This window comes from Streptopelia decaocto (assembly GCF_964273445.1).
Source record: "Streptopelia decaocto genome assembly, chromosome: 3".
In the NCBI taxonomy this organism is placed as follows: domain Eukaryota; kingdom Metazoa; phylum Chordata; class Aves; order Columbiformes; family Columbidae; genus Streptopelia; species Streptopelia decaocto.
The window spans coordinates 46000851-46072939 of NC_138656.1; the positions used below are offsets into that span (position 1 = coordinate 46000851).

Below are 72089 nucleotides of genomic sequence, written 5' to 3' on the forward strand. Positions count from 1 at the left end.
AATCTTTTTAGGAAGTTTCAGAAAGATAGTTGGAATGAGCCCATCTTATATCCGATATCCCAAACTCATATGAAAAAGTCACTTAAGGGAAGCCTTGTGTTCTCATTTTTGAAATAAAATTTCAAAATTCAATTAAAATAGGAAATAACCTGACTTGGAAATGTGAAGAATGTGGTTTGCAAGTTACTTTGAGGAGCAGATCAGGGGAATCAGAAGTGTGGGAAAACTCTGTTGATTAGGAGACAGCAGAAGGACAGCAGATCTGAGGACTAGACAAGAGAGATAAAGGCAGGAAGGACATCTGGTGATTGGCGTCACATATAGGGGACAGATAAGGGCAGAATGTTAGATAGGAGAAAGACAAAGGAGTATAGTAGCAAGAGAAGAAGAAATTATATTAAAGAGAGACATAGGCTTGGTAGAGAATACTTAGATATAGTTTTAGCACCCTCACTGTAGAATTTTTTAAATGTCTGAGTCCAAATCTCCCAAGAGATATGTGTGAAACCTACAGGAAAGTGTTGAACCATCCTTGTCCAAAGCCTGAGTTATTACTCAGCCACTGCTTTTCCCACTGTCTTTGCAATGTCTAGTAGAAGTCTATATTCATGACCCAACCTGTGGGTAAACGTGGTTTGACATGAAGGAATTTCTGGGTGTTTTCAATGTGTCTTATATACTTTGTGAACCCCTAAATAATGAGGTGTGGTACCAGAGATGGAATAATTTGTTCTTTTTACCCTACCAGCCTGACTGTCTCACGAGCTTGTCTTGCTGTTATAGAGCTTGGAATTTCACTGAGAAATTAATTCCCCTTCACAATCTGTTTTTTATGAGCCCAGCATTGATTTACTCATCCAGAGTTATACCTGAATTTAGCAAGTACTATCTTCCCCTGTTTCTGTGTAATGGGCTGAATGTCCTTATTCATTCACTCTGGGATTTTAAGTACTCTTTTTTTTTTTTTTTTTTTTTTCCCCTTCACTGTTACTTTTCAGTATCTTTATTTTCCACATTCTTCTTTTTTTTTTTTTTTTTTTTTTTTGCCTACACATTGAATTGTGAGGCCAAGTAACAACTTGCTAGTTAAAGAACAAATGATGGACTCATGGAGACTTTAAACAGAAAAGGCCAAAGGGATCTTGGAAAGGTTAAATAGATGATAACACTTAAGGAAAAAAAATATGTTCAGGCTTATCAGAACAACATGTGAACTCTGACATCTCAGTCATTTACTGTCACTGTAAACTTTAAAGGCATGTTTTGCTCATTTTGGTCTTCGGTAAGCACCTTTGGATCTTGTTTATTTTAGACTTGCTTTTAAGAGGGGAGGAGTCATCTTCTGGAAATGCCTGCGTCTCTGTGTTGACCACAGAAAGAGTCAAAGACTAGACTTGTGTAACTGTGTAACCATCTTCTGAGTTAAGTGAGAAAAACATATATTTTTATAGCTAGGGCAGCTCTCAACCCATCACAATTGGAATTTTCCAAAATCTCACTTTCCTACATGACATTTTTTCTTCCTTTGAAAGCATAATCCCATTAGTTTTAAAATTCTCCTTATGGACCTTCTCCTTTTCCTCATGGAAATAAGAAAAACAAACAAACAAACAAACAAAAAATCAACAAAACAAACCGCAACAGTTGTTTGTTGTTGTTGTTGTTTTGTTTTGTTTTGTTTTGTTTTTAATTTACCTGGCAAAGGATGCCGTATGACATCTTTCCAAGTCGTCATGAAGCTGCTGAATGGACCTAAACAGGGAGTGTCCATAAGATGACACCATCCATGGACCTGTGCCATGATATCCTTACCACTTCTACAATGCACAGGCATACAGTAAATCTGCTTTCTATCATGAAGGCAGATGACTAAATGCAGTTGTGAAATAGGTTGTCTATAAAGCAATCCAGTAAAGATCAAAGAAGATCTCGCGCTGGCCTTGTGTTATGAAATCTCCGAAACACATTTCCTTTTGGCTATGTGTTCAAACTTACACAGATTTCTATGATGCAGAAGTTTTAATTACATCTGGGAATGGATTTCTAAGAAAACCAGTATTCTAACAAGGCCAAACCTCAGAAAAGAGCTTTCATTGTCCTTTTTCCAACAATAATCTGAGATCATTTTCTTTTGCAGCACCACAGCCTTTCTTCTGTAGATCTGACTTTTGGAGGCCATATGTATAAGGTACTTGGAATCTTCTGATTTTCCTGGCAAAACTAATTACTGCAGATTTATATGATAAGGTCAGACTGTGTCCTGCCAGGAGCAGAAGTCACTATTGCATGTTTAAAAGAAAGATGATAGACATGCTCTTAACTGAGACAGTAGCAATGGTCAAAGAACAACTTGTATATCTATGGCTACAACACTGACATCACTAGCCAGATGTCTTTCAAGATTGATTGAACTACTGCCCCTGTAAGCTTAATTATTATTTTTTCTCTGTGACATGTTAAAGCTGTCAATGTGCGGACCATCTCATAACGGTCTTTTAAGTGATACACAACAACAGAGAGACAGCTAACCCAAATTTAGATCCCATTCACACTGAGCTGATGCACACTTCCGAGGAGAAAGCAGGGTGAAAAGCAAGTTTACACATCAGGATCCAAAAAGCGACTCTGTAAGAGCCACTTAGGCCATGCAGTGCAAATAACTTTATCCCCTGGTTATGTGCCACTCATCAACTCCCTTCAGAAGGTAGTTTAAGAGACTGGAAGCAGTATTTGGCTGAACATATCCTAAACCATAGTCCATATATCCCTACAAGGAACCCCAGGCTTGCTGAAGAAATTGGATTATTTCCATTTACAGAATAAAATCTTCTTTTTTATAGGTGCTGTCTAGCTTTACTATACAATCCAAGATGCTGAAATAGTAATTCTAAACAAAGGTCATGCAGTTAGATTTTTATTAATTACTGAAAACTTGGTTTCCAACAAAGAACCTCAATCAAATTTTGGCACACAGAATGTACATGCAACCATTCATGCTCCAAATATTCCATTAATTTACATATACTGGAAGTGAATTTGAGAAAATCATAGCAACAAGAGAGCACTGAGAAATTTAATAAAGGACACGAATCAGGACTTAGTTAACTATCTGTGAAGGTGTGAAAAATAAACAACTTTTAAATAACTAATAACATTTCATTGAATTTGAAAACACCAACTTTGTTCATTATACTGGAAAAGGCTTCCCATTACATGTAAGAATGTGAACTCAAGGGGACTCACATGGGTACAACTTACTGAGAGTTATAGCCACAGTTCTTACTTGGCAAATAAATAGCTAGCAAGCTGCCTTGGACATGATATTGCCTGTAGGTTGTTATTGAGCTGGTTCCTAAATGGGTTCTGGATGAAGTTTGACAAATATGTGAGGGATTAGACCTGTAAGTTGATATCTAGACTTGATTCCATATTTTCTATATTTTTTAGCAACTGTTAAATGTTACGTTCTTAAGAATTTAGGGGCAAAGAAACGAGAAACAGAAGAAAGCACAATTTTAAATAAGTGAAGAATTGCTTGCTTGCTTTTTCAATTTTGAGAAAAAAATTATTGAATCTAAATGAAAAGACAAATGAAAGGCATTCTGCTGTATTTGAAGAAGGGATGTCTGATGACAGGATTAACATGTAGTATATGAGTAACAAAAACAAATAGAAGTAAAAATACACATTTTTAACCAAGCAGATTCTGAACTTGTGTCTTTAATCTCACATTACACAGGTAGCTTCCAGGGATACCATAGTGAGGGACATACCTTTGAACAGTCACACACTTATGCTTACACAAACGCTTTAATGGAACACTGTGCAAATCTCACCAACATGTAGGCATCCACCACCAGTGACATGAACACAAGCTCATCCCCACCTCTGCAAAAAACATTCACTCAGGTGCAAAAATGCCACAACCACCAACTTTACTTCTCTTTCCCTTAATGTTTTGAATCATGCAAATCACCATGCAAATTTAAGATGTATTATGTGGTTAATTGAAGAAAAAAGAAACAGTTTCTGGCCAGTAAAGCTTTTCTTGAAGTAGAACCAGCTTTGTTCTTGTGTGGTTTCCCAGAACCGGATACTCTCAAAACATACAATAACTAACTAAATAAATGCAAGACAATAATAAATATTAATCACCCTCTTAATTTGATGAATATCACTCCCTTCCTGTACCCGCATTTCCAGCACATCATCGTGAACATTCGTTGAGAGGAAAATGAAGCAATAGCAAGAAAACAATATCACTAGGAAGAAATGTAGTTAATTCCTGTAAGGTAAGTAAACAAGCAAGAATATTAATATCAGTAAACCACACATAGGTTGAATTGAGGTTTAGCTTATAATTTTCATTGCCAGAGAACATGGATAGAAGTAGGAAGATTATGTTTCATAGGAAGGGGAACAAAATGTAGTTTCATTATAGTCTTTTGACTGACATGAAGCCAATTGGCTCTTGAATGGAGTGAAACATAGAACTAATTACAAACAAGTAAATAAAAAGCTAATAACTTGCAAGAACTGGCAAGTCTGCAACAAATGTGTGTGGAGATACATTGTTTTGTTCCTGGTATATGCTGTAATGGATATTTTCCCCATTACTCTAGTTTCCCCAGCATTCTGTTATATGACTATATCAATTTGAGTAGTTTGTGATTATCACCAGAGCAAATTTTTCTGTTTGCTTTTCAGAGACAGTCACAGTGGAAAAAGGAACATAGCAGTAAAACCGATTTTCTTCATATTTGAAATATTACATAGGGGTTTTTCAAAGTATTTAATTCTATGTGGGTGGTGCCTTTCAGAACCATTTCAGACCAAAAAGGGTGCTTAAAAGCACAAGTAGTTATATTCTTATAGCAGCCCCACTTTTAACATGTGTGCCCAAGTGTTGGTTCAGGAAGTGATGTTGTGCTGACTAGGGAGCTGAAATTCCTCAACTGCCTCCTCTGACCATCCACAGCTAAGTAAGATGATTTGGATTTTAAATATTCATCAACAATGCAAGTAACGGCTATGTGAACACACCCAAGTAATTAATGTGCTAGGGGAAGCTGTGGTCTGTGTGTAGATGTTCTTATAAGAGGAAAAAGAGGCAAAACACATATTAGAGTTTAAAAAAAAAAAAAAAATGTGGCAGAATTATTTCTTCGGCTTTAATCATCATAATCATTATCAGGCCACAGCTGAATGATGCTCTTTCTCCCACTTAGAGACCCACAGCCAGCTGTAGTATTTTCATGAATTGCTTTCTTTCATCTCTTCACTTCTTCCTGTGGGTCCCATGACTCCATCTGTGGGAGTTTTGAACATATGGAGAGATATCAAACCCCCAGACTGTTGACTGTGGTCTTTCAAATTGTTTGCAATTGATTTCAATTCTTCTGAGTATGTTTTTCTCTTGCCCTGTTGGGGCTTTCATCCATTCAGTTTCTCTTCCCAGTTGTGCCTCTTGATCTCTTCAGACTCTGTGAATCCCATATATCAGGGACAAACTGTACCTGGTGAGACCATACTTTGCTGTCAGCCAACCACCCTGATGTACCTGTAGAAAAATGGAGGCCCAAGAGGAAGGGTGAAGATGCTCAGGACCTTGCCGGGAGCTTGGAGAAAGCATAGCAGAGGGAGGCAGCAACCTCAGGCATGGGGCTGCAGGTCTGTCCAGGAGAGGGGCTCCCATCCTGTGTTTGCACCTAAAGTCCCCTCAGGATGGGTCCCCCCAGCAGCCAACACATCCAGAAGTGGGAATAACCTGCTTTTCACAGGGTAGTTGTGGAGGTAAGGCAAGGACCCAGCACAATTCTGGTGAAAACACAGATGTGGGTCTCATTACAATAAAAAATCCTTTTCAGACTGAGGTCATTCAAACATTTGTGATAACTTGTTAAAACCTCAGTAAGCATTTGGTATTTTATTTCACCCAAATAAGTGAAGCTAGGCCCAGAACTTCAAAGGCAGTTTGGCTCTTACCTCCTACTGAAATGAATGGCATCTGGTTCCCTGAAGAACTTTCAAGATCTGGCTGAAGCACCAAAGTTATCATTTTAGTTGTATTCACTTGTTCCTCAGCTAAAACTACTATCAGCTTCAGTATGTTTTACTTCTAAATAAAGACCGAATCCAAACCATCTAAAAGCTTTGAGATTTGGGCTGTCTTTGAATGTGTAATTACAACAGACCAAATTCCATTTGACATACAGAAAGCACAGTACTGCAAATAAAATAAAAATTATAATTATCCAGCCTGGATAATAAGGATAGTCTTAGTTGCTTAAAAGTCAGTGCTGTAGAGCTGTATTCTTTTCCTGTTATAAACGAAAAAAAATCAATACCTTTGTGATGAGAATGTGAAACTATGTAACAAAGATGTAATAACAGCAGGTCTGTGGGTAATAAATCTGTTCTGAATTCAGTAAAAGGGTTTGTTTTTGGAACTCAGGGCAACAACATGGGATTTACTGAACATTTTCAGACCTCACTTGCATTGCACTTGGTAGAGGAATGTTCCTTTTTGGAGGCTGAGAATATTTGGCAGCCCTAACATGTTCATCAGCTCACATATAGGGAAAGAATACAAAAAATCTGTAAATGGTTAGGGATACATTTAACTGTTTGTAGACAGGTATTGGTTTTGTCATATGCACTGTATGGACAGGGAAAAAATAGTTTCCTGGTTGAAGTTGCCGACCGTGATTTAGAAGCCTAGGGTCCTTTCTGTAAGTTATTGTGACACCAATTAAAGTTCTCTTGCCTTAAAGTTCTCTTGCTAACACCACTGAAACAACCCTTTATGTGTAAACACTTTGCTCAGTAAAAATGAAGTTTGTAAATTGATGGTATCAAGATTTCCCTCTTTGACAAGATGATTGTAAAAGTATACCAGATAGTACTTGTGCAGCCCATGGACATTTGTTCTGACAGAATGTGTTACCATTTGTACCCGAATATCTTTTATACCTGGAAATTATTTAAAGAAGGTTGGAGAGAAACCACTTGTCTCTCTAAATCAAATAGAAAACTAAGTACCTGATAATGATGCCCACTTTTTCTAACTACTTATCCACCTGAACTTAAACAAAAGCATACAAAAATTTTGTCAAAAATAGCTTTTTCTTTTATCATAGATAAATTCACTGACCCTTGTGTAACCTGTTCCAGTATTCAAAATCTGTATTTATCTGGAGTATTTACAACACGTTGTCTGAGGAACCACCCAGGTCTCTTTCCCTATCAATATAAGCTCACTCAAACAACTGGATGGTTTGGTTACACACTAACCAGAAATAATCTGTTTCAGTTTAGGAACCCAGATACAGTGAATTATGAAAACCAAACCTTGCCACAGGAAGACAAAACTGAAAACTTCTTCATGCCTATGGGACAGCATTTCAGAAAGAATGTTTATCAGCATCAGATGAGCATCCATGACTGCAGGATAAGACCTGAAGGACTCCTCATCGCATTCATGCAATTAGATCCATTTCAAGTAGTGGGGATGCTTTTGTGGGAAAAGAAGAAAGAGCTTTAGTGGCATTTCTTCTAATGTAGGAGAGTTCAAGCCTTGCCACAAGCTAAGCTAAACCAGAGTGTGAGTGACAAACTCCTAGGCAAAACCAAGATTATTTGTTGGACATCCACCAAATCACAGTTCTGAGACAGCGTGGGACCAGAATCCTGCCATTATCCAGAGATTTTCAGTAATGCATGTTACCTTGCATGATGCTCACATGATCCAAAGTGGAAGTCCCCTAGGGCTGGTGCAGAAGGGAAAAGAAGCAAAACCACAAACAGACTGAAAAAGGCAAAGGAAGGTGCATAAGGAAATGAAAAAGACCTGTGTTCATGCCTGATATGCCAGTCTGAAACAAAACACAGTGAAATGGAAAACAGTACAGAAACCATTAGTGTGAGAACTAATGTTATTCCCCTAGTGTTCTAAAATGTTACAAAATCTGAATTTATTATCTCTAATTACCATTGCTCACTTTTTCCTTGTACTAAAAAAGCAGGTAGATTGAGAAACATGAACTTAATTGCAATATTTGCATGTGTACATTGGCTAGCTGGGGAAAGCGGAGAGCACATTCATTCCTGTGAGCCTCTGTCAGGAATCTTGGAAAGAAGAGGATGTTTACCTCTTCAAAGGTGGCTGGGGAAAGTGAGCAGTGAGCATTTTCACAGTCGTGGAAAGAACAGAACCAAATCTGTCTTCTCAAAGGTCATCATCCTATATATAAATCACTCAGCTTGAAACAATATGCTATCAATCATTCATTCCTGCAACACCCACAGAGTCAGGAAGAAGAGTTTTGTCATGAGGTAGCTAGATAAAAGCAATTATGATAAAATTTGTCTCTTTACTTTGCACTGTCCTTTTACTGACTTAAGAATTTCCACTGTAAAAAGTGAATGCACCACTAGTAAAACGCACTATCTCAAAATACCTTTTAGGTCTCTTAAACAATTTCTTGCCACCTCTTCTCCAGCTGTAAACCCAGAGCAGCTTCTTGATGAGACTTGTGCCAGTGCTGTTCAGAAGTCTTTTGGAAAACACGCTACACAGCTACATATATAGATAAAAACACTAAGTCTTAATATAGTGGGGGGAATGAGTAAACTCAGTAGAATTTGAGGTTTTGTGAACTTCGTTAGCTGTTTTTTTTAAATTCTTGAGGTTTCACAAAACTGAAAAACAAATGTCTTAGGAAGACAAGAAAGCCCTCTCCCTCCTAGCTTGGCTCAATCCTCTGGACCCTGTGAGAAAGGGGAAGGCTCCTTGGCTCCTGCTACTCTGCAAGGCCAAGGCCAGCCAAGTTGTAAGGAGCTTCCATGGCAAAAGGAAAGCCAGCAATGCTTATGCTGGCGTTTTCTGATCTAGTGACAGATTGAGCCTTTTGAACTCTTCTGAGTTCTGAAATATCAACACCTTTTCCTACTGGAATTTCAAATTTTGATGAGCAAAGTTGATGACTTCCTATGCTGTTTTTTTTTGCCTTTTTTTTTTAAATTTTCTTTTTTCTTTTTTTTTTTCCCCTCACATTTGTGGTGTTTCTCTACCTATACATTTGACAGGGCTCCATTTCTTCAATTCTGCAGCCAACTCAGCCAAATCTATGTCCATTTGCACCAGCTGCATGATCCTTCCACAGATATTCTGCAACCTCAATTTGGGCCTCAGCAGCAGGGATGCTGGTCTTCTTGTTTGACTTCTGAAACATTTCTGCATGTCAAGGCGGGTTCTGTGGAGCCATCACAGGGATTCTCCTGCTCCACGTGGAGCACAGTGCCTACAGCTCTGCTGGCTGCTCCTCAGCATGGTGACCTGCTAGTCCAAGGTTGGAGACCGGAGTCTTTGCTTGTGGAGATACCTTTCAGTCCTCCCAATGAGACTGGGAGCAGCCCAAGAGTGAGATTTCTTGTGTGCCACTTTCATTAGCCTGAGGCAAGGTGCCCTCTGTGAGGAGGAGCATGCTTAAACAAGACCACTGGACCTTCCTTGAGATCAAAGAGGATGGTGCTTCCTACGGAGAAAGGAGAGACAGAGGTGCTGGGCCCACTTGACAAGTTGCTGACCGACTTCCAGCAAGCACTTTACAAAAGGAGCAGGCGAGGATGACTGGGGCAAGCCTCGCCTTTGAGCTGCTGCGTAATTTAAAAACAAAAATGATAAAGAAGAGAGGACTCAGTCCTCGGGAGGGCTGAATTTCGCCCCAGTGGCGGCAGGAGCACCGAGGTCTTAGCAAGCGAGGTTTCGCGAAGTCGCCGGCTGCGCAAGGAGCCCGGCTGCCGGGGCTGGCGCCGCCTCCCGGGGGCTCTGCCGTGTCGGGGCGGCCGCGCTCGCCCCTTCAAGAGACGCATTCGGATGCCTCTCCCCGCCTTTCCGCGCCTCTCCGCTCCCTGGGGGAGGCACCGGCCGCCCAGCCCGCCTCCCGCACCGCCCGCGGAGGGCGGTGTGACGGTCGCGGGGCGGTACAGGGGAGGGCCTGGGCACGGGATGGCTTCGCAGGTAGGCGAGCAGGGGCCTCCCGGTGGGTAGGGGGCGGCGGGGGGCTTATGTCACCGCCGCGGAGGGGCGAGCCGGGGGCGCGCCCCGGCGCTGCTGATTGACAGCGGGGCCCGTCCCGCAGCCCATAAAGGCAGCGGCGCGGGGCGCGGGGCCGTGGAGGGACTTGCGACGGCGGTCCGGCACCGCGCTCCGCTCCCCACTGGCATCGTCCCGGCAGAGCCTCAGCGCGCCGTCGGCTCCCCCTATGCCAGGTGAGGCGCAAGGCAGGAAATCACCGTGCTCCGCCGTGAAGCCCCCTGCGGGGTGTGGCTGCTGCCCGGCGGGGCCGGGGGAGGCGGCGGGGGCTTACCGTCGGCAGCCGGGTGGGCGCCCCACGCTGCCGTCCCCGCGGGTTCTCGGGGTGAAAGATGCCCCGGGGAAGGCTCGCCGGAGGCGGTGTGCGGCACCGGCCGGGAGCTGCTGCAGCCGTGCCCGCGGGGGCTGTGCCGGAGCCGGGCGGGCAGGGTCCCACGGGAAAGGTGTCGGGTTAGAGAGGTGCAAGAGTCTCTGGCATTTGCCAGTAACTGGCGGTAGCGGTGATACCTCGGGGTGACAGATAATAAAGTGTACCCTGTAAGAGAAAGGAAATACAGACAGTAAAAGGTGGCATCCCTGAGTCTTTACAGAAATGCATGGAGTTAGCAGTGCCAAAGTGATGTGGCGGTATCCAAAGAAACGAATGTCTGCACATTCCGGTGAATGTGTCTGCTCCATTCATTATGAGTGCAGACACATATGGAGATGCAATTACGTGGCTTATAGCTGCATAGTGCTGCGGGGCAAAAATGGAATCACATTAAAAGTCACGTTGTCCAGCTATGGTTGGGTGAACAGAATTGTAAGAATGGGTGAATTTTATATAGATAGATAGATAGATAGATAGATAGATAGATAGATAGATAGATAGATAGATAGATGAAAGAGAGAGGGGTTTCTATGATGGCACTGAAAAAAGGTGCTGAAAAGTACCCTACTAGGGTACTAGCTCAGGAGCAGCATTTAGTGAGATCTCATTATCCTCACAAGGAATTTCAGCTGAACATCGTGCTCCAAAGTAAAAATGTAGCTACTAATATGCTGTATCTTATGTAGTCTTGTGGTCCCTATGCCAGCTGCTGAAATACTGTGGAGAAAATAGTAGCCTATTTTTTCTGTATGTCTTTCTTTTCTTATTTTTAAGAACATTTACATAAAAAGGAGCTTTATCATCCAGAATTCCTCTTCCATTCACTGGATGTCCTGTATTACTTCTGGCATCAAGAATTACCCCAGAATAAATATTACCGGAGTCAGACAAAAGAGAAATTCTTATTTTTAGATGTATAGTTGCTTCTAATAAGAGTTCTGTTTATGGCATTTCATGAGGTAAATTAAAATATTTGTAGTTGATAGATATTTTTCCATAATACTTACTACTTTTTGGTTTATTCATAGGAGTTATGCTGCAGAGGAGTGGGCTGTTGTGGCTTGCTGTCTTGATAACCCTGTGGGTTTCCTCAAATGCTCAGGGTGAGTTCTGACACTTCTTAACTAGATATAGAGTAACTCCCAAAGCTAGAAGTTGGTGTAAAGTATTGGCTTACCTGAGCTACAGTGGGCAAAGTAATCATATATGATTTTTTAGAAGTGCCTGTAGTAGTAGGATATTTTTGGTAGATACATCTTACTGATAAATGACGATTTCCCAATAAATATCCCCAAATTGCTTTCTTTACAAATTATTGATGAAAATGTATATAATCTCAGAAATAACTGCTATTATACTTTCCTGTGCAGTGGAAATGTATGGTGAAAGTAACATAAACAGAATCACTGAGTAGGGTGAACACTTTAAAAACATGGATGCAAAGAAATAGACCTCTACAGACCAAATATAAGTAAATTGGCACAGTGCCAGACCCTTGTTTACATCTGACTTCTTGGCCTGAATCTTTAAAAAGTAAATCTCTTGCTTCCTGTTGTCGTGTGTCCACATGTCTACTCATAATTTGATTTTTATTGGCTTTAGTCAAAATATAGAAATTGACTCAACTTCCTTATCCATTCATGTATATTAAAAATATTAATTGAATGCATCTTTACATACATCCATGCGTAGGTGTATACATGACATACAGCCTGTATATATGTACAAGTATGTATTGTATAGTGCTATAAAATATATAGCCATATGTTTAGTTATAGAATTAAACATATTTATACCTACACACATAGAAGGAGAGAGTTGTCATATAAAGGAACTTGACAGGTGGAAAATACAATTCATTTGCATGCTAACAGGAAGAGTTGTCTTTGTGGAAGTAGGAAAGTGCTGGGTTTACTCTGCTGATCTTTACATCTGTCATACAACTGCAGTTACTACGTATAGTGTGCAGAGTTGTTTCTTATAAGACTTTTTGTAGACACATTGTCACACACTGTTAACTTTTTCAGATGGTGACAAGGAAGAGGAGACTACCTTTGATTTACTTCAAATCAGTAATATAAACCGAAAGACAGTTGGAGCAAAATTGTTTCGGGGTCCAGACCCTGCTACCCCAGCATATCGTTTCATTCGGTTTGACCATATACCTCCATGTAAACCAGAGAAATTGAAAAAGATTGTCAGACTCATACGGCAGAATGAGGGCTTTATCCTTTCAGCCACCCTGAGACAGGACAGGCAATCTAGAGGCACTATCCTTGCTTTAGAAGGTCCCGGCATCAGTGAGAGGCAGTTTGAGATCATTTCCAATGGCCGGGCCAACACCCTGGACCTTATATATTGGGTGGATGGCTTCCAGAATGTGATTTCCCTGGAAGACGTGGACCTCGCCGACTCACAGTGGAAGAACCTCACCGTGCAAATAACAGGGGAGAACTACAACCTCTATGTTGGCTGTGACCTTATTGACAGCTTCATCCTGGAGGAGCCTTTCTATGAGCAACTGAAAGCAGAGAATAGCAGAATGTACGTGGCCAAAGGGTCCATTCGGGAGAATCATTTCAGGGTAGGTAACCTGGAGAAGCTCAAGCCTCTGGTGAGGTAAGAAAGTAACTGCAAGTAGTTTGAGAAGATGCAATAGGTACAGTTATGTTCTCCCAACACCTCTTGGATTTTTTGTGGTGATTTGTAGAATTCTTTGGAAATTTCTTGAAGACCTCTTTGGCTGTTGAAATATAACTATTCAAGTTGTAAGAGCCTTTCAATATTTTTAGATTTTATTTGAAAGATGAAGGAAAAAAAAGGATTTTTAATGGAGCTGAAGCGTGTGGTGTTGGTCCATCCCCTAACAGAATATCTTGATTTGCCATTTTGAACGGCCTTTCATTTCAACTAAAAAAAAAAGAAAAAAAAAAGAAAAAAAAGAAAAAAAAAGATAAAAAGAAAACATTTTTCATCATCAGTCCTGCAAATGAGATTTTTTCTTTTTGTGGAAAACCTTTACTGTTTCACTTTTGTTTTAAAATGAAGCAATTACAAACTTTCTGGTTTTCTTATAAAAGAAAAATTACCTCCTGCCTCATATAGTGGTGTGATCTTGCTCAAGTGCTTTAAGGATGGCTTCTTTTCACTCACAGCTAAAATCCAGCTTGAACTAATGGCTTCAAAAATTTGGAAAGCCCTTTCTGTCTCATCCTATTGTGCCATCTAGTTGTCAGCCAGAGCATGACATGCTGGAGTGTCGTTCCATGGTGTGACAAGTTTTGTCATGGAAGCCAGAAGTTCTTGTCCACAGTCTCTCCATTCCTGCCTCCATGATGAAGTTTCTCCATCAGTTGTTTGTCAGCAGAATTGAGGAGGCAGTGAAGTGTGGTGCATGGGAATGACTGGCTAACGATGGAAGTGTGATCGGGCAGGAGCATCAAAAGTTGACTTTGACCCCATGGCAAATGTTTCATAGAACTACCATCTAAAATGCACTATGAAAATAGAGATTTAAGCTAATAGCTGATTAATAACTTTAATCATGACTTATTTCAGAACATACATAATTTTGTTGCTTAGAGTATTGAAATTGTATATAGCAAAACTATAAACACATTTTTTTCAGTGTCTTTCAGGTGTGATACTTGCAGGTTATTTTTTACATATTTATAGCTGAATCCAGTCATTACCATGGGATTGACACAGATCAGTTATTAGTTAATCCCAAATTGATCTAACTGGTTTTTAATTACTTTTTATTTTTATTACAGGGTCTTTTGCAAAATATTCAGTTAATCTTTGATACTTCAATAGAGGATGTTCTGCGTAAGAAAGGATGCCAGAGAAGCCAGTCAAGTAAGGCTTTTTTACCTCATTAATACCATTCACTTGACTCTGAAAATGAGAAATGTCAATGCTGACGTATTATCTTAAAATCATGCAACAGAGCCTTTCAAAATAAAAAAGAAAATGAGTTGTTTTGTGGGTTTTTTTGTGGTAATAGGAACATATTTTTAGCTATCTTGAGATATCATTTCTACTCTCTAGCCTACTATTTTAGTTCTTATTGCTTAGGTTGATAACTCTGAGCCTGTTTTTAAGTTGGGAGAAAAGCTATCAAGCAAGAAATTAATATAAATAGAAGGAAAAATGTGTTATGTATGACAATATCTGTATTATTCCATGAGATGTCCATGATTGTCTGAGCACAAGACTGGTAAAGTTGCTTCTGAATTTTGCTCCTGTCTCTCAATGGGCCCATGAATAAGTCTGCAAGTCTTAAAGACACTGAATTGCTCTGCACTAAGTTTGTTGACTGAAAGAGGCTTTGAGTTTTAATACCAAAGCATTGTTAACCAAAACAACTTAAAGAAAACAAGAAAAAAAATGAAGAGGGATGGAAGGCATGTATGTGACAGGCTGACATGTTCTTGTTAGTCCACTTCATGCTGACCTCACTAGGAGGGAAGCCCTCTATGTGTGGGGGTATATTGGATTTGTCATGAAAGAGTTATGAACATTTGTCAAGTATGCACTAAGGTTTTGTACTTGAGCTCATGGGAGATGCCGAGTATTTTACTTTCCAGTTTTTGTAACTGGCAAGAGCTCAGTCAAGAATCAGAGACAACTGAGTCTGTCAGAGGAATGTAGTGTGTGCACAAGGCAGTCAGGACTTCAGGATTTTATTTTAAACTCCTGCCATCTGAAATTCCATTATTTCTGTCAGTTTGCTAAAATGTATGTCATAGAGCAAATCAGTTAATTGAACTGTACTCATCATTTTGCCTTGTTTATGCAAAATCTAGAAGTTAAGCAGTGGTGGGTTTTGACTTCTTCAAAGGGAGCCAGAATGTTGAGATTTTGTAACAAAAAGTCTCTATAAGATATATACATGTGTTTATATAAATTTATATAGATATCTGTATAGGAATGCTTAGATATGTATATGCACAAAAAATTAACTGAGCTTGCTAGTCTGCTTTTACATCTTAATAAAAGATTGGTTGTTTCATATGTTCCAGAGGTGTGCCCAGGTGCAAGACCTCAGACACAGGTGTGACAACGTGTTACAAATGAGTCACATAGGCTAGAATGAAAGTGATCTTAGATGGCAAAGGCAAGAAGACAAGCCCTCATTTGTTGGTTGTTATCTCTCCCAGCCAAGCTGTCTTCTGTACTCAGAAACTGTGGAGAAACTACTCAGAAGTACTGATTACTAGTGTTCAACTTTGTTAGTGGAAGAAAACTGTTGAGTAGAACTGCTGTGGGAAAATAAAAACACATATTTGTAAACTGAATAAAAGAGAAGGCTAGTTTCAAAAAGGATGGAGTTCAGCTATGTTGGTTCATTTACCAGTGGAAACAAAATTCCCAGAAGCTGAAGTAGAATCTTGAGGGCACTTTCAGGAGTCAGAGGTGGAAAAAGTCTCAGCCAAGGGGATGGGATCCCTGAGTGTAGAGGGATTGAACCAGCAAAACCAATGAAAGACAGTGTCTACATATCTTTTACACTGTCATTGATTGATTACCACAGTGGCAAATTGTGTGGCCAAATGTTTTGAAATATCACCAAGTAAAAATGTGCTTCTACTTGTACTTCTACTATGAAGAGGCAGCCAATGGGAGCCTAGAGGGATAGCAGAGTTCTGCATGCTGATACATACCTTAGGAGGAATTCCTATACTCTTCAGCTATTGCAGCTATAACCAACAGATAATATTTTCTTAATATATTTTTTATCACATCACATCACAAATCTTCAGGTCCAATAAACTATACAGATTATACAGATGTTTTGTTGTTTTTTGTAGTTTTATCCTTCCCGGGAAGTATGTAGCAACTAGTATTTAGTTCAATTCACAGTTCAATTTAGTATTTAGTTCAAGTCACAGTATCTTTACTTTTACTTTGTAGCACCAAGAGAACACTACAAAGTGGAAATTACTTGTGCAGCAACAGAAGATGGCTAGCAGCACTCTGTGGCTTGAGGCCATCAAAATTACTTGGGAGGCCTGTTACATGCATGGCTGATTTCCTAGCACTGTCTATCCAGCTTAATTACCACAGTTGAAAAGCCATGGGTGATATGTTACTTACCGCAAGGTACATATTTTCCTATTTTGATGGCCCACTCGTTGAGCTGAGGTACAGGCACTAAGGTGCCCTATTTATGTGTTGGTGTCCCATAATAACATGGCAGATGTAACCAGATAAGTGCCCTCACCTCTGAGGACACAAAAAACCTGCTGCTTTTTCGGAGACAGGACTGTGTTTTCCTACTGTATCTTTACTCCTAGTATGAGAATGTGAGGTATGGTGAAATGGTAGCTTGGGATTGCTGTTAGGTTGAGGGTAGGAAAGTATCTCAGTAGTGTGGTGGCTGCAAATACTTTAGGCAGGATTTAGCACTAGGTGAGAGAGATCACAAAACCACATCTAAATAGGCACATCAATAAAATCATTTTTTCAGCTAGATCAACAGAATGACATTTACATACGTGAAAGAATGCACATTCTGCTCTTCTGGCTTCTCATTTTAAAGATAATCATGTGGTCCTTAGGAAATTAGCAGGAAGCCAGCACCAGAGAACTGATTTCCCAGTGATCCCCAGGCATCTTCTTTCAGTCACTGCCAAGTACCAGTAGGAAGTGTGGATTTAGTTCTTCTAACATAGTTTTGGTTTATGTTTCCTGCTGAGACTGCAGCTTTATTAATGTCCTCAGAATGTTCCGGTCAAGGCACACTCCATGTTGGCTAGAAAAATATGAAATTAATGACCTCAGAAGTGCTATGGGGGAATCTGAGAAACCTAGTGTTTCAATGCGGTAGGAAAAATTCATTCTTTCCAGGGAATCAAAAAAGCAGCTGAAGTAAACAGTTATGACACAGAGAGTTTTGATCTGCTATGGGGTATATCAGTTTTCTCCCATCCTGTAAGTGAAGCTGGACAATTACTTCAACTCTGGAATACAGTGAACAATTTTTTGTAGACCTTGGCTGGTGGCAGATAGTTCATAGCTAATTTAAAAGCACATCAAGCCAGTCATTTTAAACATGGTTGAGAAGGATTTACTTAATGTAATCTTATGGGTTTTTTCTTTGTTCTTTTATTTTTAGCCTTCTAAATGAATGAAGAATATTTTGCTTACATTTTCACTGCTTGTACATTTAAATAAAACACTTTATATTGTGTAGTCAAGCATCAAATCAAACCCTCAAAGTTTTTGAAATATTTCCACCTTCTGTGACTTGTCAGCACTGAACAGTGTTGGGGTGTTTTGAAGCGTATGTTTTATAGCACACATTCCTGTGCTGATTTCTTCTTCTAAAATGGCTATATCCTTTGCTTCTCCTTTCAGTTCGGTAAGCTTAGATTATTACAACATTACCAAATCTGATAAACAAGTCCTTACTGAGAAACAGGGCACATTGGATTTCTGTACAGCTGCTACCAAATTTGAGTGTACCATGGAGTCCTTAGAGAAAGTTTTCATGGAATCCACAAGATATTAACCAAGTGGGGATTTAAATGCCTAACAGAACACAGACTGTTTTATTTAGCTATGTTCTTTTTTCATTAATTACTACTGATGCTTTGTGTTACATTATTTTTCAAGAATTTGCTATAGACAGGGAAGTCTTTTAAATTGATATTAGAACCTGTCCAGTTCTCACTTTATAATGCATGCAAGTTCTGTTTTGATTACAATCTGCTTCATGGAGGAGTGTTTCAAGTGACAAAGCAAAGCTGGTTTAGAGTGTTTAGAGTGACAAAGCTGATCTTACCTTCTCCTCCATTTCACTTCAGAATTAAACTATTATTATAACAGCTCCTCTGAGTTTAACACCAGGCAGTGCAACACAGAGTAGCCTAGCGCCTGGTATAAGTGGCATGATGGTCAAAATTTGATCCAAGTAACCATGGAATTTATGGGCAGAACAGGGAAAATGTTTTTCTGCAAGGAAGCTCTTTTTCCTGCCTTTTGCTCTACATCAAGAAAATGTGATAGCTCATGAAAAAGTCTGAAACCTTTCATGGCTCTGTGTGAATAAAAGGGGTTTGCTTTTTTGACACTCTGTCCTTTTGTTATGCCTTCATAAATTAAAGTTTTTCAGTGCCAACAATGTTTTAAAGTGAGGGCTATCTGAGATGCATCTTGGCTCTTAATTTTGAAAAGGGAAAGCCTGTAATTGGAACCAGATGACATGTAACCTCTCTATTTTACTCATGGGTGTAATCTAGCATGAAGTTGTGCCAAAATAGATGAGTTTAAACCCTATCCATGGGTGCCAATCTGTGATTTCATCAGGAATCTGTAATCTGTGGAAGAACTTTGTATATGCTGCTCTTCTCTTTCCTTCTCTTGCTACCAGCTGAAGTGAACACCATCAATGAGAGCACTGAAATCCTTCACTTGAGCCCTGCTGTTACAACTGAGTACGTGGGTGAGAAACCAGAGAAGAAGGCTGAGTTCTGTGACCGCTCCTGTGAAGAGCTGGGAACAATGTTCACAGAGCTCACCGGCCTGCGTATTGTGGTGAACAACTTGGCTGATAACCTCCAAAAAGTGGTAGGTACATGTAAGTCTGAAGAACTGAGAGAGGTCTGCTGTTCAGTGCCCTTTCCTTGTTTGTTTTATACCAGAGACACTTAATAGAGTTTTCTGTATGTACATTTGTGTACCTGATTATATCTGCATAATGTAGAGATGACTTATATTTTCAATGTGACTAGTTAGGTAGTTTTTGAGTATAACACTTTAATGAAGTCTTTGTTTACACAGACTGGGTTTAAAAGAGCACACACACATGCACTCATACATGGGGGAAATCAATCCTCCTAAAGGTTACTGTGGGTTTGGAAATTGAAAGCTAACAAACCCAACCCTGCCTGTGTACTCTTTAGGTGTTGGTATCATGCTTATACCTTTTATGAATACATTAGCAAGTGGCTACACAAGGTACCTAAACTGTAAGTGAATGTATGGGATTTTCATAGTTGAAGTATGATGGTGACATTTTACTGCAGTCTGCCTCTCTTCTTATTCTGAATCAATTAATTTTTCCTGAAGGAAGTTTATTACTATGTCATATGCCTCAGGACTAAAATCTTCCCATCTAAAGATGAGCTGTACTAGAAGAAAGAAAAAATGCTAAGAACAGGTTTTCCTTAGTATTGTGCGACTGTGTTTGCACTATTATCTGAAGAATTGCTATGCAGTATTGTGGTACCTGAGATCATCTTCTTTATGTACATAAATATGAAAAATATACTTCTTTTTTTTTTAATGAAAGAATTAAATCCAGTAGAGTCTCAATTTTGTTTATGTAAAATGGTTTGCTTACCAAGTACACAATTCGTTTTTATTTACTTCATCATCTAGTCTGAAGAGAACCAAATTATGTGGGAATTGATTGGGCCCAACAAAACACTGAAGAACCAGTCAGTTTGCTGGCAGGATGGCCGTGTCTTTGCAGATAGCGAAAGCTGGATTGTAGATAGCTGCACCAAATGTACCTGCCAGGTAAGGTTTTGGGAACATTCTTCTTCACTGTAAAATTGGATAGTGTGTTTAACCCAGCTCAACTCTCCAGGTCAGGTCACATTTACTCAGAGCTTGGCCTAGACTTACTGATATTTATAAAAAGTAGCCCCCATGTCCATGACAGAACAAATCAAAGAATTTCTACACGTGAAACTTCCACAGATGCCCACCTTTATTTGCCTCTGTATGTGAGCATGTCAGTAAGTTGATTTCTTTGCCTGTAGGGTTCTAAAATTGTGTGCCATCAAATCACCTGCCCAGCAGTCTCCTGTGCCAATCCATCTTTTGTTGAAGGTGAATGCTGTCCAGTCTGCTCTCACTGTGAGTATTTAGCCACAGAGAAAGATACTCTTTGGCAATATTAAAAATCACTACTACTGTGTTGGAAAGGTCAAAACAAGTAAGAGGTCAAGGCAGGTAAGATCAAATAAAAAACTTATATATGCACAAAGGTCATATGAAGTGGTTTGGCTGCTTGAAGTTACTTTCTGGAGGAGTTGGTCTCTCTACAGTGATTATATTGGTTACTTAGAAATGAGCTGATAACTGGCCTGCCCAAGTTGGACACTAAAGTTTAAATGCATGCTCTTCCCCAGTGATGTTTTCCAAGGCTGAACATTCTGATTTTTATTGGTTTGCTATAGTACTGTACACTATTGTTTCTTCTTCATACTGCCTGGTTAAAACAGACTAACATGGGTTAGGATGTCTTCTTTTCTCCTTGTGGAGGATGTTTATGTTCCAGATCAAAAGTTTCTTGCAGTTTGATGCAATATTTAGTAAGAGTGCAAGCAGTGTTCTCTCTGTTACTGTTATTCTGCTACTTTGTTTTATATTTTCTCTGTCATGTATCCTCTTTTGGTGTAATGCTTTACTTACGAATCTTGACAATCTGTTCCACATTTAAGGCAACATTGCAGGCTGTGAACTAGACTTTGGGGTGACAATAGTTTAAATAATTTTACTGATTAAGTGACTTCAGTGTGGATCCAGTACATTTCAGTCTGTAACAGAGAGGTCTGTTACAGAAGAAAATAGTTGCTTAGATATTCTAAATAAAAATGCATTGGAATATACTCAGAGGGTTTTTTTTTTTGCCTATTCAAAGCATAGTGCATATTCTTACAGTGTGCTCTTGATCATGTTCACCCTTATGTTGTATTCAGAGGTGGGGCCACATCTCATCGTACTGAATCATATTCTGAAATCAAAGGCAATTGGAACTCGAGTTTTTGACTCAGTCCATTCTAGAGATAAGATGTTCTTCCTCTGACAGTCGGTGCTTCATGCATACACTGCATACAAGTTCATGACGTTTCAGTATTGTTGTCTGGGCTAACCTCTAATTACATTAAACCATAATTCCCTAAGTTCAGTGGCAGCTTGGGAAAGCAAAATTAGAAAAAAAGAGATCTCAAGGACAAAGTACATGTTCTATAGAAAAACAACAACAAAAAGGTGAAAATCTTCTCAATAGGATAGCAGAGCAACTTTAAATGCTCAACAGTTTTTCTTACCTTTTGTTCTGCAGCTGATGACAGTGAGGAAGGCTGGTCACCATGGTCAGACTGGACAAAATGCTCAGTTACCTGTGGTTCTGGGACTCAGATGCGAGGAAGGTCGTGTGATGTCACCAGGAGTGCTTGTACAGGCCCACACATCCAGACAAGGATGTGCAGCTTTAAGAAATGTGACCATCGCAGTAAGTAATAAAAATTCTCCATTTTTAAAAGCTTCTTTGGACATCTAAGTGAAAACAAGCTGGATTTCCTATAAATGCCTGCTAGTCAGGACAGTATGTATTTGAACACTCATATATGCATAATCAAAGTAGCTATCATTAGATTCTTTGTCATTTCCCCCTTTCAAATATTTATCCTTTTCCTGACATTCTGTAGTTAATACTGTTGCAGGTAGCTGCTGTGTCCAGGCTCCTATAGTAGCTATGGCTATTGTTGAAGATGCAAGATGTCCAAATGTGCATTTTAAACAAGTGTCCATTTCATTGGGACAGTTTATTTTTAAGTAAAATATCTAACATCCATGTTAGCCATGTGTTGGTCACTCAGATTCTTAAGAAAGCTGTACTTGAGTGCCTGAGCTGACACGCTGGGCTTTGTAAGTGACAGTGGTAGGAAAGAGATAGGACATTCATCAGGTGTAGGAGAGGCTTACTATAAGTTTAACTTCACAAATGAGTTTGTATTACTGCTGCAGGTGGGCTATTTCCTTGAATTTTGCTCTTTTCTCTGACAGTACGTCAAGATGGTGGCTGGAGTCACTGGTCTCCCTGGTCTTCCTGTTCAGTCACCTGTGGAGTAGGAAATATCACCCGCATCCGCCTCTGCAATTCCCCTGTCCCACAGATGGGTGGGAAAAACTGCGTAGGAAATGGGCGTGAAACGGAGAAGTGTGAGAAGGTTCCATGTCCAGGTATGTCTGTGGTCCTGAATCCAAGGTGACACAATAATACTCCAGCTGAATTTCTTCTCTTTAATCAGATCTAAATTACAGTGAGTTTCTATGATGAAAAATATAATTTGTAGCTTAGGGGTGAAACAATACACAAGGGTGCTTTTAAAATGAAGACAATGATGCAGTCAGAGGTTTTGTAAGCCTTCCAAGTTATGATTTGGCTTTAAACATTAAAAATTTGAGAAATTTTCATGTGATAGCTTAGTAATATATTTCTGCATATCAAAAATATAAACATTTTCTATCTAAAAGGAAGCTGGTACTGTACATGTTAGGAATAGACATACAGTCTCCCAATACCCAGGTTTCTTTGAAAGTGTGCATACGTGTACATGCATACACATATTCAACACATTTAATTGTTATTATAATTCTTTCTTCCACACTTACACTTTTTAACCTATTTAGACACCTTTTATTCCACTCACTTTCACTTTCCTATAATTTTTCCTCACTTTTTTCCCTTTGTATATCTTTCTTCATTCCCTCTTCTCTTCAGCCTCTCTTTTCTGCTTGTAGGATATGAGCTTGAAACTGATGTCAAGCTTCTAAACTAATAGTAATTTAACAGCTCTAAGCATTTAAGCTATTTTTTGATCTACCTGTGCATGCAAACTTAGTGCAAAAGTTATTTATTGAAGGGCACATACCATTGCCCTTATGTTGCTTTTTTTTTTCAGTACCAAGAACAAACACAGAGTTTGGTTCAAATATGTTTGTATTTCAGGAAAATTCAGGGTTGACGACAACAGGATCAGTAGGGTTGGGTCTTACCAATATAAAATGTGCAGAAGAATCATTGCAATAAGTTATTTATACTGAGTCAAGCAATACTATTGAAGATAAACTGATGAGTGGATTACAAAACCAGAACAATAACTGCAACCTTACTGAGCATACTGTTGCCATAAAAAAAACCCACAGAGCTCAGGTTTGGCTCAGCAGATGCTTGTATCCTGTGGTCACAGCCTGCTTTCTGTACAAAATTAAAGCTTAGTAGGGAGCTTTGAAGGCACAGTACTTGTTCTGATCAAGCAGCTTAAATGGAAATACACCATGCCAGTGGGCACAGCATGTTATTTTAAATTATTGAACAAAAAATGCCTATAAAGCAGTTGGGTATTTTTTATTTGTTTGTTTGTTTCTGAAACATTGCTATCTCAGTGTAAGGCTTTGCCAGCATCTTTCTTCCTGCGTGTGTAGTGAGAAACTGTCCCCAGTCTAGGATCTGAAGAAAGGATTGTTGTCATTGGCACCAGATGTCTCTAGTAAATTGCTTGTGATGCTCTTCTCCTCTCTTCTGCATAACCTAGTGAATGGCCAGTGGGGTCCTTGGTCTCCATGGTCTGCCTGCACTGTTACCTGTGGAGGAGGAATTCGTGAGAGATCTCGCCTCTGTAACAGTCCAGAGCCACAGTATGGAGGAAAGCCATGTGTGGGAGATACCAAGCAACATGATATGTGCAATAAGAAGGATTGCCCAATTGGTTGGTATTTAGTCATTCTTTATTCACTCTGAGTAATTATTATTGCTGTTATTTCTTTAATGGATAATTATGATTTGACACTATGGAAATCTACTAATTATACCTCTGTTTCAGGAATATAAATTTAACTATTTTGGGTGCTGTTTAGATCAGTGGGATTTTATATATATTCTTAATACTGACTTCTGAATAAGAATGTGTTTTTTGAACAGGGCTTCAATCTGCTGTCATTTATACAACTGGATGCATAAATCTCTAATACTTTCATATTGAATCAATAGGATATTAAATACCTTTAATAACCCTAATTCTAAGGCTTTTTATAAGAGTCTGTTGCATCAGATGTTATTTAAGCTAATGAACAAAGAATACACATTTCTTAAATGAAGTTTTACATGCCTTTTATGCTCCTAACTTGATTTACACTCTTATGTGTCTTTGCCAGATGGATGTTTGTCAAATCCTTGCTTTCCTGGAGCAGAATGCAACAGTTACCCAGACGGGTCTTGGTCATGTGGGCCATGCCCAGCAGGTTACCTTGGCAATGGTACCATCTGTGAGGATCTTGATGAGGTATTGACTTTGTTTCTATTAGCATTAAGAAATCACTGTGAAGTTTTCATTATTTGGGAATTAAACAGCCATCTAATTGGTTTGTTCTCTCATTCTTTTCCTGCAGTGTATAGCCGTGTCAGATGTTTGCTTTAAGGTGAATCAGGTCCATCGCTGTGTCAACACAAATCCAGGTTTCCACTGCTTGCCATGTCCTCCACGCTATAAAGGAAGTCAGCCCTATGGGGTAGGGCTGGAAGTTGCCAAGACAGAGAAGCAAGTAAGTGATGTCAAAGAGAATTTGGTGTCTTTGAAATGGAGTAATTCTCACCTGAAAATATCTGTGAATGAAACCATGTGATAAACCTGGGTGCCAAACAAAAATAATCAGAAACAGATAACTGCTTTTACAGGCTATTTTTGGTTCAAGTAACAGATGCTGAATTTGGGGTTGTTTTTTTTTTAAGGGTTTTATTCTCTCTAGACATCTGCCCTGTTGTACCAAATGAACGTAAAATGCCGGGAGCAAGCATCCCTCTGCTTTGCACTCCTTTCTTCAGGTGAATATACCTAATCCGGGGATTGGAAACTGAGGAATCAAGATTGTTCTCTCCATAGATATAATGCTGTTAATGTGGGTGTCATCAGACATGTGTCTGAAGTTCTCACTCACTAAATTCCATTCAACCAACACTTATCAGCATTGAAGGACAGAAGGAATTGGAAGTGATATTGAAGACTATGGTTTGATAGACAAGACAAAAACATTAAAATGGATATCATGGGATGCCTTCTCTTTTTTGCTGTTGAATCAATCTGTGGTTAGCTCAACATGTGAAGTCTAAATGTAAAACCTGTGTGTAAGATCCTCAGATACTGTCAATGGAAATAAGCAAAGTTGTAAGAAAGTGGGAACAAAAACTTACTTGAAGGGAACTTGGGATTTCATTAGGGTCTCTTTGATTTAAGAAAATATGATAGTCCTTGCATACTGACAGGCAGAACACTAAAGAAAAGAGGGGACTACAATCTACTTTCTATTACAGGTAACTTCTGGGAATTACTGACATCTGGAAGAAAGCAGAGTTTTGAAAATGTTAATCACTTTAATTGTTTTTTTGAATAATTTCCAATTTTTCCTGTGCTTTATTTTAATTATTTTTATTGTACACATTGTCTGGAGTTGTGAACTGACAGAGCAGTACTACTTACTAACCACAATTAGAACAAAGTTCCTGTCTTTAGGAATCTAACTAGTTGTCCTGTTTTTGACAAAGTTGAAGCACACACAGCTGGCTGTGAGTATCATCAGGTTTCAATAAGTACGCTCTGTTACAGGTCTGTGAACCCGAGAATCCATGCAAGGACAAGACACACAGCTGCCATAAGTCTGCAGAGTGTATCTATCTGGGCCATTTCAGTGATCCGATGTACAAATGTGAATGTAGGACAGGTTATGCTGGTGATGGCCGCATCTGTGGTGAAGATTCAGATTTGGATGGCTGGCCTAATAATAACTTGGTCTGTGCTGCTAATGCAACATACCATTGCATGAAGGTAAGTAAAGAAAGGTTGATAAACATGCCATGACATAACCAAATTTTCTCTCCTTTTTTCCTAAGTAGTTGTGAATAACACTTCTCAGCATCAAGCTGATGGTTGCTTTCATTAAGCTTTGACTGTTGCAACATGCTCACTTTGTAGCAGACACTGTGAAATATGTTTTATTTTCAAAGCCAAGGGAGCATGGGAGTGCAAAGGTACTGTTTTGCAGAACGGTATAAAGACATATTTTTCAATACCTTTTCTTGCACTGTTCCCCTTCATTGCTATGTACTACATCATTCCAGTAACTTTCCATATGAACAACTATTTCTGAAGACCACCTTCTGGTTTGTATCTTTATTTTTCTGGCAACCAAACCTGGTCATTTTATATGTAACATTCAAACATACTTCATGAGTTGTCTATAAAAAGTTGATGTAAGGTTGCACGTGTGTGCGTGTGGTGTGTTTGTTCTCTGCTAGATAGTTTCATCACAAATTTACTGGAAACATCCCTTTAATGGAAGGAGAACTGGGAAACAGAATGATTTGCAGATGCATTTTACTTACTTTACAATATGAAAGCAGCAAATGAACTACTATCTTTGGCAGCAAACAAACAGGCACTTTAAAAAATAATTTGTGACTGATTGTTCTTGCTTTATAGTCTCTGGTGTACCATATCTACTCTTCTTCCCAAGCAAGTCATTCTGACATAATGTAGACATAATGTATTGATTTATTTTGGCCAGGATAACTGCCCCCTTCTGCCTAACTCTGGCCAAGAAGACTTTGATAAAGATGGCAAAGGAGATGCCTGTGATGAGGATGATGACAATGATGGTGTCGAAGATGATAAAGTAAGATGCATTTCTGTGTTTTCAGTACAGTTGACCTAAACATCTGTTTTTAAGGAAAAACATTACAATAGATGAGAGCTTTATTGTTCATAGCTTCAGCTGAGTTATTTTGCTCTGCCTTCCTTGAATGATATCTGGTGCAGAGTACAGCTGTGTGGTGTCAAAGGAGAATCTGGGGCTGAATTATGCTCTCTGAATCGGTTCTGGCATCGGTTGTGTGCATGAAAACAGTTTAATGGAAAATGGTATTGGACTTTTTATTTTACAATGGAAGAATGATATGTCCATTGTATTTGAAAAGCTGGTAAATATTAGATCTGAGGTGTGTTGAAAACAAGTTATCGTGAATAATTATAACTATAAACACACAGCCAGCATCAAGGGAAAATGACAGGAGGAAAGTACCTTGCCTGGTTCATGCTTTGCTCCTTCAGATCTCCCCACAAGACTGAGATTCATTTACCTGCAGAGCCAAAAGTTAGGCAGTTAGTCTAAATCTCTTCTCCCTGTACATTCAGCAAAGGGACAGAGGCATCTCAAGAGTGGGCTTCATCCTGCCTTTTCTGAACATGTTTAGGATAAATGAATTCATGTTAGGAATTCACTGCTCCTCCTTGTTCCCTTCAGAGGGAGCCTGGATGCTCTAGAGCTTTAGACGGTTAAAGCTGGGTTAGAACTGTGTTCATGGAGCCTCTATTTGGAATATATAAAACCCCAAACAATCATTTGATAAAATAATATGATTTAGTACATATATTTGAAAAATTGTAGCCAAAAGTTGTTTTATGATCAGTATAAAATTTTGGCTTGCCTCCATATCTTGTCTTTGGGTACATAAAGTGTATTTCTGAGAAATTTAAAATGTGCTAAAAATTTCCCAGTAAATGGGTTTTGTTTTAGCCGCAGAAAAGTAGTTCACAGAGATTTTTTCCATATGACCTCCCTTCAGATTCCACGATGCTGATGTATCCTTCACTCCCACTGCTTTGGTTTGGTGTCGTTCTTCTTTGCTTTCCACACTGAGTGCTTCCTCATGCCTGTGCAAAAGTCCATGTGTGATTTGGGAATGTGTGAAACATAAGAATTCTTGTTTTGGCAGACTTTCAAATTAGGGACTAAAGTGAAATTAAGTTTTCCAAATTCCACTAAGAGGAGTTGTCTCAGAGAAAAAAATATTTTCAGTGAATAGGAGTATTTCATTTTAACATTTCTTTATGAAACTTTTCGCGTTTTATTATCGTCAATCTTTGTTTAAATTGAAAAATCAAAATATGTGGTTTAAAAGTGAGAATATTGATACTAGATTGAAAAAGTCAGAGTAACAATTCCTGTTTTTTTTAAAAAAATGTAATATGCAGCTGAAGTTGGCCTGATTGTGCAACACATTTGGATTTTTTGAAAAAAATGCATGTACCAATGATACGCTTACCTTAAAATATCTGAGTACAGATCCAATTTAAAATGCATGTTGCTCTCCTAGTGAGATACAGAGCACATTTTTCATGCATGCCTTGTACAAAACCACAAAATCACACAATGAGCCAGGCTTTCCAGGTGCCAACCTGCTACCACCAAGATCTTCAGTGTATGTACAGCTTGTCCATTGAAAAACTAATGGATTAATATTTTTATTTTTGGCCTCTGTCTGAGGTGAATGAGAAAAGATACCACTTCATAGTATGCAAACATGAGTTGTGATTCGTATCTTGAAATCTTCTATTTATTCTTACTAGGACAATTGCCCTCTTTTGTTCAACCCTCGTCAATTTGATTATGACAAGGACGAAGTTGGTGATCGCTGTGATAATTGCCCCTATGTGCACAACCCTGCGCAGATTGACACAGATAATAATGGGGAGGGTGACTCATGTGCTGTGGACATTGATGGCGATGGTATGCTTTCAGTTTTGAGAATTAAGTGATGTTCCACAAATACGCTTTGCTTTATGTCCAGTATGACAGGCTACCTTGTTTTACATGTGGAATAAAATTGGGTCTAGCAGCTCAAAAAGTCAGGACAAGAAACAGAAGACTGACGTTTATCACTCCTGTGTAGTATAGTTGCATAAAATCCCTACAATATTGAAGAATAAAGCACAACAACTTTTTATCAGTGTAAACTTAAAAAAACAAAGCAAAAAAAAAAAATCTTTCCTTCATCTGTGTTCCAAAGTAATCAGGGTCTAATATAACACTTCTGTTGACTTTTTTTTTTCCTTTTTAGGGAGGGAAAAGAACATCAGAACATCCATGCAGTTAAGACAACATCTGTAGGAAATTAATCTGCTTTTCTATGAACATAAGGGAAAGCCCACAGTAATCCAAACACACATATTTTATGTCTTAAAATATTATTAAAAGTGTTGATTTCATCTTCCAGTACATGCCTATATGACCCAAATTTGATCAGAATTAAGGAGCGGTAAAAGCACTTAAATGTCTTTAAAAAATCACATCCCTGTAGCATTTCAAATTTATGAGATCCACAAGTACTAGAAGTTGAAGAAATCTAGTTTTGTATTTTCTTAAGTAGCATTTTAAACTTTTGGATGATTATCTGACTTGAACTTCTGAACATTTTGAAGTCCTCTCATCCTTCTGATTATCAGGTTCTTAGTAGTACTCATGGTAGTTCTGCATTTGAAGAAAAAAGTATAATATGTTATTGGCTGAAAGATTATGTGAATATCCAGGGATCATATAATGAAGGAAAGAGTCCTTGTATCATTTCCAGACAGATATGCCAACATGTCTGGATTTTGTTTCTTTTCAACATATTATAATTTTTTTCAGAGATTGTTTGTTATATAATAAAGTTTCCTAAGGAGGAACTGTTTATTTTGAAAATTTGGCATGCTGTACAATAAATGGTGCACATATTTGGGTAAAATTAAATTATGTAGTGGTAAGACAACTGAACATTAATGCAGTTGTTTCTATACAAAACTCTTCTCCTGTACAAAACTGTGATATAGTTGTGTGTTCTATGTCATATCTTAGAGTGTGGGAAGAAAATCCAAATCAAATTATCTAAAAAGAAAAATACTCCACCCCTTAATCTATTATTCTATGTAAAAGGGCTAAATTCTTAAGACATGACCAGCTCTCACTCTAGCTAAATTCCTTAGGAAAATACATATGGAAGACTTTATCATAGCAAGAAAAGTGGAATTGATACCATCATTGCTTTTTCTAATTTTAGTCTTTTCATTATTTCATGTTCTAGTAACAATGTAGCAATCAGAAAACCTATGAACTCTTTAAGAGCCTTGCTTCTTTACTGATGACTCCTACAGTCTATGACTGTCTGTGCTTGATGTTTTATCATTATGGTTTCTTCAATCTTGTGTTGTTTTTTTCTCCCATAGACATTTTTAATGAACGAGATAATTGTCCTTACGTCTATAACACAGACCAGAGTGATACAGATGGTGATGGAGTTGGTGATCAGTGTGACAATTGTCCATTGATGCATAACCCAGACCAGGTAAATGTTAGAGATAGTTTCCTTAATAGTAACATCAGAACACGGGTAGATAAAAGAACACAGGAATTGGCCTTAGTTCCTGTTTACTGTTGAACTGCAGATGTGGATCTGCATTACTCATTTTCACATCTTGAGTTGTCAGATCTCTGTGTCCAATGAAAGGGAAGTAGAGTGATGATACCTTTAATCCATCTTCAAGCCTTTGGTGAACTGCTTTCTTGCCCCATGGCAAGTGAGTACAGCCTCAGAGCTGCATTTGATATGTCAGAGTTTGTTGGTCCATGTGCAGATAAGTAATATCAAGTATACAGAAGCAATCAGAAAATGTGCTGCCCAGACTGATGCTCCCCTGTGATCTCTGAAATGAGTGTAATGAAGATTGTGGCCAAAGACGTGCCTTCGAAATGTCTTGGGCACCAGATCTTACACACTGATAGGAGAATAAGTAGCCATACTAGTTTGATATAACATTTCTGCCTTAAGCACCGTTGTCGTCATGCTATCACTTGTCTCCAGAGAATTTCTTGAAGATAAATGTTTAGAAATTAAGTACCAGGCTGTCCATACTTTTGTGTTAAGTAACAATAATAACTTTACTTTTTAAATTTTTGGGGGGTAGACTGATGCAGACAATGACCTTGTTGGTGACCAGTGTGACAACAATGAGGACATAGATGAAGATGGCCACCAGAACAATCAGGATAATTGCCCTTACATCCCAAATGCTAATCAGGCTGACCATGATAAAGACGGTAAAGGAGATGCCTGTGATCCTGATGATGACAATGATGGTGTCCCAGATGACAGAGACAATTGTCGCCTCAGATACAACCCTGAGCAGGAGGACTCTGATGGTAAGAATAATGCCATATTAATTTAATTTAGTCCTTGGTATCCAATTCTAATCTTGGAGTCTTTATGTGTGACGAAAAGAAAGACTTTATGTCAAACTGAGCTTCTTTTGACATTTGAGACACCATGAACTTCAGTGGAACTGAACTGGCCAGTTTGGTCCAGGATTAGAGCATTAGAAAGCATCTTTGAAAGAGTCTCAAACATGCACATGTTTATTTATAGAAGAACACTTTTAACAAATTTATACTTCTGATTTTCACTTTGAATAGAAAAATTACAAATCTGGGAAAATACTTTGAATAGCTTGAATTTCAATTGTCTTCAAAAAAAGAAAAAAGAGCTGCTTTACTTTCAAAACAAGTTACCTTCTGAAAATTAAAATGGAAAAAATATGGTTTGCTGCTCTGTTTTATTTTGAAAAACAGACTATTTCTTCAGGCTCCTGAAGTCTAAAACTGTTAGTTTTTAGCTATTTTTGTAAAAAAGATTTCTGAGCAGCCTTTCTCAAATTTGCTTTCTAAATAGCTTTAAATATGTCTCGATGAGGTACATGTCAGAGTTTAAAAAGTCAATATATAATTGTTCTTTTCTCCAGTTCTGTGGTAAAATGTTGCTGATCACTCTCAAACAGTCTTCCTGTATGTTTGGCAGTATTTTAATAATGAAATAGTGATAGTTTCATGATCATAAATGTAATTTAGAAAACACTTATGATCCTTTGAAAACTGCCATAATATGTCTATAAGTAATGGCCCTTGCAATAAATGCAGGTGAGCAATTTCTGGTTTGAGTTTTATATATGTTTAGAAAGATAAAATCCTGTGGCCCGATTGATTTCCTGGTAAGACAATTGCAGGTAGTAGGAAGTTTCTGGTTGGTAGTCAGTGGTAGGTCTTAAATTACTTAACCCCTCAGTCCAATTGCATATTCAAAGTGTCTTTGTACTTGCCAGTCTCTGGAATAGTCCCTTAATTTCAGAAATATTCCAGAATAAGGGTCCCCCCAAACTGGGATAGTTTGCTAGAGTTGTCTGTCACCTGCATCTTGCAAGGGAAACTACATTTATGTTTTTGAGTAAGGATTCACAAAAAATGTAAATTTGAACAGTTGAGCCTGCTCATCAGTGTAATTAGTGGTAGGTCCAACAGAAATCTTGGCAAAGCAATAAATAAAGCCAAAAGATGCTCCCACGCTCTTGAAGATGTGAGCTATAGCATATAAAGATGAAGCCCTGGAGAGAGCTCTTGGACGTGGCTGGGTAAACAAATGCTTTATAACTTTCTTGACAGGGAATCAATGTTGTCAGCAGCAGCTCAGTACCAAATGAATGTCAGCAGGACTCTCAGTGAATAATTAGATTCTCCTGTGACTCAAGAATTACCTCTTTGATATTGCTGAAGGAAATAAAATTGGAATTTCATTCTCTTTTCTCCAATAAGCACTAAGGCAAACGGGTGCAGGAGCACACAGCTGGTCAGGATTTGGAGTCCTCCAAGGCTGATAGCTAGGTTGGAAAATGGGACCATTTTACCACATATGTGACCTGCAGGAAGACTTTGAGACATTAGGTGCTTCAGCTTTTTCAAATGACTAAATTACCTTCTTTTTTTTTTTTTTTTTTTATTTCCTGTTGCCTAAAACTCATTCTCTCTGAAAGCTTCATAGTTGGATAATACTGTGTTGATTTGGCATAGTAATATAGCTTTCCATTTGTCTGTGAAGCACCTAGTAGGAGGTCAATGTTGAATGAGCTGAATCATTGCTGTTTCCCATTGTGTTAATTCCCATGTTTTTAGAGCGGTCACAAACACACATACATGCACACACAAAAGTTGATGCTACATGAGGGTAGAAACAAATTAGCTGACAGTTCTGGTTTTACATTAGTACCCAGTGTAATATCCAGTGGTTTCTGTTGTAAAAATCAGAACCGTTTGTGAATTTTTTCTATACTTGTGTAGCCAAGTTTTTCTACTTTATTTTCAAGTGTTTGTACTATTGTATGCCTCTGAATAACACTGAATAGCAGTGGCATTGACAAATAGATTTTTTTTTTATATGCCTCCTTTTACCAGCTGCTATTCAAGGCAAGTCACATCTGGTTTCTACCAATGTTATGGATAAATTAAGGGAATAATTTTTAATTTAAAAAAAATATTGATCCTAGTAGAAGCATTGAGCAGAAGCACAACTGTAGCTGAGCTGTGTGGATGTATTTTTAGGGTCTCTAAAAAACTTCATGTGATCATATAACAAAACTCAATATTTCCATTCCTCCAAGGCCAGTACTGTTGGATACAGTGCTTCTTTCTATTTTCTTACAGTTTTTGAAGTGCTAAATTTTTCTAAGACAAATTATCCTACCCATAAGTGAAAGTGTGACTAAACATGTTTGCATATTTTACTGCAATATTGTCCCCACTTTCTTTTGATATAGAGGTGATGCTTTTGCAATCTGAAGCACCTTAGATGGAATGTTCATGAAGGAATCTTGAGACAATGATAAAATTGTCTCAAAAAAGTTTAATATCTTCAGTAGTATATAAGGATTTAGTAACATGCAGAAAGATACAGATTTTAATTCTATTGTTTGAATTAATTCACTGCACATATTAAAATGTGGTGTTGTATCCACATATTAAAATCTGGTGTTGTGTCCACATCTGGGACAAATCAAACTGAAAATGTAATGCAAGCATTAGTGAATTACATCCACATAGCAAACTTCCACCTTATCTCACCCTGATTCTAAAGCAATGTATAGACTGGGGCCAGATTGATCATTGACAAGACAATTTCATTAACAACAACTTTGGCCCCGATTTAAGTTGATGACTTCTTATAGTCATTATGAGCAACAATTCAAATAGACATTCAGGACTGAAGCCTTCTCTGGAGTCATTTGGAGCGTTCTTTGAGAAACAAGAGAATAACATACTCATATGTATCATAAATATCTTCTGTCAGTGGTAGAGCTTTTAGGAAGACTGAATAAATTGCTAAAAGTTGCATTTGCTTATTTACATTTCTTATAGGTGATGGTAGAGGTGATATTTGCAAAGATGACTTTGACAATGACAGTGTCCCAGATATTTATGATGTATGCCCCGAAAACAATGCCATCAGTGAAACTGATTTCAGAAAGTTCCAGATGGTCCCCCTGGACCCCAAGGGAACAGCTCAGATTGATCCCAACTGGGTTATTCGCCACCAAGGCAAGGAACTGGTGCAGACTGCCAACTCTGATCCTGGAATAGCTGTAGGTGAGTATCATATGTCAGCCATCATTTTTGGAAAACTAACCAATGAGCTGGTGACAAGGAAAGGAAAAAAAAAAAGTATGCATACACACCTTTTTTTGTGCTGCAAGCTTTGGTCTGACACATGGGCATAGTATATATGCTCAAATTAAAATCAGCTTAATGCGGTTTGCCTTTGACCATTCATCTCATCTCCTACTGTGACACATACAAAATACCCCATTGAAGAACCTGATATAAGTATAGTGCCTGCTGTCTTCAACATCACTTGTAAACAACTTATTTCTCTCCAGAAGCCTCTATGCCATAGGTAGGCAAGTTTCATTACCTCCTATCCCGCAGGAAAGAAAACAGAAAAAGATAATTTATGATACCTGGTAAAACTCAGGCTAGATCTGGGACCCAGCATTTTAACTTAATGGTTTGTCTCTTCTGTCCTCTCACAGGCTATGATGAGTTCAGCTCCGTTGACTTTAGTGGGACATTCTATGTTAACACAGACCGCGATGATGACTATGCCGGCTTTGTGTTTGGCTACCAGTCCAGCAGTCGGTTTTATGTTCTGATGTGGAAGCAGGTCACTCAGACCTACTGGGAGGACAAACCCACCAGGGCTTATGGCTATTCTGGTGTGTCACTCAAAGTAGTGAATTCAACAACTGGTGCTGGTGAACACTTGAGAAATGCGCTGTGGCACACAGGAAACACCCCTGGACAGGTGAGAGATTTAAAAGTTCAGGCCAATGATGCATGACTAATATTTTTTTAAAAAGGGAGGTGTCTCGAAAAGAATTTCTTTTCACACCTCAATTGTCACAGATGTTTATCAGATTTTCTTGAATTCCCATGTTACTAATGTCAATAATGACATTTGTATTGTGTTTCAAAGAAAACATCACATGTGTAAAAAATTATGAGTGGAAAAAATTACACATATGAAAGGGAGATGTGGTGTGGTCCAAAGAAAAAGGAGTTAGAGGTCTCGGTTATCCACAAATCCTTTGTGAATCTCTATATTGGCACTTACTTCTTCGGCATTCCAGCTCATTTGAATTATACATGGTTTAGAGTTCAGTAACCAGTGACAGCCAAAGAGAAAAGAAATGAAAACAAAGAGAGAGAAAAACTGCTGCTGTTTCAAATAGGGCCCAGCCATGGAAGAAACTTGTGCCTTTTAGAAATGAAGCTTCACATGTGGATAGGAGTTTTGCAGTGTTGAGCTCCTTGCAGGAAAAGAACCTTAACTGAGTGCAAGAGATTGCAAGGAGCAAGCCACAGGCAGTAACATCTGTGCAAGCTGCAGTCCCCCTCCTTAGGTGGAGGCACTCCTACAGTGTGGAAAAGTAGTATTGACTCGGGCAGCGTGGGTTTGTATGTGCAAACAGGCAGCAGTTCCCAAGGGAAGTCAAGTTCAATGTTGAAATGGTCTTCAGTGACTCCAGCTATGAAACTACAGATGGGTAACCGATCAACAATTTAAGACAGAAATTTTCATTACTGTTGCCCTGTAAAATAGGTTTGGTGATCATTTGGTGATCATCATGATCATCAAAAGTTGAACACTATTTTCAGGTTCATGCCTGTGTAGCAAATAAGTTTTAACTGAATCTATGGTTACTGTAGTGAATGTGCAGTTACTGGAGCACAGTCTGTTTCTAATAAGGCATTTATATTCCTCCTGTAGGTGCGCACTTTGTGGCATGATCCCAAGAACATTGGCTGGAAAGATTATACTGCTTACAGGTGGCATTTGATTCATAGGCCTAAAACAGGATTAATAAAGTAAGAAATGTTTCTGCACCTCTATATTTTCTAGTTGCAAAATTGTTGTCTCTGACGTGAAAGCTGTGTTAGCAGTTTCTTTGTTAGATCTGATAATGGTGAGATGTATGTGACAGTGTTTTTCCAATATCTTGGGGACATTTTGTTACCTTTAGAATAAGGTTTTTTCCCCTTTTCATATGGATTTAATTTAGTCTGGGTGGTTCAATATTTACATCAGCTAAATATTTTTAAATTAAAGGAAAAATAAAATTATTTCTCAATAGCTCTGCTGTAAAGGGACCAAAAATTCCTGACCAAAACTTAAAGCAAGATTAGAACATGAGATTCCTCCCCAGCCTCTGGAATGTGAATGAATGAAATTAATTAGAAATATCAGAATTGCCACAGGGAACTAGGCCAATGGCCTGTCTACTTCAGCATCCTGTCTCCCATAGTGGCTTATACGCGATACTGCAGAAGAAGCCATGAGCACATCTGTGATGCACACAGCTAGGAGCTGTGGCATATGACTTTCCTTAGAGCCCAGCTGTTTATCTGATGTTCCAAAGAATGAGCATTAACTATGCATGTCAGTTTTATCTTCTACTAACTACTGTAGCTGTAAAGGACATTTTCCATGGGACAGAGTCTGACCTCTTGTTTGTGCTTATGAGCAGAGGAGTTTCATTTGGCTGTGAAAGACAAATTCGTATAAACTAAGTTATATTTTTCTTCAAAAAAAGAAGAGGATTTTTTATGCATCAAAATATTGCAGTGCAAAGCATTGACTGATACAGGTCAAAGGGAAACTTCAGGTTTTCATTCATGTTGCTGTTACCTCTATCTTTTTTTGTCAAATATAATTAGTGTCAGACAAAGCACATTTCAATTAGCATCCCATTAGATTAATCAAGCTTAACAAATTCTATGGTCCAGGACATTAAATTCCGTCATTTTAGTGTGTTTTTGTAGAAAATAAATAAATAAAATAAAATTATTTCACTAATACAGTCATGAAACCATTTTATTTGTAAAGAAATAGCAATTTAGTGTTAACATGGTTAGAGCTGCTTTTTTTTTTTTCTTTGTGGGATGAATAATTTATTAAACTCTTCCCATGTGTTTTGGGTTCTTGAAGTTTTGAGAATAACATTAAATAGGGTTACATGACCATGAAAACCTGCCATTTTTTTTCTGTTCTTTTTACCATCCCTTAAATAGTGTTCTCAGGGAGCATTTTTGTACTTGTCTTTGGGCACTCTTCAGAAAATAAAACTCTTCAAGGTAGAGCACATGCTGGATATGCATTTCTGGCTAAGTAGATATCTGTCTACAACCCTTGAGTTATAGGAAGCTGCTCAAGTGTGTTCACCCTCATGTTTAGCTATTCTGCTTTGTATAACTAATGTATTGTCAACTGAAGCAGAACCATAATCCCTTCCTCCAGAGATTGCTCTAATTAGCAGGCTATAGAGTAATTTCTCATTTGTCTCAAAGCTATTTTAAAAGACTGAGAGCCTAAGAACCTTGCCTATCTCAAGGTCTCCCATGAGAAGTAGAGAATCCAAGTTCAAGGAAGTGCAGTCTATCTGCTAAAGAAGGAAAATGAGGAAGTGTCTTTGGAGGTCTTTTGGCTCCAGGGTGTAGCCTGAAACACTAAAAAAACCCAAAAGCAAACAAACAAAAATCCCAAGTTCTCCTTTTCCAATTTCCAATTTATTATTAGTCTAGCTGTTTGTGTTCAAATCCTTCCAGCTTTGATTAAGCTCTGAAAATGTCAGAAATGGAGATTCAGCATGTCTCCAGTTAATGTTTTGTTTGACTCTAAAGGGATGGTTCTTCCAATTTCTGATGTTGGCCCTTGTACTTCAAGATAAATAAATCAGCCATTTACACAAATGTAAAGAAAACTTTGCTAAGTGATGTGGTGAGGTCTTGTGCTAACCTCTGAGTTCACAGGGACAGGGGCTTATCAGTGAATGCTAGTACATGACATAGTTCATTCCAGGAGACATGACTGTTCTAAATAAAGAATTAGGAAATACTTTGCAGATGGTGTGCATAAAATCACTTATGGAACAGCTCTGCTGCTTCTGATTAATGTGCTATGGCTGCCAGCCAGGTGGGCGTGAGATAGAGATGAGAAGTGATCCTTACAATGAAGTTGGATTTTGTGGTGCCTTGTTAAAATTAATTCTGTTTCAGTTCCTGGGAACTGTTACCAGCCCTTAGCACTGGACACTGTGTTATCATCCTTGTCTAACTTAAATTATGTTTCTCTTTACAGAGTCTTAGTGTATGAAGGGAAACAAGTCATGGTGGATTCTGGACCCATCTATGATACAACCTTTGCTGGTGGACGATTAGGTCTTTTTGTCTTCTCTCAAGAGATGGTCTATTTCTCTGACCTCAAATATGAATGCAGAGGTTAGTTACCCAAAATGTCTGGAAAATGCTGAAGCCTTTGACAACACAGCATGGAGGAAACCTTGTTTTATTGAATTACCGTGAACGCCCTTTGGCCCTGTAGTCATCCCAACTGGAGTAACAACACCCAGATGTTTAATACTACCCACCTGGAAAAAATGAGATAGAAATCTCTGAGCAAGATATGCATTTGGAATTCTCTGTATATCCACTTTTATTTGTAGGCTATTTCAGTGTGTCCTGCGGGCAGAGAGCTACTCTGAATCACCACTCTTTCAAGAGGCATAAAGGAGAGAGCAGATATTTTTAATGAGCATATCTGTCTGTAGTGCCTTGTTTGAAATGTTTTGATACACAGTAATGCTTTCTCGGATTTTCTTACATGTGAATTTTTTTTTGTATGCATTTAGATATGTAGGTGCACATACAGGTATGTGTGTGTCTATCTATATAGGCAGATACCTCTTTTTCTATAAATGTCCTCACATTTGTAGGAAAATGCAGAGCAGGATTCTTTGTGCTGCATCCCCATACTGTATCATGATGGAATTCGGTTCTTGTGTGGTTAATTTCCTGATGAAATAAAATGACTACTATTAATATCTTTTTTCCCGTTTCTTTCAGATGCTTGAGCAATGGTTGCTGCATTACCAGCAAAATACTGTAAATGCTATGCAACCTAGACACCTCAACACATCCTGGTACTCCCAGTTTCTATTTTTGTGTGCCTCCTGTCCTCTGTCCTCGTGCTCCACTCACCAGGTACCTCCCAGCTGCCCGGGGTGCGTCAACCATCCCTCCACCTAAGTGCCTTCTCACAGCCAGGACTAATGAAACCTAAATGTGAGCGTCCAACCCACCACTGAAGCAAAAGCAGATTGATACATTAGAACACTTTTGTAGAGTGAAAACTTAGCAAAACATGTTTGTTTGTTTATTTGTCTTTTCTAAGGAATGACGTTTACATTTTAAAATGTACTTATATATTTATATATATGGAGAAAAAGAGAGGGGTGATGTTTATCAGTCATTGTCTTTAAGTGAGGAAAAATGTGTTCGAATAACTTTTTAGGTGTATTGTTGACAATTCCTTGCTCTGATCAGGATGGGGCTTCAGCAACACAAAGCCTCTGGGTCTAACTTTAGCAAAGTAATGGAGGGCCACACCAACAGTATCCGTAATGACAATGAAAATGCCGTTGGATGTTAAAGATAGATTATGAACACTTCTTGATTCAAAAATATGTTATTTCACTGATGAGGATGCTCTTAATAACACCCACTAAAATTAGTTTATAAAAATGTGAAATTTGCAACCTAAAGCATTGTCTAGTAGAAGCTTAATTCAGGCCAAACAGAACTGAACTAGAAACTCCCATATGAAACAGAAGATTCATTTAAACATCCAAAGCTGTCAGTGTTGTCTGACTTTCAAAAAATTATTTCCAGTTGTTCCATTTCCATTATATTTTGCATTCCCTTGTAATAAATAATATACCATGAACATGTGGAGCAAAATGAACCTGTACTGCTTTCCCACCTGGGCTGCAAAAAGCACTTTGACATCCTGAATCCTGATGTGGGTTTTTGAAAAGGTGGCAATGCCACTATTACTTAATTTGGTAACATATGAATTTAAGGTTCCATTTATAAACATTTTGTTAGTATTTATTATGATTATCACACCAAGCTACCTTCTCTGATAATTTATTTTAAAGCATGCCATGTAACGCTTCAGTAATACATTCACAAATAATGATATTTTAAAGCTATTTTTTAAAGCCTATCACAATGTGTAGATATTGTCAAAGCATGGTATACACTTAAGTATAGTTTCGTGGGTTATATTCATGTACGCTTTAATGTTAAATGAAAAATAATAAGGAATTTATAAATGGAACCTTAACATATATCCAGTTATCCTAATTCTAATATTTTGTATTGTTACCTATGTCTGCTGTATATAGAACTTAAATAATGCTGAAGGGATACCAGTGTTTATTATAAACAGATAAAACAGTTACTCAGATATACAATAGTATAAACATGTTAAACATTTTGTTTTGCTTTGTTTAAATTGTATGAGGTATGTTCACAGACAGAACACATGCTGGTGTAATTTTATTCATAGGTGGGTTAACTAATGGAATAATACAGTACCTCTGCTTTCTTATAGGGCACAGTGAGCTACATGTTGAATCAACTTTTTCTCCCTTGGAACAGATTTTGTTGCTATATTCATTAGAAAAGATTCCACAGTTGCTGGCTGTATTGCACATTTTATAGTGTTCATATTATGAAATCCTTTTTTCCTTTTGTTTCAATTTTGTTTTGTTGCTTTATTATTTTTTTTTTTATCCCCCAAAATCCTCTTCATGAGGTTTTTAAATATTTCAGTTTCTTACTTTTGGTGTTTCAAATTGTATACCCAAGTCCCAAGCAGAAGGGAGGGTGGCTTCATTAAATGTAATGATTGTAATGGCTGTGTAGGGTTTTTTGTTTTGTCAGAGAAAGACATCAGTGTGGGGGAAGTAGATGTTAATATTTGGACTGTATGATAATTTTCCTATTCTATGTAAATTATTTATGATTTTTTAAATTTCTTTTTCATTTTTTTTTCCTTGCAAGTGTGTGTGAGAGATCAATGAAAATTCATTTTATTTTGCCAAAGATTGTAAATAATTATTTATTTGTTTACATGGACGGAACTTTATTGTTTAACGTCCTGATTCATTTAGTCAGATCCTCATTTTTATATATATATATTTTAAGAAATTAATGATAGGAAATAAACTGTAAAAAGGTTTTATAAACAAAATTCTCTTTACCTTTTTTATAGTTTAAAATGTTTTTATAAAGAAAATGTTAAATTCCCCAAAGCCCTCAGTTACATAAGCCTTGCTATAAACCAGTTTGTTTCAAGCAAATCAGCAAATTTGTTGCTTGGTGACACATCACTGACTGTAAACAGCAGATTTCCTAGTCTCTGTTACAAGAAATCATTCTCTCAGGTCTTTATCTGTTAAATTATCCCAAGTTTTGTTTATGGCATTGCAACTCAGAAATTTTGGTCCTACTTCTTTTTCTTGCTAGACTCGTATGCACATTCACTGTATCGTGTCTTGGCCAATGTGTTTGAACAAATACATGACCCTATTCTGTAACTGGTTCCACTGTGAGTCCCATCAGAGTTACTGGGTTTTGATGGTGCGAGCGAGGATTGCCTTCCTGCTGGAGAATTTCAGGAACCAGTGAATCATCACTAACCAAACAATAAAATAGAAGAAAAAATTCTTAGCCTGAGGGGTCTTTGCCCTGAGTATGAACTGCTCCCAGGGAGAGGAATTTGAATTGGATTAGGGAAAGTAAGAATGCCCAGCATTCCAAAGTGGCAGTTTGGAAGTGTGAACTCAAGTCATATTCTCTTATAAATATCCCAACCATTAACTTTTATTGACTTCATGAATCTCCCAAGTATTTGCTTCTCTTGGTTTTACAGTCATCCCAGCTATTTGGTTTCCTTGGCTTTTGGTTCCAGTGCCAGTAGTCACAACGTTACACAAGAAAGCCATGTAGTCTTCAGCACAATCTTTTGACGAGTCCTTTAAACTAACAGAGATGTTCAGTCTTGTAGAGTGGTGGCTTTTTTCTATTTATGCTGCAAGGACATCAATGATTGACATTGTTTAGGTAATAGAGTGATAGAGATCCTGTTACACACATTCTCAAGAATTCCATGTAAGTCTCTGATATGGATCTATAGGAGAGTTTTGAGCGTAAACACTTAGTGACGATTTGAAGGGAAAAAAACCCAAAACCCTTCATGACAACAAAACAAAACCCAGTAAAACAGATGCAGGGAAATAAAACTAGTGTAAACACATGAAACTATAACAGCAACACTTCAGTACTAGTACAGGTTCTTTGAGAAAAAGAAAGGGAAATACCAAAAGCAGCGAATATTTTTTTGTGAATAAGCAGGTTCACATAAAGCGGTAACATCCTCTGACCTCTGCCCATTGTTCTAACAGGCTTTTGAAGATATTCAGGAATATTTGGGTGATCTGGGAAAAACACATATTTAAATTTTTGTCAGCCTCTGCACTTCTGATTCAGAGAGAGAAATGGCTATGGAAGAAGAAGTCCTGAAATCCCTGCAGATGCTGTTTTTCTCACAAGGGGAAGTAGAATGGAGCAGGTGCTGATGCTGCTCCTGACTCCTGCATGATACAAGGCAGAATTTTTTTTATTCTCCTGAGCATGAGGCTCACCTCTACTAAAAGTCAGTGATAAATTTCCTCCCTTTTAAAATCCTTTTGTTAAGTTTTATGTATCTTGTGCTTCTGGGCCAGCCAAAAAAACAGAAAATAATGAAATCCTGAACTCCCCCAAAATTAATTACTGGCGAGACTTCTTGATCATTTTTAAAACATGTTTTTTTCCAATAAACCTTGGGTAAGCCTCTGAATTCTGAAAAGTTAAGCTGAACTCATAGCGTTTAAGGATTTGTCCTTTATAAGACCAATACATTTACCACAGTTTCTTCCAGAAAGGAAGGAAAAAAATCCACCCAAGGATTATACCTGTGATTTTGCACATCAGGTAGCCCAAATATTAGTATCATGAATGCTAACATCTGTGTCTACTCCTTGCTAGCTACACAATAGGGGCAGAAGCTGAACACACTGTCACAGTCACTGGGCCAAATCCTTATCTTGGTCAGCTCAGTGGGAGTTTTCCTATGGACTTGAGTGATATCTGGATGAGATACAGGTTTCAACTTGTGCTGCAAACCCCCATAGAGGAAGAGCTCTAATGCTCGCATGGGAACATCTGCTCTCTAAAGCCATTTGAAAAATAAATTACTATGTAATAACTTGGCACAGTGTTGTTCCCAATGTGGAGAAGACCACCCTTGTAGATTAGGATGGGGAACTTTGAAGCAAAAGAAACCTGAGACGGATTAAACCAAATCCATTATCCTGCTATTTGAAAGCTGCCTATATCAAATGCACCAGAGGAAGGTGTAAAATCTTTATTACTAAAAATCATACATTAGCATACTTGGAAGAAAAACATCATTCCTAGCCCCAGGCAGTTAATGGGTGGTTTCTGTCTTCGTACATGCATGGCTTATTTTGCACTAATATAACTGCAAATATTATTGTTGTTCATATAAGTATCTTGGGTTTTTAATCTCATTTCTCAGCCTATTCAGAGTTCTGGATGTTGATTATACATGATATAAAGTATAAATTTCCTTCTACTAGTTTCAGGTTGATTACTGTTTAATTTCATTGACAGGCTTTATTTCTCACAGGCTTTGGGAAGGAGTGAATAGTATATATTTCATAATGAAACTTCATGTTAGAAAAAAAATATTCTGCTTTGCTTTTACTGCTTGTGTGCATGTGTCTGTAATGGATACATGCAGTACATCAAATTTCCTCTTCTTGCTGAAAAGATCAGCTGTCACGTTGCAATTTTGCTTGAGTACAGGATGCTACCCATGGTTATGGCCTTCTCCAAGTCTAGCTCTTGCATAGACATATGCACACAGACACACACACACAGAGAAATCTACATATTTTGCAAAGGATAAGGGTCATTTTGTGCTTGTCTTGTTATTAATGATTTCCCTAGCCATCTGCTACCAGCCACAGTTGGTATCAGGCAAATAATTTAGACAGATCTTTTACAACCTTTTATCTCATCGACAGTCATTGAACGTTACCCATTCATCTTGATAGACTTAGATTTGTAGACCTAGATGTGAAAATGTATGATGTTTGTTTAGAAGCTAGTGAACCTCTTTTCAGACATTTCTGGACTGTTGCTGACATTTTTGGACTCTTTTCAACAGTACTGAATGCAGCAGTCTCTTGATGGTAGAGGCATGCATTGCAAATCACACTTCAAATCTTAGCAACAGCTGTAACAAGGCAACTCAACTTGGAAATTCTTTTTAGTCATTGAGATTACATAATAATTGAGTAACTTTTAGGAGATATTGTCTTGACACTCTCTTTGTGAGCTGATTTCCTCTCTTTAAATCATCCTGACATAAAGGAAAACAAAGGACAGGGTGAAAAGCTGCAGATACTGTCAGCTGCTACAATGGATAATTCTTGACCAATGCCTCTTTAGATAAGTGAAAAAAAAAAAATCCAGAGTTTTTAGTTTCATGCAAGGCAGGTTTCTCTCAGACAGTCTTCTGATTGAACATTCAGTCTAGTTTTCTTCCTGGAGTTGTTGCTGCTTCCTTCTTGAAAGAAGCAACACCATCCAGTAGAAATTTTAGTGATGGATCTGCCTATTATAAAGAGACAATGATTCAGGATCTGGCAAAACCAAAATCTCGGATTGCTTTAACAGATATTCAGGAGCAGTGGCTACCAATGGTTAAGACATTCTGTGCTGTTGAAACTTGAGTACTTTAGAGCTGGAGAGTGGAGACCAAGCAAATTAATCTGTGGTGGGCATTGACGGCTTTCTGACGAGAGAAATAGTACAACTGAGTTACTGAAAACAAGAGCTGGCAGATATGGCATGACTTCACTTGGCCCATTGTGACAGCCAAAGATATAGCCAGGGTAAGAAAACCTGCAAGCAGCTCTCCCCAGCCGGGAAAAGGGGGAAAATGTACTAAACCCACAGAGAGTTATTTGAAACACTGAGGTCTGCAGATCAGCTCCATGGCTGCTGTGTTGCCTATACTTAAAATACTTTACCCTATCCTCATGTCAATGCATCTGCCTGCAGTCTGGTTCCAGATTTAACACCTGAATGCTGTCCTTAACATTTTTTTCTTAATGATTTGGATAGATTAAATCTAAACAGTTTTACTTGTTTATTTCTAGAATTTTCATGCCAGCATTGATTTTTTCATCTATGAACTGGGGATTCATAATGCTCCTGTATGTCCCAGAGGGTGAAATAATTTTTTGAAAGAGTTCTGAATAAAATTCCAGTGCAAAGCATTGTGGTGTTGTAGCACTGTGAAGGATCGTTACTTATGCCTCTTAATTCCTGTCCAGGATGAGTTCAAAATGTGGTGGCTGCTATTTCTCAAAAAGTATCCGTTGTTTAGCTCAATAGTTATGTACATACTTTCTTCCTTGCTTTGTTTCTCCCAACAGATAATGAATTATTGTGATTTAACAATGCAGTTGGTAAATCACAACCTATTTCATATCAGCTGTTACTTCATATCAGCTGTTTAGGTCCTGCCTAATTCCCAAAACAGGGTTGGAGCCACGATAGTTTTTGTAGTCCTTGCAGAAATAGAAAATTACTTAGAAAACCACTGCAATATTTTCTGTAGCTTCAAAATAAATTAATGCTCTGTTTGCACATATGGCCTTCTTATTAAAAGGAAATTACCTTTCTGTCCTGTTCTGATTAAATATTTATATGAATTTTAAAATGTTGACACTACGGATGGATGTGGAAAAGATTTTGTCAATGTACATAAGTCAAGATGCAGAACTGGTATCTCTCAAGAAGATTAATGTTTAGAGGAAACTGTAAACATTTCACAGTGAATTTATTAATAAGTAAAAAATGACAAGTATCTGAGACATATTTATCTCTTCTCTTGCCCTAGTCATTTCTCTGCGTAGGTGTGTCCATGTGGGATAATTCAATGTTGACAATTTGCCTTATAAGGACTGCCAGTTTTTCATACAAATGTTCTTAATTTTGAGGGACTGTCGAGGGTTAAGATTGTGGGGTGACAATAAAACCCTGGCAGATGTATTGTTAACCCCCTCTCTCCCCCCACTTCCCCCTTTTTGCCCCTCCCTCTCCCCCCTTCCCACTAAGGACAGGCGATCGGGAGGGAAAGAAGAACAGAGAGAAGAGAGTTGGAAAAATTAAAGATGTTTTACTAATGCTACTAATAAGAATAGAGAAAATAATACAAAATATACAAAACCAATCTTGAAAGTCTCAGCAACTGCAGAGCCGGCCACCAAAGTCCTGGATTAGACTCTGCAGCCAAGAGGAGCTGGATTCAGTCTCTCACTAGGCCTCAGTTCTCAGGGACGACCAGCAAGATCCTCTCCTAAGGTCGGCCATAAGCAGAAGGGAAAGAAGGGCAAAAAGGGCCGAGATCCTCGTGATCTCCCACTTTTATATAAAGTATTCACGTGAATGGAATGTTATACACAGTTGGTCAGTTTCTTAGTCACTCGTCGCCCCTCTCGCGAGATGTCCATCCGTGCTTATCAATAAGTTTGCATTCCATTGCTATGTTTACCAAAACATGGGTCTGGTTCTCCAGGAAAATGCAGTTAATATGAAGGCTTTAGCTGACAGGCAAAATTCACTGAAAGAGAAACTTGTTTTTAACAAAACCAGGACAGGGACATACACCATCTTTTAGAAAAGAGCCCAACATTTCTTATGTTGCAAGTGTTTTGTATTAGGAATGTAAAATAAAACTGAAGCCATTGAAAAGTTATTAATTCAAAAGGAAACAATCTCAGAGCATTTTAATTTCCTACTATATTCATATTTTGTATCTCATGATCTGAAGCTTTTACACATGTTTGTATTCTGCACTGTGATGTCACTATTGCATGAGAAGTTGTTCTATTTCTCCTGGGGATAACCTGTAGAAAAGGTAGAAAATACTTTTTTCTCTGCCACAGTTCTCGGAAGTGCACAGCAATGTCAAGTGGGTGGGCAGCAGAGTTCCCCAGTGTCACAAACTAGCAGGTGCTGAGAAGGAAACTGGAGAAGGATGAACACAAAAAGACTGCTATGACTGATCCGTACAACTATTTGCCAGGTCCCACAACACGAAAGAACAGCTCCTGATGGAGGATTTTAAGGGTTTCTAAATTTTCTTCAGGTTAAATATTAACTTCTTTAAGTGTATTAAGCCAAAGGGATTTTTAAAAAAAAAAAAAACTTGCCTCATTTGAAACAGTGAATGTCAAATGTATTTGTCACCTGATCTTTCTTTCTCTTCCATTGATGATGCTTCACTTTGATATTGGTAAAACTTCAGGGAGTACACTGGAAAAAAAATCCTCTGTATTTTTATACTGAATGAGGCACATACTATAAAGAGAATTGTTTAATCATCAAAGAGAGAGGGTTTTTTTTATTTTTTTTCAGAAAGTGATAGGGATCCACACAAGTGGCAGAGGTGCTGCTATGGGAAAAAGGGATAAATTCAGTCCTTGTGATGAGACAGACATATTGCAGGTTGAGGAAAGAGAAGGGCATCTGAGTTTGTGTGGTTCAACTGTGAGGCACAAAACCTTGCTAAAATCTATTAATAATGTGTATTGCTTTCTGTTGATTACTGGCTCAAGGATATTTATTTTGCTCACCTTGGGTCAGCCACTATGTGCCTATATCCATTTTTAAGTACACTTGCACATAGACAAACCTACATATAGACATGTACAGAGTGCACATACGCACAGGGGTTTGCATGCAAATCATAATGAAAAACTAACCTCTTGCTAAATTCCTGTTAACAAAAGCATGGCTGCTGATTCAAAATAGGCATAGACAGAAAAATCAGTACTAAACTTATTTGCTCAGTGGCAGATGGAGGCGTATTGTGATGATGTGTGCTGCAAAGAGGCCTCCACTTTTTCAAAGTACCTATGTTAGTATCACTTTACTGAAGCTTTTGAAAAGCCAGCAGAAATCTCTCAGATGGAGACATGTAACATACCAGATGTGGCTTTGAGGAATGAACGTGGGGAAAGCAGCAGGAATAAAATTGCACAAAATTTTATAGGGACTGACAAGCCACACAAAGTATGTGGGCAGGGGGAGAAAAATACTCTGCTCAAAGTCATAATCAGTAATTGCAGAAATATAGGATCTAGTCTGCAGAGATCATCAGCCAGTGTCTGAACCACCTAAGATGCCTGGCGGGAATCCCTGGGGAACCATTGTGCTGTGTGCATCAGAATCCAGCTGTTAGCCTTTCTTCATCCCTGTGTATTTTTTATTAAATAGATTATAAAAACAGAGAGCCAAATTCTTGCTTCACTTGTGCAAAGGCAGGCTGAAAAATTAGATGTACACATAAAATACAGAAGTTATGTTCCTTGGACTGAACTTACAGAGGCGGCATTTTTCAAATACATACTTTTTGTTTGGGAAACTTCTCTTAATCCTTTCAGATCAGAATGAAAGCCACTGATCCATGTTCATACCTTAGAAATACCAAAGCCTCTTACAGATAGAAACAGAAATGATTTGTGATCATTAACAGTGAGCTGAGGGTAACTGTTAAATCATATTTTCCAAAGGAATACTGGTCATAAAGGACTGGCCATTTGGTCTGTATATCACAATGCCTGATTTTCAGCTATAGCTGTAAGAAATGCCCTGTTTCCAGATGTGTGAGACAGATGATATTCTGGTAAATAAATGGGAAAAAAAAAACAAAAAACAAACAAAAACAGAAATGAGATTTAATTATCTGAGAAGCAGATATCTACACCTGCCCTAACTCCTTATACTTCCTTTTCAGCTAGTGAAGAAAAACAGGCTTTCCTAGAACAATTTTTTTTTTTATTTTAATTTAGGTGTTTAAAATAGAAGAAATAAATCTGAAAACCTCAAATCCAAGCTAAAAGAGGTATGCACTGACAGAACTATTCTTTAGGATGAGGAAGGAAAGCATCTTTCCTGTTGTGCTCCACTCATAAGTGACTACAACACTATAGATATTTTTCTGGTATGGTCTTGTGAAAACATTTCTCTTATGTAGTCTTACTGGGGTATAAAAATGATTCCATAAAGGTTTTTCAAGGTGCACTTAATTTTATCCAGACAAACAGAGAAAGTTTTTCTTTCTGACTATTCTGATTCAGAAGGATTCAGTACCTGTGTTCACTGGACTGGCTTCATCAAAGTTGACCTTTGCTTTACTCACACCCCTGCATTGAGGCATTTGGTTAGAGGGAATCATTAATTACTTATTTCTGAGCTTAGGCAAAAAGACTCTGACCAGAAGGAAGGACTTAAATGGCTGCAATTCTGGATCCTGGCAGCTGCATTCACTTGACATTGCTCATTCTAGAAATAGTAACGATATTGGAACAGATATAAATCATATCCTAAAGAATTAGGAACACTGTTGTGATATACAAGCTATTGCTGGGATATAAGAAATCTCATCATTAAACCAAAAATCAGTTCTGAGCAACTGCTCCAGTTGGCTCTGACTTGCAGTAGGGTGGTTGGGCTAGACAATTTGCAGAGGTTCCCTCCCACCTCAACCACTCTGTGACTCTATAAAAGATCATGGAAAATTAAAGAAATTCTTACATAACCTGCTAGAAGCACTGGATTCAGGTGCTTCATCATTAATGGCAGAGCTTCAACAGTAAATTAGACTGAGTATGAAAATCTGTTAATTGGTTAGTATATCAGTGGTGAACTTAAATCCAACTTTAAAAAAAGGAACAGTGATATGTGTGAGGCTGTATTTAGTACAACATGCAGGACATCAAGTTGCACAGACCCTAAGGGAAGAGAGGGTCCTGACTACACTATTAGACAGGCACAGGAAGTCAGTGTAGTCCTATTTAGACCAACAGATGTCTAGAGCTGGCATCAGTTTTAACCATTACCAGAACTGCCTGGTTGGTCCTAAGATACCTGTTCTCCATCAGAAAATCAGACAATTGCAGAGCATCATGATGCTGCTTCTTCTTAAGGGTTTCTACTTCTTTATTTCTCTCACCAAAAACCATTTCCCTTGCCTGTAGACTAAACAGCAAAAATATAAAATAGAAAAACGAACAAACAAAAATAACAGTCAAAATAAATAAACCATTAAGGATACAGAACATGATTTGTACCTTATAGAACAATTTTACAATGAAAAATGGACTAGGAACTGAAGTAGGCTTTTTACTAATCCTGGCTTCTCAAAAAAACAAAGCTGGCATGATCATGCTGTCTATCTGTCTATCATTTGCTAGTAAGTCACTAGCAGAACTTTTAAGCTCATTGACTAATTTTAATTGACTTGACAGAACTGAATTTGACCAACATTTCTACGATTATTAAGTACTTATGATTTTTGCACAGATAAGATTGATTAAGATTTCTCTTCCATGTGGATTCTCTTTTTATTACTAAATCACAAAAAGACTTAAATATTTTCTTGTAGTTAGCAGATCTATAATCTCTTTCCCTTTGATGTCTAACAATATTTAACTACTTCTTGCAGTTTCTGAGGTCCTTCTTTCTAAAGAAGTACTTTCTTTAAGTAAAAAATAATTCTGTCTTAAAAGATGGGCAATGCTTCAATCCAGCAGTGCTAGTCTGGAACAGTTTGTCACAAAGAAGCTCATTTGCTTTCTGACTACAAACTAAATCTGATTAAAGAATTTTCAGAGATCAGCTACCTACTTAGCACTGTTAAGCTAAAACTACTATGTGTATTAACATCACTACAAATGGTTACACTGGGAGAACATGAATGCTGAGAAAAAACTGTACTATTATACCTGAACTGCCCTTTACACTTTTGGCATGACAGCAGATGGACATGTAAGAATAAAGGATGTCCCCAGCAGATACCGCTGGCCAAAGATTTCAAATTTCAAGCCTGTACTGTGTATGCATACCAATAATGAAGTAGACATACAGACAAATACTCAAAGTGGAAATAAATGTTTCAGCAGTCACTCTTTATAACAGTAATGATAATCAGAACCGCATGTTTGCAAGTCTTCATCACTTCTGTGTGGTAATATCTGAAAGCATTAATTGTCCATGAACCTAATCATGAGGTGATGATCACTAACAACAAAGTGCTGAAAGCTCTCAGCTCCCACTGCAGCCAGAGTAAGGAGATGAGGATACTCAGTACTTTGCAGCAGCAGCTGCCTCTAGAAGCACATATTGTCTTCTGTAGGTCCTAGCTGAGAATGATTGTTGTCACGAAACAAACAACAGCAGCTCAGCTGGACTCCCAACTGCAGTCGGGCCGACAGCCTCAATTTCCTGGTTTGGATTCGAAGAAATCCATTTCTGATTCTGGAGAAGAAACAAGGCATTTGATCTGCGGCTCATGGAAGACCATTCTTTCCCCTGTCCTCTCTTGTGTTTCATGTTTCTTTGAGTTACATCTCCTACCACCATTGTGGAAAGAAAGACAGTTCTGGTGATGTCAACAAGACTCTTCCAAGTGGGTTATGTGTCATCAAAGAGCTGCTTCTCAGAGGAAACCTGGACCAGTGCCTAGAGAGAGCACAGGCTGCCAGCCTCAGAGAAACATTTATGTTATTGAACGGGACCAAGGGGCAGACGCAGCTTGTCCTTCTTTTCATCAAATCAATCAGACAACAAGGAGCAATTCCAGCAAAACAGTCCAAAGTAAACACTATGATTTTGAGAAGGATAAATGACACAAGAAGTCAAAGGAGTCCTTGAAGTTATAATGTATTAATATTTCATTAGACCACCTACTGCCACAGTTGAACAACTCCGTTATGTACAAGTGTAAGGTGATGAGGTCTTGAAAAGTAGGGGAGCCCTGCAGGAAGGATGAACCATATTCTCACTTTAAAAGCAGACCGAAAAAGAGCTTCAGAAACCCTGGCCCCAAACCTTGTAAAACAAATAATGAGGCAAATTTACCTATAAAACATTTTTAAGTGATTGCTCTTTCTGGATATATGTTGACATCATTTGTTGCTTGTTTGGTTGGTTGGTAGTTTTGTTGTTGTTGTTGTTGTTGTTTCTTTCTTTGTGTTTTGTGTGTGTGTGTGTGTGTGTGTGTGTGTGTGTGTGTGTTTTGTTTGTTTTGTCTTGGTTTGGGTTTTTGGATATTTTTTGTTTGTTTGTTTTCATGTACAACCAATATTTACTAAGGCCAGGACTACAATAATGTAATTGCTTTTAGTGTTCTAAATCCCATAAACAATGCCAGTATGTGCAGTACATTATTTTCATTTTTACTGGTAGCTAAACTGTTGTGCAACTTGATGAAAGGAGTGTATTTTTTACTGCTACTCTCCTCCAAATATATTAAGCTACTCAGAGAAGTGAGGCTATTTGAAAGTAAAGCACCAAAATTCAAGTCCTAATGCTTGTGGTTCAAATCTTTGGCTTCTGTCTTTCTGACAGTGTGATGATTTTAAAGGGTACTGTAAAATTAAGCAAACAAAATTTACATCTCACTGGACAGAGACATCAATAAAAAGGAAAAAACTGTTGAAGGGGATTGCCTTGTTCTCCCTTTAATCACTAGCAAACATAGACATTACTGAAAATTGCCAGTGCCGTTTCTTTAACTTGTGATGTTCCTGGGGGTTTTCTGTGTGTGTGCATGGGGAATTGAAGAAGTCTCTGAATTTAGACAGGAGAAAGAAGCACTGAAATTTAGCATGGAGGATTTAGATGGTCAGGCTGCGACTGCTCCACAGTCACTGTTATTTGTCAGTCCTTACTCCTGCCTTTAATAACTCTGTAGTAACTGCTGCCTCTTTCCCACTTGCCAGCTTTTGCCTGATGCAATGTCTTTTCTGACATCCCACTAGAAATGACCTTTGGCTTTTTCAGACAAGTTATGATAATGACTCAGGCTGGACTGATGGATGCTTCATCCTTTTCTTTCAAGAAGTTCTGTCATGGAGAAACATCCGCATTTTATTTAGAAAGTCATAAAAAATTGTTTTCTCATTTTCATATCACTTATCTCTGCTCTTACTGGTGCACATTCAGAAATAAAGCCTTCATTCCTGAAGCTCTGTTTGCACATTTGGAGAGACCACTTTTCATCCCTGCACACCTTTTGAAAAGTTTGTACATGAAATAAGGACTCCACAGCAGCTGAGCGCAGTTGCAGGTCAGCAATCTCACTGTGTTCTCAAAAGTGCAAAAAGCCTTTGTAATGGCTTCTTCCTAGTCCAAAACATGGTTAATGTTGAAGGTGTGTATATTTACATTGTTAAAGTAATACATATTAAGTGAATGATCACATAACACGTGGCCTAGGACACTTTGGCCAGGCCTAATTTCTGTGAGTCAGTCCCTACCTATCAATGATACTTATGGCTTAACAAGGTGTTACAACAACATTTATATATTCCTTTTGATATGGCAAGAAAATATGAGCACTGGCAGATAAATAGCATGGCCTCAGATCATAAGCCTGTAACTAAAGATGTCTTCAGGTAGGGGAGGGATTTGGGTTGTAGGAACTGAAGAATCAAGCAACAGAGAAACCTGTCAGGGAAAAATGTCATCAAATACTTACTTTTTCATAGTATTTACAAATATGTGGATAATAGTAATTAGGAAATGTTTTAAATCTTTTATTACATGCCCAAAGTCAAAGATGCAGATCAAGGGCACTAATTTTTTTTTTTTTTTTTTAAATAGAAATAGTTTAAATGGGAAGTGGAATCAACTAAACATGCTTGCAAAAGTCATAGGTGTACAATGACACATCTTTTTCCTTTTGAGGTCAGTAGATGAATTTTCAGGTATTTCACACATGCATGCACTTTACATGACATGTACACATAGATGTGTCCATATTAGTATATAAAAAATTAATAAACAATTAGTGTAATTTTCAGTTATTTAAATGAAAGCAATATGGATTGAAGTTAGGACACTATAAAAGAAACAAATGGACAGAAGAATTTACAATTGGAATGAAACATACAGATTTCCTCATTATTCTATAGGTACATTAATAATAATTGAGGGAATGGAAAAGAATTAAATGTTCACTTCTAGTCTGTGTTTGGGTAAAAAAATAAGTGTGTCACATCCAGGGAAGGACTAACTGTGTTTTTATGACTTCTGGTAGATATTTACCACTGTCAACCTCAGGAAAAAGACTTTCTTTTAACAACACTTTGTACAAACCATGTAGGACCATTATGTTTTCCCCTGTTTTCTGCCAATCTCAGTTTGTTTAACCTTTCCTTTTAACTCCTGTTTTCCAAGCAGTTGATCAGTTTTCAACTATCTCCAGTTAGTTCACATGTTTTTTGAAATACAGAGCCCTATCCATTACGTAGCACTCTGTTAAGCAATGTCTACACAGTGCAGCGGAAAGCAAAACAACTTCATTTATTTTGCAGGCTGGACTCTGACTATGCAGTCATTGTTTGTTTGGGTTTTTGCAGCTGTATAACAGTGCTGGCAGTTTCAGATGGTTACCAACTGTTAGCCCCACATCACATCCTTGAGTTGTTACTCTCCATCTTGCATTTGTCAGAGCGATTTTTTCTTTCAGAGATTAGCTATTGCTTGTTCTTATAAATTTCATCCAGTCTTTTTCCAGACTAGACTACATCTGAGATATATAAGTATGGAGATTAGTATAGTTTGTACAGCATTCTTCATGGGTTAATTGCGTAAAAACACACCAGCAACAGATGTGGTACAAACAATAGATTTTTTTGTGACTTTTGAGGTCACAAACCCAGTTTCAGCTGCACTCTCTACTATGCAGACAGGAAAATGTTTCTGTTTGCCAGAGTTCCTTGGCCTGATTTACCACACTCTTTAGCCTAGGTCTCATTTGCTTATCAAAATAAAGATTACCTTGTTGATTCCACAATATTCAACCTGAGGTATTCTCTTCTGCATTAAAACAGAGGTCAGCTCTTGGAGAGCTTATCATGAAATCAGGCTTGTTTCCAAGAACACTGAGATCTGGATTGCTATCTAGATTGAGAGTTTTTGTAACAAGATGCCTTGAGGATCTGACAGCTGGAGAAAGCACTGCAGGAGTGCTTTAAAAATCTTTCTGGAAAGGGCAGGAATGGCTACTCTCAACAGATACGTCTTGTAACGTAACCAGTCCAGCACTGTGTAGACAAGAATGACACAACTGGGTGTCTGGGGGGTCCTGGAGCAGTATTTCCTCCTTTAAAATTCTCTGCTACCATTTATCAGGATATGCTAAGAGCTTTTTTGCATCTTCTTCTCTTGAGGGGATTAAAATTATGTGGAGAATCTGCAGCATGCACTTGTACTCATTAACCTCCCAAATTGCTTCATAAGCATATGAACACATCATACTGCAAGGAGATTGCTCAACACTATCCATTATTCCATGTCAAGGCTATAGTCTCAATCTTCGTAATCTTTGGAAATCTACCCAAGCAGTATAACCTTTGTAAGACCCCAGAACTCTTTTCTCATGACTAGTGAGGGTTAGATAAACCATAGTGTCCTGTTATGTATCTATCTTATATTTATTTTATTTACTAATATTTTGATTCATTCCCCTTGAACCTTTCAGAATGAAATAGTATTGCTTAAGTAGAAGAAAAATGAATGAAAGCCAAGGTTGAAGAAAGAAACAGGAATATTTATAGTTCAGACAACTCTGTAATTGTTTTGTCTGGGTCAAAATGGTCTACCGATGCTTCCTTGGCAATGAAAATCCAGATGAAAAATTTTGGTCAAATCTGATTACATTTATGCAATAGTGACAGAAGAACTAGATCCTTTGCTCTGGTAGACAGGTTATTATCTTTTTGTGCAATGTTATTTTGTTTGTTAATTGCAATGCAGTATTCCTTGGAGGTTCCACTGATCATTAGGTCCCACTCTGTAAACAGAGGGCAAGAAACACTATCGTCTTGAAAGGTCCTGAACTGGAAACAAGCAGGCTCAGGAAACAGGAGAAATGCATAAGTGGCATGATATTTTACAAATCTCTTGCTTCAAAATTATTATTTTATTATTATTATTCCAGTTTTTATCCACCAGTGACTAGTAATTTTATTGTCTAGAGTTTATTTACTGTATCTTTGACAGTATATAAAATGCAAGCCATAACAGTGGTGGGTAAGAAAGAAAAAAAAGACATTTGATAAAACAAAGGCAGAGAAAGGTGAAAGCAGGATGGTGGTGAAGGTGAACTGATTGGTCACATAGATGAACTTGCTAAGGAACAGAAGGAACACTCATCAGTCTTCGAATCTGGCTGTAACATGAAGCCAAAAAATGTCATGCTAGTTTCAAAACAAAAAACCAGCTTAAATAAACTCTAAAGAGTGACTTAGTCATCACTGGAATAAAGTTCAAAATTCTAGCTGACATGAAATTTACTAAAAAATAAAGTCATTCTCCTCTGAAAAGTTCCTCTATCAAGCTTGAGCTGTACAGAAACAAGATTTTGCATTTTTTTTTTCCCTCTCCTGTCTTAGTTACTGCAATGACACAGTCTTTCCCTTTTACACCAAAATTTACAAACAACCTGGCCAATTTTTAAGCCAGGTGGAAGTGAGGAAGGAGAGAAAGAAGAAAGTCCTTGGCTGAAGTCTGAAATAATGTGATGTGCTTGGGTCGTGTGTAAGAAGGAACCATGAATTTCAGGAGAGGGAAAAAAAACAGTATCTACTCCAGGAATTTTTGCCTGAATTAGGACAGAGATTGTCGCCTGTAATCCCTAATCATCACTTACTTCTGATGTGCTGCACAAGACCCGTGAAAGAACCAAGAGTCACCTAGGTTCCCAAACACAAGTGGGACTTAAACCGGACTAAGTAGCATATAGCAGTGAGTTAATCCCATTCTACCATGGTGGATTTCACATTAGGAAGATTAAGAAGTAGATGAGCTGCTCAAGAAGAACATCAAGTTGCCTGGCTTTCTTTTGTTGTTGTTCTCAATAAAGGATTAAGCATCTGGAATTGTGTGGGTGGTTTTTCAGTGGACAATGTATGGTTTTCTTCAGTTACTATAAATCTATCAGCAGAATATTATCTTCTCAGTAAGAAGTACTTCTGCACTTCATTAAGATGGAGAATTATCAATTCTGTAGCAGTGAAGCTGTATGAATGAGGCCTTCTAAGTAATGAAAGGGAAATTACATTCCACTGAGAGTCTTTTAAAAGTAGCTTGGGTTTGAAAGTTAGAACTGAAAGTCTGAACAAGAGACAAGCCTGGGAAGGTCTTAATAAAGACTTACTAGCAATTCTGGAAATACTTAGGTAAACTGCATTAGCTATACTAGGCTATAATCTGGATGACCAGGTTTGTACAAACACTACTAATAACCTGAAGAGGGGCATTTTGCCATCTTCTGTCTTTTGCTCTGGACTGCTACTAACATCACAGAGGTAATTACGTGAATACTACAAGCACTCTGTAACCTCCTAACACAACAAGTATCGTTACAAGTAAGAGAAGGATCAGTGTATGGCAGGTTTCAGCCTATTTTATATTCACCTCAAAAAAAAACCTGTTATTTAAGGCCTGACAAATATTCTGCATGGACATTAAAGATAAAAGACCAGAAGTGTCCTTTCAGAAAGCTTAAGAATTCTAAGGCAGCAGGGCTTTAGAGTTATTTGAATAGTCTATCTGAGAGTCTCTTTAAACTGTGGATGTGTTTATTGTCTTTCATGAGTTCTACATGAAATTCAGCTCAGATTACAAGTAAAAAGTTCTCTCTTTTGAGCAGCTAAGAACCTTGAAAAAGTCATCACAAAATCTAAAAGACTGTCTGAGCTCTTTCTGGCTGGAGGGTTAGCAATAAAGATTCTGGAATCATAATTTATGTAAAATCGTACTGAAAAGATTTTGAAGTGTGGATTGGAATAGAGAAGAGAAACTGTTTTTTTAAACATTGAAGTTAAAAGTGATTACAGGGAAGAAGCGTGTGTCTGGAGTAGAACAGCATCATTGTTACATAGCTGAACATCAGAGTAAAAGATTAATTGAGAGACAAATCTAAAATATTTTCCCAGCCAAGTCTGCTTAAACAGATATAGTGGTACCCAGCAACACATTAAATTACGTGCTGTCTTAAATTTTCCAGGGCACATTCATTGGAGCATATCACCCCTATAGGTTCCTTGGTGTGTGATGTCAGCTTCTGTTTCGTAGGGGAAAAGATGTCTGACTTTAAGGAATAAATCAAGTTTAATCTTGTGAAGTGCAAATGTATCTGTAGTTTCATAATCTCTGCATCAGTCCTTAAAAACAGTTTGAAAACTCCCAATGCTAACTCTGTAAAAAATGTTCTGTCCTGATGTGTGTGGAATGCTCAGAGCTAAAAAGTTTTTGTGATTTCAGCTGCAGAAAAAGATGTCTTGCCTGGTCATGAAAATCACTTTATGATATTCAGCCATGTGAGAGAACTAAGGAAGTCTGCATCTGAACCTAACCACCTGATTAACAACAGGATTTTCCACATTTGAAGATGTACCACATTTTGCTGTGTGGTTTCTTTTGCTGTTTTTAATTCCTATGCAAGAAATGTTCAAAGATATGTGTTGGTTGGGTTTTTTTTGTTTGGCTGTTTTTTTTTGTTTGTTTTATTTGTTTGGGTTTTTTGTTTGTTTGTTTTTTGTTTGTTTGTTTTAAATACTGTTTGTTGCATGTTAAGAAAAATTGTATTTGTGGTAAAAGTTCTGTCCTCTCAACACTGCCAACACGGTGTCATGTGCACTATAAATTTTTTTCTGAGCTCCCTGGTGCCTTGGATTGCAATATTTATGCAAGACACTGGCAATAGCTAAAGCACAACCAGTAATTTTTTATGTTACTCATGTTGTGTAGGTTTATCTTGTAAGAAGCTGATAAAGAACATAAGTGTGAATATATATCTTCTCTAGTGAAATACTCCATTTGTTTTAAAAGTGTTCTTTGGAAAATGGTATTTGTCCAGTAAGTGCAGTACCTGCTCATCTATTGCCCTTAAATCTATTCCATTTCAGGTAACTGCATTTCATAGATCTGAAGTCTGAGCCTTCAGACAAATTGTATGTGTGGGTTGTGTTCATGTGAAAGATCCCATGGAGGGGATGATGGGCATGGATCTAGTTTCACCACAGGCTTCAGGTCATTGAGTGTCTGCCTGTTCACCTCTGTGTTTATCAACACTTCTCAAAAAAATAGAATAAAGCAAAGTACCTTAGACTGCTTTCTTCATGCCTACATGTCACTTTAGGGGATTTAGAAGCAGTTAGTTCACCTAAGGCAACTGAAGCCTGAAATCTAAATAAAGAGACTGCTGCACAGCACTGCCAATAGAATAGTCTGTCTTGATGCTTCTCTGTAAAACTAAGAATTTAATTCCCAACTGTTTGCATTATCAATGTCTATGCTAGGGAGATTTTCTAACAACACTGCAGAAATTTCCTGTGGCAGGGGAGTGTGAGACCATCTAAACTAGCTGTATGGCCCACAGCTGAAGAGAGTGGTTTTGGAAGAGTGTGGACTGTGGCCACAGGCCAAGAACACCAAAAGCTGGGAAGTCAGTCTCACACAGCCATGAAGTAAAAACGTGTGTAATTGAGGTTGCTTGGTCTTGAGAATTCCTTCTGAGAAAGATTTGCATATGTTACAATTGTACAGAGCATGGGAATCCCTAAAGAAAGGCTAACGTGTTTGGCTGCCTTTGTTACAGAGAAACAAAACAAATTAAAGCAAAACAAAACAAAGAAGGAAAAACAAAGCCCTTTTGGCAGGGAGCTAAATGTGTCATTGAGTAAAAATCCTGCAGCTGGCTAACACTGTAACTGAGAAAGTTAATTATATACAACAAGATGTCAGGATACACCTCAGACAGCAAGAGGGAACGTAGCAGGGGTTTGGTCATGGCACTCAGTGTTCCCTCAGCAGGGAAGTGCTGACCTTGCAGCACAGCCCTGGCACGTGTTCTTGTCAGAGGAATCCAGGCTGTGGCATGTGGGCGTAGAGGCTGAAATCCATTTGTGGACAAATGCTCAAAGTGACCAAAAGCACAGGACTGCAAAACTGAAGTCTTGCTTCTGTTTTCTAAGTAGAAGACAGGATCCATATCTCTATGACAAAACAGCAGAGTTAAAATACAGAAAGATCTAAGTAAATAGTTCTGGAGTATGCTCTATGAGTGTGGGATTCAGCTCCAGCTTTCTGTTCATAAACTAATGTCTGAGCACTCAGTGGCACTCCAGTCAATAAGGTCAATGGACTCCATACGGAGTAATTAACCTGACTCTGTGGTAGATACTCAGCAGTGGTCAGCCGAATAACTTTCTAGACTTCATCAACATCCATACAGCTGCTTGTACATGAACACTTAATGCCCACAGCATGGCACAGATCTTCTGCACATCCTGAAACATATTTGCAAGCCCCATATGGATCCCTTGGACACCCTAGTACATCTCTAATGAAGAAGCCTGTGTGTTAGCAGCAGACTAAAACCTTACAAATTGTATAGATTATACCTAAGCTCCACAGATGATGTTAAGCAGATGTAGCATACACTAGACAGCTTTGGTCCAAAACACTCTGGTACTGTGTCTCTGGATGCTGAATTGTGTGGTCAGCCCCTACCTTGCTTCAGAAAGTATTGCACTGAATAGCATGTACTAGGAAAGTGTTTAGGTGAGGACTAAATGTTAAGCGCTAACATTCACTGGTACTCCTGAGGCCCAGCAAGCCCATCCTGTGATTAGTGTGGCTTTTGTACCATAAGGCAAGAATTATTATTTTTTTAAATTTCACTTCATTTTCTCCTCCCTTAAGGAAAGGATAAATTTGTCCCTTATGAGCTACATTTGACCACTGTCTCCTTCCCTCCCTTAAATCAAATTCTGAAATGCAAGATGGATAAAACCATCATTTAGCACAAAGCAAAGCCACAGCAACAAACATATGACAAGCATATGGCTAAGCATTTTAACCTTAGCTAAACACTGTAAATTTGTTAGGAGGCAAGAAACAAATATTTATGTTTTCTTCTGTTTGTTGTTCTCGCAGCATTTGGTAGACAGCATGAGACGTGGCACAGCAGAAGTAGGGAAGAGCTGTGGTACAGTGTGGCTGGAGTAGGTCCCGTAAAAGGAAAGAAAAGGTCCAGCTGCCTGTTCTATCCAGCCAGCTACAAGAGTTTGGTCCTCACTCACTTTACCATAGCCCTGTGTTTGAAGTCCTTAGTGAAAAGTTCATGATGGCAATGCAATGCCTGTTGACGCTTTTATGACTACTCTAGTCCAGTAGCTAATGATTTGTTTTCCTTTTACATGTATATTTTTTTACCTGTTAACCGTAAATTCTCTTCTCCTCATAGACTTTCTTGCCACATGTGTCCAGCTTGGATACTACTACCCTTGGCCTTGGCTTTGTCCAGTTTGGACATTTATTTAAAACAAATGTCTTAGGGAAACCTAGAATGTGTAAAGCAACAGACAGTGAACAGGCTCCTGAACAAATAGCAGCCTCAGCTAAGATTTCCAGATGAACCAGAATAGCATGGTGCCAATTTATCAGTTCATGGTTGTTTTGCTAATGGGAGTTGTAGTAGAGAAATGTGGGTTTCCCAACCGTTAAAATAGTGTTTCAGAAACTAGCAAGTAAACAGTTTGAAACCTTCATGAAAGGTTATTTGATCCAAGTGGTTCATATTTTCTTTGCAATGCTTTTAGTGTGTTTACCTGAAAAGCTTTTAAATTTGACAATAGAGACAGGGAATTAAATCCCATCATCACTGAAGCTTATGTCAATGTCTTCTGGACTTTCCCTAGGACTAGAATTTCACTCATAAAACGAGTAGGTTTTTCTCCCTATCTTGCTAATAAAAATGATATCCCATTATAATGCAGTTGGTGTATTTTCCCATCTCTAGAGCAGAGCATGTTCCCCTGAGGTTGTTCTGGCAGGAGCCATTCTGGGAGCAGCTCTCCCTTACATCTGGAGCAAGGACTCAGGATGCTTATGTGGTACCATCATAGAATAGAATAGAATAGAATAGAATAGAATAGAATAGAATAGAATAGAATAGAATAGAATAGAATAGAATAGAATAGAATAGAATAGAATAGAATAGAATAGAATAGAATAGAATGTCCTGAGTTGGAAGGGACCCATGAGGATCATCGAGTCTAACTCCTGTCCCTGCATATGACAACCCCACAGTTCTCATCATGTGTCTGAGGACCTTGTCCAGTCTCTTCTTGAATACTGTTAGGCTTAGAGCTGTGATTACCTCCTTGGGGAGCTTATCCTAGTGCTCCACCACCCTCTTCCTAATGTCCAACCTAAACCTCCTCTGGCACATCTTCCTACCATTTCCTTGGGTTCTGTCACTGGTCACTAAAGAGAAGAGTTCGGTGCCTGCCCTTCCTCCTCCCCTTGTGAGTAAGCTGTAGGCCGCAATGAGGTCTCAGTTTCCTCTTTTCCAGGCTGAACAAACCAAGTGACTTTAGCTGCTCCCCATATGGCTACCTCTCCAAACCCTTCACGAACTTCGTAGCCCTTTTCTGGACACTCTCTAGTCTGATGAAGCCCTTATGTGTGGTCCAGGCTATGGGGTGGGTAGGGGGAAAAGATGTGCCAGACAGAGGAGTAAATGGGCCAGGTGCCATGCCTGATGTTGTTTCTTCTTCATGGAAATCATTGTGAAAAAGCTATGTACATAGCTGTCCTGAATAACCAGATGATATTTTTCTTTTTATTTCTGTTCTAGTATTTAACACTCACTGCTGCCTTTTTTCTCAAGTGGAAAACCTCCACAATCTAACTTTGATGATATTATGGGCCTTTCTGCTGCCATGCACTGTGCAGGAGTTGGCAAGAATATCCAAATCTCCTGTCTGCTGGCTCATTTCCCACAGCTGCAGGAAGTCTCAAATTTTTTACACAGAAAGAATTTCTGACTCCAAAATTATTTCCAGGAGCTCTCCAGTATGGGAACTGTCTGAAGCACAGAAATCAAAGCAGGAACAATGAAAAAAGAGCTGCTCTGCATATGGTAAAAATCTATGTTCCAAGAGAAAAAATGAATTATTTTCTTCCACAGTACCAGATACAGTAATTCTAAGGACAGAAATTTTACTCTGGATTCACATATTTTACCAGCATTATCTCTAGTAAGAAAAAAAATCTGAAAGTCTCAACAATGGCATGTACAAGAACAAAGCAGAGAGCTGCTTATAACATCAGTTTCTTGGGGATTTGGGTCAGAAATGTGGGCCAAAAAAGCATGACATTTTCAGTGAATATAAGGTACTCATACTTACAACCTGATTTTTACTTTGCAGGGAAGGAGATCCTTTTGTACATGCACTATGATGTTTCATTTTGGAACGTGAGTTCCAGGTTTAGCATTGTTTGGGCCCCTCATAAAGATGGTTTTGAGATTGCCACTCTGGAAGGTTATTGGTGAGCACCAGAGGCACAGCAGCAACGCAGAGGACAATTATTTTTTAAATCTTTTTCCTACTCAGCAGTCATTTTTCATTTGAAGTTCGGCGTGTCCCTAGTTTTCTTCCTGTGTATGCACTTACAATCCAAAATATCCAAGAGATATTCTTGTACAGTCTGAGGATACTGTTTTATATTCCACAATTAGTGCTGAGTTTTTAACATTGGTGTGTTGCAAAGGAAAGAAAGGGATGTAAGAAAAGAATGGTTCTTAGAATATCAAAGTAATTGTTTCAACCTAATTTTACTTCCATGATGTTTCATGTCTAAAAGCCAAAAAATGTGGTAAGTATTTAAAATACAAAACAAAATCCAAATCCTATCTGTCCTAATCAAACAAGCCACAAAACAAATGAAAGTGAATTCAAAAATCTTCCATACTATTCACTCTCCAATATCCAAAAATAATATTTTACCTCATGTTTCCATAACTTCCCTTTGCAACTCAGAATTGTGCTTGGCAACACATCTCTTTCTGTTGTTCCTTTCACAACTTTTATCAAATGACTGTTTACACTGAGGTCCCTCCTGTGTTGGAACCCCATGTAGACAGGTCTCCTTAACGTTTCAACAAGCTACCATGGGTACTGCTCCCAAAGGAGCTGTGACACCACAGAACCCAACTTGGGCATGCCTACCAAGTGTCCAGATTTTCCTGGGTATATTTATTTTTCACTTTGAGTCTCTTTTAAAGTGGACCTTGAGGAAATGTAATACATACTTTGGCTGACTGGTAGCCTTTGCAAGGCAGATGATTATACTAAGCTGCTGTTCATCCGGAGACACTAGGCATGCTCTCAGTCATACATCTAAGATTTCAGACTGCTGCGTGCTTTGGTTGGAAGCACTGCTCCTGCGTGGATTGATGTATAGAGCCAGCCCAGCACCATGCAACTGCACAGGTTTCAGGATGTGTTGGCTAAACCCCTTGAACATCCTCTTCTCATGTGGTCTGCACATGCATCGGAAGTTAAATGCCTCCTGTGCACATCCGATTTAGTACTCATGCTCAGAAAAAATGCTTGGCAGGTCTGGTTCTTATGGAAGGGCTGTTTCATGTGTCTGCTCACATTTTACTGTGAACAGGATATTATACTTTTCTAAAATGACATGGTCTTGGACTAACATAGAAGACTACATGCTTCTGACAGAGCTTCAGCCACAGTTCACTGGACAAATGGGACTGTTGCTTCTTTTCTGAGAGCAAACACAGAGCTAAGAGAGGGCATTCGGAGTCCAAGCTGTCAGAGGCTGCTGCAGCAGGCAGTGAGCTTGCAGTACTGCCAGGGCCCACAGGGCTCCTGAGGGCAGCTGCATGCCAGCTTGCAGCAGGGAGCCCACCCAAAGACCCGACAGAGCTTCTCCGAAAGTTGTTGCAATGGAACAAGCTACAGAAAGTTGCTGGACTGGAGACCAAAGCTGGAGAGAAGGACTCATGCTGTGAAAATATGCCGAGTTAGAGGAGGGCTTTACTTACAAACATTTGATTTTAATCTGTTTCACTCGGCAGACTGAAATGTTTTATTTTTTAAAAGATTTTCTCTTTTGTTCTAGAGACTGAAAGCCCCTTTGGTGGCTTTGGTACACAAACCTTACAGGAAAGGTGAGACAATTCTCCCTGGAGTTCTGTCCTTGGACTCTTGTCTGAGAAACACAGTACATGTACATCAACACTTGTATGTATTAGTGCGTGCATAATTCTGTCTGGGCAATCAAAGGCTGGGGATCCAAAACCTGGCCAAGTAGTGAAATGAATACTAAATGGTTTGCCCATGCCAACTCCACACTGGTCCTCTGGCTTCAGTAACATCAGCACCAGAGGTAATTTCTAGGTTCCTTCTTCAGTCAATGAGAGGAAATGGACTAACAAAGACAGCAAGTCAGCCCTTAGGAGAAGGCTGTCTGAAATAAGTGAGCTGAGTCCTCACCTGTACCTCTCAATAGATCTTAGAGGGAGCTGAGAAGAAAAGCTTAGGTTAGCCTCACTATCTGAACCATATCTATTGGTAACTCAAGTCAGGTGGCATGATCATTTTAAGAATCTGTTGTGGATTAGTTCTAGTAGGCACCTAAGCTCCACTCAACCACTTCCTCCCTCCCTCTCTCCTCCCTCCCTCTCTCCTCCCCCAGCAGGACAGGGGAAACAATAGAAAGAGCACAATTAAGAAAATATGTGGGTTGAGATAAAGATAGTTTAGTAAGCAAAGAGGAAGAAGAAAGAAAAAACAAAACAAGTGATGCAAAGGCAATCATTCATCACCTCCCACAAGGAAACTGATGCCCAGAGAGTTGTCAAGCAATGGCTACCATCCCAAACTCCCCCTGCTCTGTTTTATTACTGAGAAATTACTGAGCATGGTGTTATATGGCATGGGTTATCCCTTTGGTCAATTAGGGCCAGCTGTCCTGGTTGCATCACCTCTCAACTTCTTGTACACCCCAAACCTACTCATTGGGGAGCAGAGTTGGAAAAAGAGAAAGCCATGGTGCTGTGAAAGAACCGCACAGCAACAGTCAAAGCGCTGCTCTGGTATCAACAGTTTAAGTCAAAAATACAAAACACAGCACCATACAGGCTGCTATGAGGAAGGTTAACTCCATCCCACCCAGACATGATCATAAAATGAAATTGAGGGAAGCTCTTTCTTTGGTGAATAGTGAGCATGATGCAGACACAATGAAATGTACAGCTGTGTTTCAGACTTAAATGAATGACCTTACAGTGTCTTAAATCCTTAGTTTGACAGATACAATGCAGAGAGAAGTAAATGGGGAATTTTCAAAAGTTAATCAAAATATTTATATCTGTAATTGGACTATTAATACATTCTGCTACTCCAAAAATACATGTTGACTCTTCCAAATGACTGCAGAACACAAAATTTACTGTACCCTTATTACTCCTGCAGCCTAGCAATACTGAGCCTCTTCTAGGCAAGCATACCTAATTCCTCCAGAAATTACTGCTTTCTTAGTGTTTTTGTATGGTACCAGGATCAAAGCAGTGCCAACTGATAAACAGATCACAGAATGTTCCTCTAGTCCTGACTACATTATGGATTTAAAGGGCTTATATTAAATGGAATGAAGGATAGAAGAGTAGGCATGTTTGTACAGGTGTATATCTTTGTACAGATGCTGAGCTAGGCCCCTATTCTTTATTTGCTCTCTACTAATAACATAATTTAGAAAGTAGAGGAATGGCCAGAGGGATAGTAGGAGTGTGGATGATGTGATTAAAGGGAATATCTTTTTCAAAAAGGCTGTACATATTGCCATGGTCCCCAGCAGTGCCAGGGAGAATGTACTCTAGGATACTGTGTGCTAATTTACAATCTATTTGAGCTATGAATGGATCAGCTAACCCCCAGAGAAAAATTTTAATAACAATCAACAGGAGGAAGCAAAAAGCAGGAGGAAGATTTATTAATATTATTTAGAAGCAAATACAATTCCAAATACGGAATCAGGTTGCTTAATTTTTTTTTATTTTTTTTTTAAATTTTTATTTTGATTTCCTTTTTTGATTATCATTTACAATTCAAATACGTGTGATATGAAAAACCAAGCAAACCTTAATAAAGAAACATTTACTTGTTAATTTGGTAAACTGCTAAGACAAATGTTAAATATTCTGCACTGGTGTTGATTGTGTATGATTTCATAGTCTTTTCTATTCAGCAAAATTCCTAGTTGGCTCTGTGTTCTGTTCTGGCCCAAATGCATTTTTCTATTGAAGTGGTTCAAAAAATGCAATACTCACCATAATGGTTGTTCTCTATGCAGGTATGAAATATTTTAGTCTAATCCTATTCCTTTGTCTCTTTGCTGTTCATTTTTCAGGTGGTTACATTCACATATCTCAGATCTCTGCTTACACTCCCACACAACACACTGATATTTCAATCACTTGTTTGATACTTTTCTGATACTCGCTGATATTACTATTACCTGTGTTTTAAAACAAGTGATTCAGTTATTTAGTGAAAAGAATTTTCACCTCATCAGAGCAGTCCAGGCTAATGAGAGGTTATAGATTCTGATCTCTTAGAAAAGACAACAGAAATGTTCCCTGTAAACAGATCTGATGGCAAGTTATAACGCTCTAGATGGAGAAGCTCAAATGGATATCCAGATTTGGAAAAGTAATAATTACGACTACTGAGACCCAGAATAAATCTGAACTTCACTGTCTCTTTACAGTGAGATAAACCAGTACTGGACCTGTTTCATGGTAGAGAGCTTGGGATCATCTCTAATTCTAACATAAGATTTTGGTAATCAGCAATTCTATTAAATTAACTTAAACTAAACATCAATCAGTGGATATGATTCACACGTTACTCAGCTCTGACCATATAAAATAATGCTTTCCTAGGAGACCAACAACCATAAATTTTAGTCTCAGATGTGCAAATGTGGAAAACCGTTTACCATTACACAGAAGATTTTTAAGAATCATAGATTACATCTATGCCAATACCTGAAATTTTTGTTGCCAGGAAACATTCAAGAGTCTAACTTTCATATATCCTTGTAAGCTAGAGACAGGCCACTGGCAGTAAGTGAGGAAAATTCCTCTCATTGTATAGGATTTTCTCTTAGAGGGGCATAGCTTGTAAGATCAAGTGAAATAAAACTGTAGAAAATGGATCAGAATTACAAAGCAAGGAAAGGAATCCATTGCAGTATAACTTTACTTTTCAGTGTGGTTGTTTACAAACCCTCTTCTTACTGTTGTTGAGAGAACACTGGACAATATCAGATGCAGGGATTATAAATAAAACCTTTGAGCAGAATTATCACTGCCAGCTGTTGACATGATCTGTATTAGTCACTAATTGCTACAGTCATGGTTTATTCAGGCAGACTCATTTCAGCTGTTCTTGGTTGGGAACTCCCCTGCCAAACCAGGGTGTCTTTTCTCTTCTAAAGGAGAACTGCTTCTCCTTTCAGCTGTGTTTGCTCAACAATGTATGGAGAACAGGTATATTCTTTCATTAGCTAAAGTTGCAAACTACTCTGTGTATTTTAAATTTAATCTGCCTACAAAGTACTCTTGAGCTAAAAGGATTTTTAACCTTTTTGTTCCTAAATCTTCTGTTGGTTTTGCTCCAAGATATCACACAAAGGGCTTGGTTCAGAAATCTCACTGTGTTTCACTCTTTTTTACCGTGTTAAAACATGCAAGAATGACACTGAAGACTGCTTCATTATCCAGCTAATCGTCTGGAATTTGAAACTGCTTAGAAGTACTTGGAACCTTAATGTTTCATGGATGCAGAAGTCCTCTAAGAAACCTCAGGCAAATCCTGCAAAATCCTCTCTAGTGATGACAAAGAAGATTTTTACATGCTTGGGATAAATGTATGTAGGAATTCTTTCCAGATATTTAGCAAACTTAAAGGTGAACTAAATGAAAACAGTGTTGTTGCAGTGCTTTTGCTCCTTGTTACTCTTCTCTTGGCAACTGCTCTGCATTTATATTTATCAGATAAAACAGCGTATTGTAAACCAAATCATATGTTCTCTGGCATAAATCTTTTTTAATGCTAAAGTTTCCTCAGGCTCTAAGTGATAACTCCGGATGTTGACTCATTTGGTAAATAGTATCTCATGATGATGACTGAAGCCCCAAAAACTCCCAGATGAAGTTATGTCCTATCCTGCTAGATCCTGCTCTGTGCTGCACAGAAGAAAACTGAAAAGGCTCTGTTAAGGCAATGGGTGGACTCCAGTGTTGCTCAAGGCTGAGTCTCCTGGTACAGATACCAGGACAACTGGACGTTCTGCCAGGTCCTGACACTGTTCTCCAGGTAGAAGCCAGGGTACAACCTCTGATGTCAGAGCAGCTGTGCCTGTGCTGCTTCTTGCTTGAGTGAGGCAGATTGTGGCTGTTTCTGTCAGACTACAAGCAACACAACAAGTCAGCGGCTGCCTCGGATCCACAGGCTTCTTGTACCCAGCCTGGGTATCAGCTAGTGGTGGTCAATGTCCTGTAGCAGCAGCTGCTGACACCAGTAGGTCTGTCCCACTGTGAGCTGTGTGGCTTGCCAGCTGCTTGAAAATAATTTCTTGTAGCAAGAAACATAACTGTAGATGTTGTTCTGCGAGAATCAGGCTTGGGTCCTTTAAACTGCTCAAAAGGTGCTCATCTCAGACTTTTCCTACTAGTCATAATACTGTCTAGGGCAGACCCATAAAGAAGAGAGACAGCTCATGCTGTAGCTAATCTCCAGTTAGGCACCTCCATATTTTGGCCACATCATGCATAGTCATTGGCTAGACAACTGCTGCATTTAAGTGTATTCAGTGATGGCCCACTAACTCAAAAAATCAACAGATAGATGAATAGGCAGACAACTGAATAATCAACATATTATATACATAAATACTTATTAATAAACAAGTGGATCTTCAGCATAGATGTTGCTGATTTTAAGTCCCTCTGTCAATTGTTCTGGCAAACCAAAGGGAACCTCAGTTTTATTAACACCTTTGTACTTCACAGTGTTTCTTGTAGTTGGTAACAGTTTACATGTGTACATCTGAGTTGTCAAAATCTAATTGTAGGACATTTTCAGTGTTTTTCGCTTGAAGTTGAAACTTATCCACAGTTCAGTTCTAAAACATTCATCTACTTGTAGTTCCAAGCACTGGTTTTGGAGGGATGAGTTTAGAGGCTCAATCCTATTACCAAATAAAGCTTTTAACTGTGTGTTGTTCCCTTTGTTATAGCCTATTGCAAGTTTTTTGAGCCTGAGTGGAAGGACACCAAGGAGTATTTTTTTCTCAATGGTTTTCTGTAACTTTTTTTTTTAGAAAGATATTTATGAAACCACTTTTATGTTCTGGTACAATATTAAACAGGGTTAGCTGGCCTCCTTCTTAATTACTGTACCTCTGAATAACATGAGATGGAAATTAATCTTGATGATTTTTGCATTCACTCAAGGAAAAAGGGAGAGGTGAAGGGCTGTGTGGTCTACCATTTTAAAAAAGAGACTGGGACCTTACTTCTGCAACTGGCAACTCGTAGTTTTGCTGCCGCCCTGACTTGTGATTTTCTAGATTCTTGTGTTTTCCTATTACTGTGTTATTTTGTCTTTAGTAACTGTCAGATTATTTCTAGAGATTTCCAGGACAGAAGCGTGTGCATGTGTACCATTTAGTACATTTGTGCTGCACCATAAATTTAAAAGGGCCAAGACACAGATGTGGACATGGGAAGTCATTCATCTATACTGTTAAATTATTAGAATGATCCTTGTTATGGGTTTGACCAAGTGGAATTAATGGTCTCTCAACAAGTCCCAGGCACACAGTTCAGGACCCGGCTATGAATTGGTTGTGAACTATTCCTACTGATTAGTTTGGATACCACTGATCTCTTTGGGAGGATAAGACAGTTTAATAATATAGATGTGGACCACCCCATATCAGTTATCTCACTGCCAAAGAATAGCATATTTAATTACTAACATAGATGTATCCTCAGTGTTCAGTGCAACAGACATGCGACACATCTGCTGTAGTTGCAGACTGAACTGCATGTGTTCAGTCATTCTCATACAGCCTAGATATATGCAGTTAACCTGTACACTTACTGATTCTGCATTTCATGTACCAAGGATACACAGGACCCGCATGCATCAGGTAATCAGATGCATAGGGTGCAGTTTTGTTACACAAGCTGCATATGTGTAATAGGATGTATCTACACATATATGACTGGTTTGATATGTCCTATAGACATAGATTCTCTACAGGTGTGCTATATCCTGGACAGCCAGATGTCTACTATTGCCAGAAAAAAGGACAATTTTATCAGTTTCAATTTTCGTTTTCCTCATGACCAACTTTTCTAGGTAGAAACAGAAATGTGTGGTAAATGCAAGTTTTTGACACTACCACATACTGAATCAGGTTCAGGTGTCTTTGCTTCACTCTTAATCTATGAGTCTATCAGAATCACAGAAATGGAAGAAGCTGGTTATGTCGGGAGACTTGAGGTAATCCTTACAGTTGGCAGTCTAGGTCTTTTAGTTGGGATTTACTGAGATTTCAGAAACCTTAAGCAAAATATATGGTACTGTACAGAACTTGTGCTCATTTGGAAGTCTAATTAGATATAATGTAACTGCAATGTAGTTCATAACAGGTCTTAGATGACATTTCTTAAAATACTGAAGAGAACCA

General features: G+C 38.4%; 1 protein-coding gene across 2 annotated transcripts; it reads left to right on the forward strand.

Moving 5' to 3' along the window:
* Window positions 1-10012: 10012 nt before the first annotated feature.
* THBS2 (thrombospondin 2) lies at window positions 10013-45706 on the forward strand. 2 transcript variants are annotated; one of them, XM_082047264.1, is made up of 22 exons: window positions 10013-10021; window positions 11495-11569; window positions 12494-13050; window positions 14240-14324; window positions 18844-19040; window positions 19854-19994; window positions 20240-20336; window positions 21547-21717; window positions 22272-22448; window positions 23804-23977; window positions 24423-24550; window positions 24657-24809; window positions 25868-26086; window positions 26826-26933; window positions 28667-28826; window positions 30302-30420; window positions 31040-31274; window positions 34311-34538; window positions 34982-35253; window positions 36220-36317; window positions 38587-38726; window positions 39351-45706. In XM_082047264.1, the coding sequence occupies exons 2-22, from the start codon at window positions 11500-11502 to the stop codon at window positions 39356-39358; spliced, it is 3537 nt and encodes a 1178-aa protein (XP_081903390.1). In that variant the 5' UTR covers window positions 10013-10021; window positions 11495-11499; the 3' UTR covers window positions 39359-45706. The 2 variants fall into 2 exon arrangements, with proteins under 2 accessions (XP_081903390.1, XP_081903389.1); XM_082047263.1 differs by lacking the exon at window positions 10013-10021 and adding an exon at window positions 10121-10272.
* The last annotated feature ends 26383 nt before the right edge of the window (window positions 45707-72089 follow it).

Bases quoted from the DNA above. Each gene is read 5' to 3' on its own strand.
- THBS2 (XM_082047263.1), top strand. The intron at 11,570-12,493 runs GTGAGTTCTGAC...TAACTTTTTCAG, and splicing joins GGTTTCCTCAAATGCTCAGG to ATGGTGACAAGGAAGAGGAG. The intron at 24,551-24,656 runs GTATTGACTTTG...CTTTTCCTGCAG, and splicing joins TCTGTGAGGATCTTGATGAG to TGTATAGCCGTGTCAGATGT.